We start from the raw sequence: 72,089 nt of genomic DNA, 5'->3' as shown, positions 1-72,089 counted from the left end.
ATGGTACGGAGGTAAAGATCTATATATGGGAAGTCCTGTTTTGGTCACCGAAAAAGTTTCGGGTGCTATCGGTAATGTACCGGGACCACCGGGAGGGTCCCGGGGGTCCACCAGGTGGGGCCACCGGCCCCAGAGGGCTGCGTGGGCCAAGTGTGGGAGGGGACCAGCCCCAGGTGGGCTGGTGCGCCCCCCCACAAGAGGCCCAGGGCGCAGGAAGGGGGGAAAGGGGAAACCCTAGGCACAGATGGGCCTAAGGCCCATCTAGTGGGGCGCCCCCCTTCTCTCCCCCCCTTGGCCGCCCCCAAGCCCCATCTAGGGCTGGCCGCACCCCTTGGGGGGGGGGGGAACCCTAGATGGGGGCACAGCCCTCCCCCTCCCCTATATATATTGGGGTTTTGGGGCTGCCATACACACGAGAACGTCTCTCTTTCGGCGCAGCCCTACCGCTCTCCCTCCTCCTCCTCTCCCGCGGTGCTTGGCGAAGCCCTGCGGGATTGCCACGCTCCTCCACCACCACCACGCCGTCGTGCTGCTGCTGGACAGAGTCTTCCTCAACCTCTCCCTCTCTCCTTGCTGGATCAAGGCATGGGAGACGTCATCGGGCTGCACGTGTGTTGAACGCGGAGGCACCGTTCTTCGGTGCTTAGATCGGAATCAACCGCGATCTGAATCGCTACGAGTACGACTCCCTCATCCGCATTCTTGCAACGCTTCCGCATCGCGATATACAAGGGTATGTAGATGCACTCCCCTTCCCCTCGTTGCTAGAGTACTCCATAGATTGATCTTGGTGATGCGTAGAAAATTTTGAATTTCTGCTACGTTCCCCAACAGGCATCACTTGCTATCGCAACCAACAAGGTGCCCTTGTATTGTCCGGTCAAGAACGTGCCATCAATGGCGATGACCGGCCTATAGTGTTTGAAAGCCCTCACTCATTGCTCGAACGCCCAAAATGCACGGCCAAATACTCGGACTTTCCTTCCTTCATGAACCATTGTTTGGTGCCCATGAGGCTCGACCACATGAACCATGCCCGGGTTTGTCGCGGCCATGACTAACAACAACCTAGGAATTCGGTTGTATGCTTCCTCCCAAGTACCATACAACATCTTAAATGCGGCTTGCTTCGCCTTCCATGCCTTGCCGTACTTCACCTTGTAATGAAAGATGTCTTTCACAAGGTCAATGACATGTTGGACGCTCATTGTTGGAAGTGTGGGTATTGAGTTGGAGAGCCTGTAAGCGATGAACTCGGACGTGAGTTGTTTGTGGTCTTGGGACACAATCTTGCCATCCACCCTTTTGCCTTGGCACATGTGAGTTGGCACACAACTCACTACATGCCAAGTTGGACCTCCTTTCCATGGTCTTGCACGCACAATCCACGGACATATTTCATCTTCACTTGCACATGCAACCGTGTAGCGCACATTGACGTCCGAGTTCACCACCTTGTGTGGACGATAATGCGTAACCGAGTAGTTGTCGAGCCACATCTTCAATTCCAACAAGGTTTCGAACTTAGACCCTTTAGCAATCCGGTTCTTGTCGTCTCCCAAATCACGGTGAGAGCTTGGCCTAACCCCAAGAGATACACATTGGCCACCATCTACCACGGCTTCATCCGCGAGACTAACATCCTTGAACAATGTAGTCCAATGATCCCGACCGAATACCTTCTCGAAAGCTTCGGCATCCTTCACCGTGAACCCCTCCGCATCAACTTGTTCATCGGGACCATCGTCATCCGAGTCCGATGCATATGCACGGGAAAAAGGGATGGAATGGTCCATTGTCTCTTGCAAATGATATTTGTCGAGATCACCCACATTGTTGTCATGGAGATCAACTTCATTGTCATCGTCCGCATACTCATCATTGTCCTCTTGCAAAGCTTCATCTTGGTTGTTTGTAAACGGGCTCAATGTTGGCCTCACTTCTTGGGTCAAAAGAGGTTCAACAATTTCATCTCGCTTCAAGGGTGGGGGATACTAGCAACCAAAGGGAGGGGTTCCGGTTCAAGTCCAAATGCAAACTTGAATCAACCTTCTTCGTTGCAAATAACTCAAGAGCCTTGTCTAGTGATTCGGCCACCGTCTCCTTGTATGCAACCCAACGTTGCTCCGAGTTGACACGCATTGTCTTCCAATGGATGTGCATTCCAAAACCAACATTATGTCTTCCCTCCAACTCAACGATATCACTAGGGTCCATCCAATTCAAATATTTCCTCACTTGTGGCAAGAGCTCCGCATAACTAGGACTACTATCAAACACCATGTCAAGCTCATCCGGGTCCGGTTCAATATTGCCTTTCAAAAAGGCATCTTTATCCCCATGATGAACAAACACACATGTTCTTCCCATCCCTATAAGCACTCAAAGAACACAAGGTAACATTGCTTCCATGAGTACTAATCCAAGGATTAACACGGAATACAAACCCTAATATATATATCAAACAACAACCCTAACACTAACCATAACCCTAAACATAACCCTAACCATAACCATAACCCTAGCCCTAAACCTAACCCTAGCACCAACATAAGAACACCCATAAGAATAACCCTAACATACTAACAAAGCCTAATCATAGGAAATTGGCAAACAAACATCTCACATCTCCATGCAAATCTCTAGATCCAAACAAAACTAGGGTTTTCCCAAACTAGCAACAAATGAGCAATTTGATAACATTACTTGGATCAAAACAAGGGGATCAGAGAAGATTACCTTGAGGGAGGGTTTGACTTCGAAATCCATGGACAAATTCTTCAAATTTGCAAGATTTGAGAGAGGATTTGAGAGGGGAAGAGAGTGGTGAGGGGGCAAAGCTCGGGGAGAGAGTGGGAGAGTGTGTGGTGTGGGGGGAGGGAGGCAGCCAAGTGGCTGGATAAGTCACAGTGCAGCGCCTACGCGCTAGGCGCTGCACTTTAAATGTGTGGCGCCTAGCTCTTAGACGCTGCACATTACATGTGTGACGACTAGCTCGGAGGCGCTGCACTGCTGGGTGCGGGCCCAGGGGTTGCCACGGTGGACTGGCGTGAAACGCCCCCGAGCTAGGCGCTGCACCATAGGGTGTGGCGCCGGCGTGGCGGGCGCTACACGAAAGGGTCAGGGGTGTGAAATAGTTTTACGGGCAATTCATTCTGTGAATTAATTTCGTCCCGAGGTCAAAATTGTCAAATTTGCCCGTATTCACCCGAGTGACCGCGACGGCTAAATCGCGATCCTCCTCCGCTTCGTCTTTGACAATCAATCCACAAGGTCCGCTTCGGCGATTGCCAGTGCCATGCCAGCGCCGAGGCATTCCTGGACATCCTCGCGGGCGAGCGGTCGCCGTCGCATGGTGGTGGAGATGTCCTGCACAAGCAACTTGGAGCCGGCATTTCAGCGAGCACCTAAGGGCGTCCTGAATAACCTTGCACGAGCGACCTAGCCGATGCGGGGGCGGCACGGTCCTACCGAGACAGAATTTAGAACTTGCTATCCTCTTGCCTAATAGGCAAAGATTGACCTTCGAGTGATGGCACGTCGTCGTCTTCATTTAGCTCTGGCTGAGACCCGTGCCGCCGTTGTTTCCTCTACTGAGGTCAGTCTCTCTACTCGCACATTGCACGTACTGGGGCATCGCATTTTTTTTGCGGCAATGGGGCATCGCATTGATGTGATAAAAAATGGCTTTTACTCCAGGCACTAGTTATAATTTGAATCAATGATCAAAGAATATACTGAGTAGTTACAAGATTGACGGACGTGACCCATCGAAAAGTGGCGTCCTTTCTTCCCGCGGGCTTCTCGTCGCTTTCCTTCAAGGCCTCGGATGGAGCTTCGGGCGGCTTGGTGACTGCCTGGCGTGATGGCGTGGTCACCCACAGTAGGGACGTCGAGCTTGCCTTGATGCTTACCTCGTTTTTCATGTTTGCTGCCGATGCTTCTCCATTCGCGGTGACCAACGTCTATGCCCGTGCACCCCCGAGCGGCGCCCCGAGTTCCTGGATGAACTTCGCGCCATTGCTAGGTTGTGTGCTCTGTCGTGGATTCTAGTTGGCGACTTTAACGTCACTCGTTGCCGTGATGAAAAGAATACCCCCAACTTCGACTCAGGTGCTGCTGCGGAGTTCAATCTGGCCATTGAAGACTTGTCGCTGCAGGACCTTCTGTTGACGGACCATCGCCTTACTTGTCTAATTGCAGGGCGGACCCAACTTTGGTCCATCTAGATCGAGCATTGATCAACCTCGAGTGAAGCTCCTTGTTGTTTAACGCAACTCTTCACTCTGCTGCCCGCACCACGTCTGATCATGTCCCGCTGATCGTGGAGGCCGTCTCTCGCGCACCGGCTGGCTCGTTATTCAGATACGAGCGTTGTTGGGCCTTCTCCGAGGAATACCGCACTCTCATTCGCGGCATCTGGGCTAGGACGCAAAATCAGAGAGGACATGCAGCTCAGCGGCTCTCCCGCTCGCTTAAGTGGGCTAGATGCGCATCCAAGAAGTGGGCCAGGGGCTGGAAGCGTCCCGGCGAAGTGGTCGCTAACTGTCGAGCTATTGTTGATATCGGATATCCTTGACTTAACGGAGGAGGTTCGAGCGCTCTCGTCTCCCGAGCTCCTCCTGCGATCATTTGTCAAGGAACGTCTTTCTGACGAGTACAAGAAACTTGACGTCTACTGGCGGCAACAGTATGCTTACCCACTCTGCAAACTTGGAGATGGCAACACTTCTTTCTTCCATGCTGGCGCCTCTGCCCGACTATGGAAAAATCAAATTTAGGTATTTCATATTGATGGGGTCGCCCACTCCAACCATAGCGACAAAGCACGACTGCTGTTGGATTTCTACACATCTCTCTTGGGCACTGCAGCCCCCTCCTCCTGGAGCTTTGACCCTCGTATTTACCTGGATCGGGTACCCCACCTAGATGAGCTTGAAAAACCTTTCACCATGGAGGAGCTAAAAAAGGCGGTCTGGGCTATGCGTGCGAACAGTAGCCCCGGTCCAGATGGGTTCGGTCCTGTTTCCTTCAAAACCTTCTGGGACACGGTCTCGCATGATTTATTGGACTTCTTAAATCATTTCTATTCTAGTGTTGCAGACCTTGATGGGGTTAACCGTGCTTTTATCACCCTGCTGCCCAAGTGCGACGTGGTGCTCTCTGCGGACGGGTTCCGACCCATTTCCCTCCAGAACTGTGTCATGAAGATTATCTCCCGGATATTGACCACACGACTGCAGGAGTTTATTGAGCTACCCGTGTCCTTCGAGCAGTCTGGATTTATTGCTGGGAGGTGCATTGCTGACAATTTCTTGTATGCTGCTGATTTGGTACAGAGTTGCCGTCTCCGCAAAACACCCACAATCGCCTTGAAGTTGGATTTCAAAAAAAAAAGACTTTGATTCAATTCAGTTGGGACCGCTCTGGATATAATTATGCAAGCACGTGGCTTTGGCGAACCCTGGCGCACCTGGATCCGCAATATCCTTGCCACCGGCAAAACTGTAGTCTTGCTGAATGGGGTGCCTGGCAATGGATTCAGTGTAAAAAAGGTTTGCGCCAAGGGGACTCTTTGTCGCCTTACCTTTTCTTGATTGTTGTAGAGCTTCTTCGCCAGTTGATTGCCAAGGATACCTCCTCCTCCAGGTTGGTACACCCGCTTGTCGATGACCTGCCATGTCCTGTTATTCAGTATGCATACGACACCCTCCTCTTGATCCGGGCTGAACATGGACAACTCTCGCGACTGAAATCTATTCTGGATGCATTCTCCGCCGCCACGGGGCTGTCTATCAACTTCCACAAGAGCACTTTCGTTCCGGTGGGCATTGACCCCGCCCATGCTGCCTCCTTGGCTGCTGAGCTTGGCTGCCCACTATCGACGTTCCCCCAGACGTACCTCGGCTTACCTCTCTCTGATGTGAAGCTCCCCGCTAGCACCCTGGACTTCTTGCCGATCAAGATTGAGCGACGTATCCCCGGGTGGCGCACACATGCCCTCGATCTAGGGGGCGTTTGACTTTGACACTTAGTTCTGCGGTGCTCTCTGCCATCCCTACTCATGCCATGTCCGTACTCCCCCTCTCCAAGGGCACTGTGGCCAGGATGGACCTGTTGGGAAACGTAGCAATAATTCAAAATTTTCCTACGTGTCACCAAGATCAATCTAGGAGATGTTAGCAACGAGAGGGGAGGAGTGCATCTACATACCCTTGTAGATCGCGAGCGGAAGCGTTCAAGAGAACGGGGTTGATGGAGTCGTATTCGTCGTGATCCAAATCACCGATGATCCTAGCGCCGAACGGACGGCACCTCCGCGTTCAACACACGTACGGAGCAGCGACGTCCCCTCCTTCTTGATCCAGCAAGGGGGGAGGAGAGGTTGATGGAGATCCAGCAGCACGACGGCGTGGTGATGGAAGTAGCGGGATTCCAACAGGGCTTCGCCAAGCGCTGCGGGAGGAGGGAGATGTGTCACGGGAGGGAGAGGGAGGCGCCAGGGCTTGGGGTGCTGCTCCCATGCGCCTCCCCACTATATATAGGGGTGGAGGGGGCTGGTTTCTTGCCCTCCAAATCCATTGGGGCGTTGGCAAAGGTGGGGGAAAGAAATCCCATCATTTCCCTTCCCCACCGATTGTTATCCCCCTTTTTTAGGGATCTTGATCTTATCCCTTCGGGATATGATCTTATTCCTTCTAAGGTGGGATCTTGGTGCGCCTTGACCAGGGGTGTGGGGCCTTGCCCCCACTACCCACGTTCATGTGGGTCCCCCCATGCAGGTGGGACCCACTTCGGAACCTTCTAGAACCTTCTCGGTACAATACCGAAAAATCCCGAACATTTTCCGGTGGCCAAAATAGGACTTCCCATATATAAATCTTTACCTCCGGACCATTCCGGAACTCCTCGTGACGTCCGGGATCTCATCCGGGACTCCGAACAACTTTCGGTTAACCGCATACTAATATCTCTACAACTCTAGCGTCACCGAACCTTAAGTGTGTAGACCCTACGGGTTCGGAAGACATGCAGACATGACCGAGACGACTCTCTGGTCAATAACCAACAGCGGGATCTGGATACCCATGTTGGCTCCCACATGTTCCACGATGATCTCATCGGATGAACCACGATGTCGAGGATTCAATCAATCCCGTATACAATTCCCTTTGTCAATCGGTACGTTACTTGCCCGAGATTCGATCGTCGGTATCCCAATACCTTGTTCAATCTCGTTACCGGCAAGTCACTTTACTCGTACCGTAATGCATGATCCCGTGGCTAACTCCTTAGTCACATTGAGCTCATTATGATGATGCATTACCGAGTGGGCCCAGAGATACCTCTCCGTCATACGGAGTGACAAATCCCAGTCTCGATTCGTGCCAACCCAACAGACACTTTCGGAGATACCTGTAGTGCACCTTTATAGCCACCCAGTTACGTTGTGACGTTTGGTACACCCAAAGCATTCCTACGGTACCCGGGAGTTGCACAATCTCATGGTCTAAGGAAATGATACTTGACATTAGAAAAGCTCTAGCAAACGAACTACACGATCTTGTGCTATGCTTAGGATTGGGTCTTGTCCATCACATCATTCTCCTAATGATGTGATCCCGTTATCAATGACATCCAATGTCCATGGTCAGGAAACCATAACCATCTATTGATCAACGAGCTAGTCAACTAGAGGCTTACTAGGGACATGTTGTGGTCTATGTATTCACACATGTATTACGGTTTCCAGTTAATACAATTATAGCATGAACAATAGACAATTATCATGAACAAGGAAATATAATAATAACCATTTTATTATTGCCTCTAGGGCATATTTCCAACAGTCTCCCACTTGCAGTAGAGTCAATAATCTAGTTCACATCACCATGTGATTAACACTCAAAGTTCACATCACCATGTAACTAATACCCATGAGTTTACTAGACTCAATAATCTAGTTCACATCACCATGTGATTAACACTCAATGAGTTCTAGAGTTTGATCATGTTATGCTTACGAGAGAGGTTTTAGTCAACGTGTCTGCAACATTCAGATCCGTGGGTGCTTTATAAATCTCTATGTCATCTTGTAGATGTAGCTACCACGCACCACTTGGAACTATTCCAAATAACTGCTCTACTATACGAATCCGGTTTACTACTCAGAGTCATTCGGATTAGTGTCAAAGTTTGCATCGACGTAACCCTTTACGACGAACTCCTTTTTCCACCTCCATAATCGAGAAAATTCCTTAGTCCACTAGATACTAAGGATAAGTTCGACCGCTGTCATGCGATCCCTTCCTGGATCACTATTGTACCCCTTGACTAACTCATGGCAACGCACACTTCAGGTGCGGTACACATCATAGCATATTGTAGAGCCTACGTCTAAAGCATAGGGGACGACCTTCATCCTTTCTCTCTCTTCTGCCGTGGTCAGGTCTTGAGTCTTACTCAATACTCACACCTTGTAACACAGCCAAGAACTCCTTTGCTGATCTATTTTGAACTCCTTCAAAATCTTGTAACGGTATGTATTCATTTGAAAGTACTATTAAGCGTTTTTTTGATCTATCCTTATAGATCTTGATGCTCAATGTTCAAGTAGCTTAATCCAGGTTTTCCATTAAAAAAAACTTTTCAAATAACCCTAGATGCTTTCCAGAAATTCTACATCATTTCTGATCAATAATATGTTAACGACATATACTCATCAAAAATTCTATAGTGCTTCCACTCACTTCTTTGGAAATACAAGTTTCTCATGAACTTTGTATAAACCCAAAATCTTTGATCATCTCATCAAAGCGTTCATTCCAACTCCGAGATGCTTACTCCAATCCTTAGAAGGATTGCTGGAGCTTTGCATACTTGTTAGCATCTTTCAGGATTGACAAAACCTTCTGGTTGTATCACATACAACCTTTCCTCAAGAAAAATCGTCGAGGAAACAATGTTTTGACATCCTATCTGCAAAATTTCATAAATAATGTAGTAGCTGCTAATATAATTTTAACAGACTCTTAGCATCGCTACGAGTGAGAAAGTCTCATCGCAGTCAACTCCTTGAACTTGCCGGAAAACATCTTAACGACAAGTCGAGCTTTCTTAATGGTGACACTTACCATCATTGTCTGTCTTCCCTTTAAAATCCATCTGCACCCAACAGCCTTACGACCATCAAGTAGTTCTTCCAAAGTCTATACTTTGTTTTTATACATGGATCCTCTCTCGGATTTTATGGCCTCGAGCCATTCGTCGGAATCTGGGCCCACCATCGCTTCTCCATAGCTCGTAGGTTCATTGTTGTCTAGCAACATGACTTCCAAGACAGGATTACGTACCACTCTGAAGTAGTACGCATCCTTGTCGTCCTATGAGGTTTGGTAGTGACTTGATCTGAAGTTTCATGATCACTATCATAAGCTTCCACTTCAATTGGTGTAGGTGCCACAGGAACAACTTCCTGTGCCCTGCTACACATTAGTTGAAGTGACGGTTCAATGACCTCATCAAGTCTCCACCATCCTCCCACTCAATTCTTTCGAGAGAAACTTTTCCTTGAGAAAGGACCCGTTTCTAGAAACAATCACTTTTGCTTCCAGATCTGAAATAGGAGGTATACCCAACTGTTTTGGGTATTCTATGAAGATGCATTTATCCGCTTTGGGTTCGAGCTTATCAGCCTGAAACTTTTTCACATAAGTGTCGCAGCCCCAAACTTTTAAGAAACGACAGCTTAGGTTTCTCTAAACCATAGTTCATACGGTGTCGTCTCAACGGAATTGCGTGGTGCCCTATTTAAAGTGAATGCGGTTGTCTCTAATGCCTAACCCATAAACGATAGTGGTAATTCGATAAGAGACATCATGGTATGCACCATATCCAATAGGGTGCAGTTATGATGTTCGGACACACCATCACACTATGGTGTTCTAGGCGGTATTAGTTGTGAAACAATTTCCACAATTTCTTAATTGTGTGCCAAACTCGTAACTCAGATATTCATCTCTATGATCATATCACAGACATTTTATCCTCTTGTCACGACGATCTTCAACTTCACTCTGAAATTACTTGAACCTTTCAATAATTCAGACTTGTGTTTCATCAAGTAAATATACTCAGCATCTACTCAAATCATCTGTGAAGCAAGAACATAACGATATCCACTGCATGCCTCAGCACTCATTGGACTGCACACATCAAAATGTATTACTTCCAACAAGTTCCTTTCTTGTTCCATCTTACTGAAAACGAGGCCTTTCAGTCATCTTGCCCATGTGGTATGATTTGCATGTCTCAAGTGATTCAAAATCAAGTGAGTCCAAACGATCCATCTGTATGGACTTTCTTCATGCATATATACTAATAGACATGGTTCGCATGTCTTAATCTTTTCAAAAACGAGTGAGTCCAAAGATCCATCAACATGGAGCTTCTTCATGCGTTTTATACCAATATGACTCAAGTGGCAGTGCCACAAGTATGTGGTACTATCATTATTATCTTATATCTTTTGGCATGAACATGTGTATCACTACGATCGAGATTCAATAAACCATTCATTTTAGGTGCAAGACCATTGAAGGTATTATTCAAATAGACAGAGTAACCATTATTCTCCTTTAATGAATAACCGTATTGCGATAAACATAATCCAATCATGTCTATGCTCAACGCAAACACCAAATAACAATTATTCAGGTTTAACCCCAATCTCGATGGTAGAGGGAGCATGCGATGCTTGATCACATCAACCTTGGAAACACTTCCAACACATATCGTCATCTCACCTTTAGCTAGTCTTCGTTTATTCCGCAGCTTTTATTTCGAGTTACTAACACTTAGCAACCGAACCGGTATCTAATACCCTGGTGCTACTAGGAGTAGTAGTAAAGTACACATTAATATAATGTATATCCAATATACTTCTGTCGACCTTGCCAGCCTTCTCATCTATGAAGTATCTAGGGTTGTTCTGCTTCAGTGACCGTTCCCCTCATTTCAGAAGCACTTAGTCTCGGGTTTGGGTTCAACCTTGGGATTCTTCACTAGAGCAGCAACTGATTTGCCATTTCATGAAGTATCCCTTATTGCCCTTGCCCTTCTAGAAACTAGTGGTTTTACTAACCATCAACAATTGATGTTCCTACTTGATTTCTACTTTCGCGGTGTCAAACATCGCGAGTTGCTCAAGGATCATCATGTCTATCCCTGATATGTTATAGTTCATCACGAAGCTCTAATAGCTTGGTGGCAGTGACTATGGAGAACCATCACTATCTCATCTGAAGATTAACTCCCACTCGATTCAAGTGATTGTAGTACTCAGACAATCTGAGCACATGCTCAACGATTGAGATTTTCTCCCTTAGTTTGCAGGCTTAAGAAACTTGTCAGAGGTCTCATACCTCTTAACGTGGGCACTAGTCTGAAATCCCAATTTCAGTCTTTGGAACATCTCATATGTTCTGCGACGTTTCAAAACCGTCTTTGGTGCCACAATTTTAAACCGTTAGCATCACACACTGAACTATCACGTAGTCATCAAAACGTGTATGTCAGATGTTTCGCAACATCTACAGACGATGCTCGAGGTTCAGCACACCGAGCGGTACATTAAGGACATAAGCCTTCTGTGCAGCAATGAGGACAATCCTCAGTTTACGGACCTAGTCCGCATAATTGCTACTATCAACTTTCAACTAAAATTTCTCTAGGAACATATCTTAGTAGAACTAAAGCGTAAGCTACGACATTATTTGCAAAGACCTTTTGACTATGTTCATGATAATTAAGTTCATCTGATTATTTAATTAACTCCCACTTAGATAGACATCCCTCTAGTCATCTAAGTGATACATGATCCGAATCGACTAGGCCGTGTCCGATCATCACGTGAGACGGACTAGTCATCATCGGTGAACATCTCCATGTTGATCGTATCTACTATACGACTCATGTTCGACCTTTCGGTCTCTTGTGTTCCGAGGCCATGTCTGTACATGCTAGGCTCGTCAAGTCAACCTAAGTGTTTTGCTTGTGTTCCGAGGCCATGTCTGTACATGCTAGGCTCGTCAACACCCGTTGTATGCGAACGTTAGAATCTATCACACCCGATCATCACGTGGTGCTTCGAAACAACGAACCTTCGCAACGGTGCACAGTTAGGGGGAACACATCTCTTGAAATTTTAGTGAGAGATCATCTTACTTATGCTACCGTCGTTCTAAGCAAATAAGATGTAAACATGACAAACATCACATGCAAATCATAAAGTGACATGATATGAACAATATCATCTTGCGCCTTTTGATCTCCATCTTCGAGGCGCGGCATGATCACCTTCATCACCGGCATGACACCATGATCTCCATCATCGTGTCTTCATGAAGTTGTCTCGCCAACTATTACTTCTACTACTATGGCTAACGGTTAGCAATAAAGTAAAGTAATTACATGGCGTTTTTCATTGACACGCAGGTCATACAATAAATTAAGACAACTCCTATGGCTCCTCCCGGTTGTCATACTCATCGACATGCAAGTCGTGATTCCTATTACAAGAACATGATCAATCTCATACATCGCATATATAATTCATCACATCCTTTTGGCCATATCACATCACATAGCATACCCTGCAAAAACAAGTTAGACGTCCTCTAATTGCTGTTGCATGTTTTACGTGGCTGTTATGGGTTTCTAGCAAGAACGTTTCTTACCTACGCAAAAGCCACAACGGTGATATGCCAATTGCTATTTACCCTTCCTAAGGACCCTCTTCATCGAATCCGATCCGACTAAAGTGGGAGAGACAGACACCCGCTAGCCACCTTATGCATCAAGTGCATGTCAATCGGTGGAACCTGTCTCACGTAAGAGTACGTGCAAGGATGGTCCGGGCCGCTTCATCCCACAATGCCGCCGCATCAAGATAAGACTAGTAACGGTAAGAAAATTGAACAAATCATCGCTCACAACTAATTTGTGTTCTACTCGTGCATAGAATCTACGCATAGACCTGGCTCATGATGCCACTTTTGGGAAACGTAGCAATAATTCAAAATTTTCCTACGTGTCACCAAGATCAATCTAGGAGATGCTAGCAACGAGAGGGGAGGAGTGCATCTACATACCCTTGTAGATCGCGAGCGGAAGCGTTCAAGAGAATGGGGTTGATGGAGTCGTACTCGTCGTGATCCAAATCACCGATGATCCTAGCGCCGAACGGACGGCACCTCCGCGTTCAACACACGTACGGAGCAGCGACGTCCCCTCCTTCTTGATCCAGCAAGGGGGGAGGAGAGGTTGATGGAGATCCAGCAGCACGACGGCGTGGTGGTGGAAGTAGCGGGATTCCAACAGGGCTTCGCCAAGCGCTGCGGGAGGAGGGAGATGTGTCACGGGAGGGAGAGGGAGGCGCCAGGGCTTGGGGTGCTGCTCCCATGCGCCTCCCCACTATATATAGGGGTGGAGGGGGCTGGTTTTTTGCCCTCCAAGTACATTGGGGCGTTGGCAAAGGTGGGGGAAAGAAATCCCATCATTTCCCTTCCCCACCGATTGTTATCCCCCTTTTTTAGGGATCTTGATCTTATCCCTTCGGGATATGATCTTATTCCTTCTAAGGTGGGATCTTGGTGCGCCTTGACCAGGGGTGTGGGGCCTTGCCCCCACTACCCACGTTCATGTGGTCCCCCCATGCAGGTGGGACCCACTTCGGAACCTTCTAGAACCTTCCCGGTACAATACCGAAAAATCCCGAACATTTTCCGGTGGCCAAAATAGGACTTCCCATATATAAATCTTTACCTCCGGACCATTCCGGAACTCCTCATGACGTCCGGGATCTCATCCGGGACTCCGAACAACTTTCGGTTAACCGCATACTAATATCTCTACAACTCTAGCGTCACCGAACCTTAAGTGTGTAGACCCTACGGGTTCGGGAGACATGCAGACATGACCGAGACGACTCTCCGGTCAATAACCAACAGCGGGATCTGGATACCCATGTTGGCTCCCACATGTTCCACGATGATCTCATCGAATGAACCACGATGTCGAGGATTCATTCAATCCCGTATACAATTCCCTTTGTCAATCAGTACGTTACTTGCCCGAGATTCGATCGTCGGTATCCCAATACCTTGTTCAATCTCGTTACCGGCAAGTCACTTTACTCGTACCGTAATGCATGATCCCGTGGCTAACTCCTTAGTCACATTGAGCTCATTATGATGATGCATTACCGAGTGGGCCCAGAGATACCTCTCCGTCATACGGAGTGACAAATCCCAGTCTCGATTCGTGCCAACCCAACAGACACTTTCGGAGATACCTGTAGTGCACCTTTATAGCCACCCAGTTACGTTGTGACGTTTTGGTACACCCAAAGCATTCCTACGGTATTCGGGAGTTGCACAATCTCATGGTCTAAGGAAATGATACTTGACATTAGAAAAGCTCTAGCAAACGAATTACACGATCTTGTGCTATGCTTAGGATTGGGTCTTGTCCATCACATCATTCTCCTAATGATGTGATCCCGTTATCAATGACATCCAATGTCCATGGTCAGGAAACCATAACCATCTATTGATCAACGAGCTAGTCAACTAGAGGCTTACTAGGGACATGTTGTGGTCTATGTATTCACACATGTATTACGGTTTCCAGTTAATACAATTATAGCATGAACAATAGACAATTATCATGAACAAGGAAATATAATAATAACCATTTTATTATTGCCTCTAGGGCATATTTCCAACAGGACCGTCCCCGTAGGGCCATGTTCTGGAAAGGGGCAAGTGAATGCTCTGGAGGAGACTGTCAGGTGGCCTGGCATGATGCTTGTCGTCTCCGCTCAGAGGGAGGGGGGGCTTGGCTTGGTGGACATTGGGGTCCAGTATACATGCCTCCTTCTGAAAATGGTTCATAAAATCTTCAGTGGCGTGCGTAACCCGTGGACTGTCTGGGTGACATTGGTACTTAGGTGGTCATCCGGCTCCCTCGACCCCACTTGGAAAGTTTTCGCCTCACTTGTCCTGCTCTATCGTTCGCTCACATCGATGAGGGTTTGCAATGGTGAGCGCACCTCCATCTGGCATGACAATTGGACCTCGTTGGGTGATTTGGCGGCTGCTCTCCCTGTAGCGTATTCGCATTGTCTCCAGCCCGACGCAACCCTGGGGGACTTTAATCTGCTTGGTGTCGATGCGATACCTGCTCATGATTGTCTGTCCAGAACTGCGGATTTGGAACTTTGCTTGCTCCAGTCAGCGCTTGATCGAGTTCAGTTCTCTGAGGTGAACGACGAGCGGTTCCTGGCATGGGGTGAGTGTCTTCAGTTCAAGACGCGTGCGGTGTACCGCATGATCAAGCTCTCTGGGCGGGCTCCCCCTGCATGGCCTAAACTAGGACAGTTTCATCCCCGTTAAGGTCAAGGTGTTCACCTGGATTCTGCGCCATGGCAACACTCGTAAGAGGGAGTTTCTTCATCGGATCAGCTTCCTCGAGCATGACGACTGCCATTTTTGCCCTGGGCGGTCGGAGACGACCGTGCACCTCTTCCTCGAGTGCCCTCGTATACGTCCAGTGTGGGCGCGCATCCTCGGTCGTCGTAGTATACTCGTCGATAGCAGCATCGAAAGTTTGTTTGGCGGGTATTCTCTACATGTCACGCCTCCCTGAACCCTCCTCTCCTCAACACGGCGATGTGTTGTGTCCTTTGGGTCATTTGGAAGACCAGGAACTGGATGGTGTTCGATAGCATCCGTACCTCTGATCTTGACTTGCGGTGTTTGATCCAGGAGCATCTTATGTTATGGGTGGTCTGGGCTCCCTCCCGTGTCGATTGTAACCCGTTGCTCCGGTGGTGCATTAGCTGTCTGTAGCTAACCCTAGACCCCTACTTTCTCCCGCTCATTGAGCTCTGCAAAGCTATGTACTGACCGACCCATGTCTTTTTATTAATATAAAAAAAATGTTCAGGTGGGCGATCGCCCCCGGTTGATTGTTCAAAAAAAAAGATGACAGACAAGTCTTCTTTTTCAAGATGATAGACAATTCTTACATGATATGCGGTGAGTTTTCTGTCTGCAAATATAAAACAGTGACAAGTAAACAACCAATTAATAATAGTGGAAGAAGCAACATCCTCGCCAAAAGGAAAGAAGGAAAAATACCTATCCTGTAGTTTCAGGAATGCAACAGATCCTCTGCATCTGCTTCTTCATCAGGGTGTGAATTGGTCCAATGCTAGAATAGACTAGACAAGGCAGAAGATATTAGCAGTAGCGAGGGGCAGTGAGTAGCAGCAGCGCTGGCTTAGTAGTAGCGCGTGTTCCACAGCCACGCTGCAGGTAGTTAGCAGTAGTGCCGGTGGGACCCGTGCTACTGCTATGTATGAGCACCAGTAGCGCGGGATAAAACCCCGTTATTGCAAAAAGTTAGCTGCCTTTAACCCGCGCTACAACTAGGATTTTCCCTAATAGTGTTTTTGATAACTACTCCCTCCGATCCAAACTAAGCGTCGTGGATCTGAGGGAGTAGATAGTGACCTATTATAGATATACATGATGCCTAATTGTATGAGTAATTTTCTGTTTTTTCATGATTTATGCAAAACCGCTAAATGGGGCTTAGCCCGCTATAGCTTTTCATAGCTCCTGGAGAAGCCGACGCTAAATGTCATTGCCCAATATTTAAAACATTGCTAGGGCATAGCATTGATGTGATAACATACTTGGTACAAAATGGATTTTACTCCAAGCACTAGTTATTATTCTGAAGCAATGATCAAAGTATGTAAGTACTACTCCCTTCGTTCCAAATTACTCGTCGTGGTTTTAGTTTAAATTTTAACTAAAACCACGATGAATAATTTGGAACGGAGGGAGTGGTTGCAAGATGACGGACAAGTCTTCTTTTTCTATATGACAGACAAGTCTTACATGATTTGCGTGAGTGGCCGGTAATACTTTTTAAGCTATTCCAAGTCAAAAATGCTACCCTAGAGCTTCGCTGCCGTGGCAGGACTTCTCAGACTTCAGTCAAGTCTTCTTTTCTGCTTTCGAGCTGAAGTTGGCTTTTCTGTCCACAAAATATGAAACAGTGACAAGCAAACAACCAATTAATAATAGTGAAAGAAGCAATATCCTAGCCAGAAGGGAAGAAGGAAAAACACCTATCCTGTTGTTTTAGGAATGCAGCTGGTCCTGTGCATCTGCTTCTTCATCAGGGAGTGAATTGGTGCAATGCTAGAATATACTACCTCCGTCCCAAAATTCTTGTCTTAAATTTGTCTAGATACGGATGTATCTAACACTAAAACGTGACTAGATACTTACACAAATCTAAGACAAGAATTTTCGGACGGAGGGAGTACTAGACAAGGCAGAAGAGAGAAAAACAAACAAAGGATCCAAATCTGTCACATGCAGTTTGCCTGTATAGATGGTTAGGTTGGGAGGGCTGCCTCTGGGAGGCTAAGAGCATCTCCAGCCGTTGGAGCCCCAGAAACACCACCGAACCACAAAAGTTGGTGTCTTGGGGTGCCAAATGCTTTATCCGGCTGAAATAGGGGTGCATGGGGAGGACATCTTCCCGGCCACACCTCACCCGAAGCAAAAGTTTGTGAGGGAGATGATTAAGTGGGCCAAGAAAAAGGACACGTGGGGCGACACGATTCGCCGAAACTTCTGCCGGCGCCCCCAAAAGGCCCCCAACGTGCTGGGTTTCGCCTGGGTTTGCCTACGCTATTTCGACGTCCGGGGGGGGGGGGGGCGCTGGGGGCGTGACTGGGCCGTTTTTCGGCAAAAAACGTCGTCCGAGCCTAAAAAGATGTCCTGGGGGGACAGGTGGAGATGCTCTGATGGAGGTGGCTGTTGTGATCTGAGAGCCGGACATGACCAAACTTCTTTGCTGAATGGGCAATGCAGAACCGAATGATTTACAATTTGAGCACCTGATCACAAAGCTTGCAAGCAAGAACTGGCACTTCCCTTCCACCTTGGCTTCTCCACTTGATATGAATTCTGCTTCTGTGAATTCTAGCAAGAAATTGGAAATCATCGGTCTTTGCCGTATACTGTCCACCGGTGGTAAGCTTCCGGGAAATTGAGCATGGTTGCTGACCAAGAACGACACCCTGAGTCAAGTTTCACAGTCCAAGGAATTGCTTGAGTTAATAATTTCTACATATGGCATGTGTGATCTGGGGGCATTATCATGGGGATGGATTTTTTTATCTCAGATGGCATCATGTATTTGATAGTGCCGTTAACTGCTTGAATTTTTTTTGAGCAAAAGAGGGTTTTCCCTCCGATTTCCATTAAAGAAATCATCATAAATCCAGGTATGCGGCGATAACATACCTGGTAAAACGTGGATTTTACTCCAACCTCTAGTTATAATTCTGAAGCAGTGAGCAAGATGGCAGGCAAGTCTTTTTTTAGGGGAGATTTAGACAGACAAGTCTTACAGGATTTACATGTTAGCTATTCCAAGTCAAAGATACTACCCTAGCTAGAGCTTTCGCTGGCGTGCCATGACTTGTCTGCCTTGAGACAAGTCTTTCTTTTTTGCTTTCCAGCTAAAGTCATTATCAGAGCAGAAGTTGGCTTTTGTGTCCACAAATATATAGCAGTGGTAAGCAAATACTACCGTTTTGATAATAATGAAAGAAGCAGTATGCCCTCCAATTCGACCTAGAAATTGCTTAAGTTGAGCTGGAATGAATGAATTAGGCAGAGCAATTTATCAAGGGAAAAACAACACAGTCAATCCTCTCTTAATTTTCAACACGAATGACTAGTTTGCAATCTGTTAATTGACCCATCATTCAGCACCATAGTGGCGTTGGGTGTGTGTACCTTTCAATCAGCTTACCTAGTGCCAAAGAAGGATCCTTTCTATTGAGGTGGAGTCTTGTTGCTCACCAACCAAGAAACCTAGTATATCATATCCAAGCACCACCACCAGTTACTCAGAAAGTTAAACTCCGACGCTCCTTCCAGCTCTTGGTGGCCGGGTATTCTTTCTGTTAGAATAAATCCGAGGCCACCGTCGATCATCCGAGGACCAAGCAATCACACGAGGCACGACATCGAGATTTGTTAACGAGGTTCACCGATATGGCTACATCTCCGGGGCCTGACTATGGGCGCTCCTCCCCATGACACCGTTACAATACCGCACCCGGTCGCCCTGGACACCGGCACATGCCGCCGGCTTCCCCTGCGTTCCGGTGCTATTATGTTGGCATAGGTTACATCGTGTGTCTACCCTCGCTATATATGAGAGGTCTAGAATACAAGTGTCCTATTAGGACACGGGTCCATATCCTATCTAAACACAATACAACTACAAGTCCAACTGTAACCTACCTTGTACACAATATTCGACACAACTCTAACAAACTCCACCTTGGCGAATATTCCCCACCACCTTGAATTCTTCAATGCGTCAAACTTGCATGTACATTGGACTTGAGCTTATCCCGTGAGCACCGCTGCTACTCCAAAGACTCCATATGACACCACCTGCAACTTGTAGCCCCTCCTTTCCTTGACCACAGTCAATACTCGAGCAAAGTTAAGTTCCACATTACTCTAGTTTGCGGTCCCAACTTCCAGAGTATCAGTCCAACGCCATCACACACTGATCACTGACCTGCGTGAAAGTGAACAACTCACATATTGGGTGTCACACATAAGAGTTACCTGAACTCAACATCACCGCTCCTTTCTTGACCGTCTGTCTGAAACTTGAAGGAATTTCACCATTGCTTGTAACCATCCCGAGTCAAATTTGCAGTTGTCTCGCCACATGTATGACCACCAGAGCCCTGGCCCGTCTCCATGTCCCGTGCGTACTGCACGCCTCGCCACTATTACCGTGTCGAGCCTCCGCTGTCCCGGTCGAGTCTCAAGGGTCGCGAACCCACACCACTCAACCCCCACTGCAGAGTACCACCGATCATCACCGACTGATGACGAATTTCATGCTTCCATCAGACCACTGGGCTCCAGTCCAAACTGCATGTCACTCGCTTTTCCTTCTTGCTGAATAGGCTTCGATTCCCTGGATCCTTATATCGTAGCCCCTCAATCCAGCTCCACCTTCAACATGACTCCATGATGGTTGTACTTGCCACCCCGCGCCTCGTCGACTCCAAGCTCTCGTGTGCACCGTCTTGAATTAACCCCGCGCCATAGTCTTGTTGAAGCCACACAAACCCTCAGGCCTATGCCACGTGTTTCCACGCCCAGAAGTCGGCCACCATCAGCATCACGCACCTATGTCGTCATCGCCGATCCCACCACCGTCTTCTGTACCAACCGACTTGCGTCGATCCCGTCAGACTGTCCAGTCCGACCCAGCCGAAGTTCTTCGACTGTAACCATGCTCCACCCTGCACCATGACTGCTTGTACATCAGTGCATATCTTGGACGCCATGTGTATGCATGATCCCATATACGCTTGTCCGTGCGCGTCCGCAACCTATCCACGTGTTCCAAGCTATCTCAGCAGATTGACCCAGAAAAAACTTTGATGCAAACTGCACAATTTTTCTTTTTTCCTGTCACTATTTGCTGTTGCTTCTCTGTGTACCTTAGCAGAACAGGACCGAACTTGGTCCATCCACAAACTGCTCTCGTGCACACACACGTGGTCCTGGTAGCCCTTTTCTTTTTGTCTCAAACAAATCATCGGTCTTGATTATGGCCTGCACGCAACGCGCTGCACCGCTTGGAGTTTCAGTCAAACGTGGACTCCTCGTGCCGGTTCCACATGGGCCTCAGGACTCAGCCTTGCCTCCGCCACGCACGGGCCTCCGCTTGGCCTCCTGCCGCATGAGTATCCGCCTGGTCTAGCACTGGCCACCACGTCGCCCCACACCCGCGACACACGAACACACCAAGCCGCACGCGCTTGCACCGGCTGGGCCGCTGCCCTAGCGCTTTGCTTGCGCGCCCTTGCGGCTACGTGTTACGCTGCCGCCGGACGCTTCCGATCTCGCCGAGATTCCGTGTCCACGTGCCACGCGCCGCCAGCCTGCTCGCATACGATCGATTGCTGCTTGAAGATCAAAACACGACCAACTCTGCATCTGCAAATTTCTGTCGATACTTTCTTCCTCCTCTGATCAACTCGACCGCCTCTCGTGACTTTTTCAACCTTGCTCATGATACCATTTGTTAGAATAAATCCGAGGCCACCGTCGATCATCCAAGGATCAAGTAATCACACGAGGCACGACACTGAGATTTGTTAACGAGGTTCACCGATATGGCTACATCCCGGGGCCTGACTATGGGCGCTCCTCCCCATGACACCGTTACAATACCGCACCCGGTCGCCCGGTACACCGGCACATGCCGCCGGCTTCCCCTGCGTTCCGGTGCTATTATGTTGGCAGGTTACATCGTGTGTCTACCCTCGCTATATATGAGAGGTCTAGGATACAAGTGTCCTATTAGGACACGGCTCCATATCCTATCTAAACACAATACAACTACAAGTCCAACTGTAACCTACCTTGTACACAATATTCGACACAACTCTAACACTTCCAAGCTCCCATCCATGGCTCCTCTCGTCTTCCTCCTCCTATTCGGCCAAATCTTACTCTACACAGCCATCGACACCATCAACTCCACCACACCGTTTTCCGGGTCACAGAAGATTGTGTCCCAGGGCAGCAAGTTCACCTTGGGCTTCTACTCCCCACTGAAAGAATAGGTTGAAGCGTATGCCTCTGGCAGGGACGCGCTGCGTGTTATATAGGCATCGACAGATTACAGGGTTTGGTGGTTCGGTAGAGCTGGATTGATCCTCAAGAAAAGCTATACAAGATGAGGATAAATCCTAACTACCTATCTGTCGGTGTCAAAACCGGAGGATCTCGGGAGGGGGTCCCGAACTGTGCGTCTAAGGCGGATGGTAACAAGAGGCGGGGGACACAATATTTACCCAGGTTCGGGCCCTCTCGATGGAGGTAATACCCTACTTCCTGCTTGATTGATCTTGATGATATGACTATTACAAGAGTTGATCTACCACGAGATCGTAGAGGCTGAACCCTAGATGCTAGCCTATGATTATGATTGTTCTTGTCCTACGGACTAAAACCCTCCGGTTTATATAGACACCGGAGGGAGCTAGGGTTACACAGAGTTGGTTATAAGGGAGGAGATCTACATATCCGAATTGCCAAGTTTGCCTTCCACGCCAAGGAGAGTACCACCCGGACACGGGACGAAGTCTTCAATCTTGTATCTTCATAGTCCAACAGTCCGGCCAAAGGATATAGTCCGGCTGTCCGAGGACCCCCTAATCTAGGACTCCCTCAGTAGCCCCTGAACCAAGCCTCAATGACGATGAGTCCGACGCGCAGATTGTCTTCGGCATTGCAAGGCGGGTTCTTCCTCCGAATACTCCATAGAAGATTTTGAACACAAGGATTGTGTCCGGCTCTGCAAAATAAATTTCACATACCACCGTAGAGAGTATAATATTCCACAAATCTAATCTGCTAACATCACGCCACGGCCCGGTCGTTATTCGAACCGTTTTTTCCCAACCAGCTACTGCACATATTGCGAGGCGGTTTTCTTGGCACGTCTTGTCGAAGCAAAGATCGTGTCTCTTTATCACGGGATTCTCATCAATACGGGTGTGGGTAACCCAACCGTGCCATCAATTACGGCGTTTGGGGAATAAGCGGGTTTACCAGGCAAGCGGGGAGGCGCACAGTTTCCACCGCCTTTATAAAGGGACAAGGATTCATCTTTTTCACCCATGCCTTCCTCTTCCCCTGCCCACTCATACGCACTCGAGCTCCAGCGCCCAAGTACTCATCCTCTCCGCAAAGCCATTCCAAGCATGTCCGGAGCAGGGGGCAAGTGGATGGTCTCCTCCGTCATGGAGGAGGACAATACGAAGCTCCGGGGAGCCGGATACCTAGCCGCAGATATCGCGCACCGGCTCCCAGACGCAGGGCAGATCGTCCCTACTCCAGAACCCCATGAGAGGGTGGTATTTCTTACCCACTTCGTCCGCGGACTGGGATTTCCCCTCCACCCGTTTGTCCGCGGGCTCATGTTTTACTATGGGCTAGACTTCCATGATCTGGCCCCTAACTTCATCCTCAACATCTCGGCGTTTATCGTCGTGTGCGAGGCCTTCCTTCGCATCAAGCCCCACTTCCGCCTATGGCTGAAGACCTTCAACGTGAAGCCAAAGGTGGTAGTCGGTCAGCAGGCGGAGTGCGGAGGCGCCATGGTGGGCAAAATGCCCAACGTCACCTGGCTCGAAGGCTCCTATGTGGAGACCGTGAAGGGGGTGGCAATCGGGGTGGTTCTACATCACCGAGCCGCGCGACACCAACTGGGTGGCGGCCCCCGAATTTCGATCCGGCATCCCCATGCGGCTCACCTCCTGGAAAGAGAAGGGCCTGTCCTGGGGTTCGTCGGTGGAGCTGACCGGACTACAGAAATGTATCAAAAATATGATAAGTAAGAAAATCAAGCTCGTCAACGTGGTCCAGGTCATGCTCTTCCGCCGAATCCTCCCGTGCCAAAGACGGGCATTCAATATGTGGGAGTTTGACCCGGCCGAGCACCAGATGTTGCGAGAGCTTTTTGACACGACGCACAAAGACGTCTGGAAGGTGCTGTTCAAGGGCGCCGAGGTACCACCTCCTCTCACCGAGGATCGTGGACTCAGCGCAAAGCGCCCTGCAAATCCGGTAGGTCTTTTATATCTCACAAAATGTTTCTTTGCCCAGCATAATAGTGTGAGGGGTCTGAGCCTCCATGCCATTTTAACATGACTGGGTAGCGACAGCGGAGCAGATCGACTGTCCAGCCCCCCTGCCCGAAGATCCAGCAGATGCGCTCCTAACAGAGATGCTGGTTCCAGCGCCTTATGAGGCGCCGGAGAAGAAGGCCAAGAAGAAGGCCACGGGGACCAGGAAAGGTCTCCGGCGCAAGGTCATATCGGACTCATCGTCTGAAAACACCGAGGCGCACTCCTCCCACGAAAACTAGGAGGAGGAAGAGGAAAGTTCTCCCCCCCAGTCGGGGGAGACAAGAAAAGGAAGGCCGCCCCATCTGGGGAGGCCGAAGGGTCCAAGAAGGGAAGGACCCTCCTTCCGGACTGCTCCACAACAGCCGCTTTCAGCGACGAGGAGTGGTTGCCCAGGGACAAGCCCCTGGCGAAGTCGTAAGTATTCGGATACCATAATAGTCCTATTATGTTCTGTTTTACTGCTTCTCATCATGCCGAACATGATCATGCAGTCCCTCCAAAGCCCATATCGACGTATCCTCTTCGGATGGGTCTTTGGGCCCGTCGGCGATGAACAACGATTCACTCCCGACCGCCACCTCTCCCCGTCCTACGGACGACGCCGAGATGTTGTCTCAAAGGGTATTGATCCAAGGGGAGATAGCCCTGGAGGCGCCCCAAGTCGACATCCCGGACTCTAGGCGCATGGGGGGCAAGACTCCCATGGGTTCTAATGACGGGGGCAACAAGTATGGCCCCCAGCCGAACACTGCGCCGGAACCTCCAGTGGTTCCGGACTCTGTCAGGCGACCCCTCGCTAAGAGGGGCAAGCCATCCGTGCCGATGGCCTCTGTCCATCCAGAGGCATCCGGCAACTTGCTGGAAGCGCTTCGCGGTGCTTCCATTGACGAAGAGCACCACACTATCATGAGTGCGGTGGTAAAGAAGGTTCAGTCCACCAAAAGCGGACTGACTGAAGCCTGTGCCAGCCTCCTAACAGGCTTTGAGGTAAGTAATCAAATTATGAGAAAATGTTACAGCATAGACAGTAGCCCCTGATGCTCTGCTTGGTGTTCGCAAAGAAAGGCCGAACAGAGGATCAAATAATAATCACATGAGTCTAATCAAAATATGTCTATGTGAATAAGCAGGCTTCGCTACTGGCCGTTGCCGCTCGCACGGCGGAGGTCACCGCACTGAAGCGGGACCTTGAGCGGTCCAAGGAAGAGCTCAGGAGCTCGGCCTTACCAAGAGGCAGCTCGAAGAGAACAAAGGTAAGTAATACCCCGTCTATTTATTGATAAAGAAAAAGAAAGGTGGTTTGTTAGATCACAGGATCGTCATAAATTTTACTAGGGGCCACGACCGAAGTGGCGGCCCTGAAGAAGGCCCTGTCCTAAGCCGAAGGCAAGGCGGCCACGGAGTGCGCCGAGCGTGAGAAGCAAGAGGCCCGAGTCGGCGAGGTGCAGCAAGAGCTCCAGGACTATGTCAAGAAGTACGAGTCCTTGGAGCGTTACTCTAAGACGCAAGGGTCTGAGCTTGCAAAGGCCCGCGAGAACGCACAAAATGCCAAGGCCGAAGCCCAGAAGGCCCTCCAGGAAATTGAGGCGGTTAAGAAGATAGCGGCGGGTAAGGCATTCATTATGCAAAGCAAGCATGTGAAGGAAACTTTCCTTTTACTTACCCGAATTCAGAGCTCTCCAGAAGCATTCGCAGATCTACCCCGCAGTGTGTCGGATGCCGCGGAGTTCTACCGGGCCGAGGAAGGGAGCTCGACGGAGAAGTTGTTCTGGTCTCAGTATACTGGGACCGAACATCCGATGCCCTTGAGCGACCAGTTGAAGCAACTGGTCGAGCTTCACAAGGCGGCCGAACTGGCCATGAGGGGCCTCATTGTCCGGATGTGGCCTGGCGAGCCCTGCCTGGCAGCTATTTCAGCCTGGTAAGGCGACTTGTGAACGCCTGCCCATGGCATGAAGTCATGAAGCGGTCCGTCTGCATTGAGGGTGCGCGCAGGGCTTTTGCCCGGGCGAAAGTGCACTGGGCTAAGATGGACGCCGAAAAGCTGGTGAAGGAGGGGCCGCCGGAGGGCAAGGGGCATCGCCATCCCGAAAAGTATTATGACAGTGTCCTGAAGGGTGCTCGCCTTGTGGCAGAGGAATGTGATAAGGATGTAATATTTGAATGAATGTACTCATGTGATCCTCTAATATGAAACGAGTTCATGTGCGGTATGTAACGCTTTGTTAATTTAAAATATTACCTTCTGTGCGGCCGTTTATAAAATCTGAGAGTTGGCCAGTCGTCGGCTTCTGCCCCCATGTAACTAGTACTGAGGTGTTCGGGATAAACCTGATCACTCTTTATCCCAGTTTTGGGTTCTTCGAAGGAGGTGTTCAGCACAGCGAACCAGGCAATTGGACTATAAAGCTTTATCACTCTTACTTAGCCATAGAAGTCTACATTTTAAATTTTGGCGAAGCCCCTAGTATTCGGAAGGCCGAACTTGGGGCGCTATGTACGCCTAAATCGGACAAGGCCGACTCCTCGCCCGAAGCGGAAAAAATCTTTAAGGATTTGAGACCTCTCGAACAGCGACCAGCTCTCGCCGCATCATGACAGTCAGTTTTCGGCTTTCTCTACTGAGGTGCTCGTCCGGAAGAACCGGGACACAATCGCAGTAGTTCTCCCAGTGCTACCTTAGCCGATATAGCGGAACGTAAGGTACCAAAACATGGGAGCCGGGCAAACCCAACTATTGACCCAAGACATGATTCGGAGTTGATGCATATAATGCTATAAGTTCGGGGTGCCGCACTGTCGAAAGTATTCGGACTTTGCATGCCGTGTTATGGGGTACACTGAAGCCCCTGGCGCACTAGTCATACCAGAATGTACGAGTGCCATTTGTCGTAAATAAGCAGACAAGGAAAAAAAGAAAAGCAATAATAGGCTAACGCTATACATTGTTATTTAAATAATACGTCAAAGCGTACGTATACAATTACTGCAATAAGTAAAAAATAGGACTATCCAAGGGCAAGCTGCGTATGGGTATGTAAAAATAGGTACATCGATCGTTATCAGAGACCACCTGGGAATTCCCTTGTATGTCAGAGCTTCTTGCTTCCTTGGTATTTCCTTCCCGTAATGGGTCCAACAATCAGACTGCCGGAAAGGGCTTCCAGAGAGTAAGGTCCTGAAAGAGAGAAAATGATAAGGGTATATGGCCCCTGGGGCGGTTGAGCCGCATTGTGGGACGTGCCATAGTCGTGCCTCCGCCTATGCCCATGGTATCTTAAGTGCGTAGTTATGTACGCGCGGCACAAATTTCGCCGCTTGACTGGGACTAGGACGGAGGCCGAATTGCTAGGCGAGCTCTAAACGTGCCTGGCGATCCTCCTGCAGGGTACTCCGGACTCGCTTGAAGGTATCCGGGGTCTTTTTCGCCGAATTGGCGGTTTGACTCATAAGGCTGCTTTGCGCTTCTGCTGCGAGGGCCGCAGTGTGCTCCTCCGTGCGGAGCGAGCGTTCTGTGTTTCCATTGACTGTTATAACCCCACGAGGTCCTGGCATTTTGAGCTTGAGGTATGCATAATGCGGTACCGCATTGAATCTGGCAAATGCGGTTTGTTCGAGCAGTGCGTGATAGCCACTGCGGAACGGGACGATATCGAAGATTAACTCGCTTCGGAAGTTGTCCGGAGATCCGAAGACCACTTCCAGTGTGATTGAGCTCATGCAACAGGCCTCTACACCTGGGATGACACCTTTAAAGGTGGTTTTAGTGGGTTTGATCCTCGAGGGGTCTATACCCATTTTGCGCACTGTATCCTGATAAAGCAGGTTCAGGCTGCTGCCACCGTCCATAAGGAATCGGGTGAGGTGAAATCCGTCAATGATGGGGTCAAGGACCAATGCGGCAGAACCGCCATGACGGATACTAGTGGGGTGGTCCCTGCGATCGAAAGTGATCGAACAAGAAGACCATGGGTTGAACTTTGGGACGATTGGCTCCATCGCATAGACGTCCCTCAGTGCATGTTTCCGCTCCCGCTTGGGAATATGGGTTGCGTATATCATGTTTACCGTTTTTACTTGGGGAGGAAATTTCTTCTGTCCTCCTGTGTTCAGCGGCCGGGGCTCCTCCTCGTCGTCGCTATGCAGCCCCTTTTCCTTGTTTTCGGCATTCAACTTGCCGGCCTATTTGAACACCCAGCATTCTCTGTTAGTGTGGTTGGCTGGTTTATCGGGGGTGCCGTGAATTTGACACGAGCGATCGAGTATGCGGTCCAAGCTGGACGGGCCCGGATTGCTTTTTTTGAACGACTTTTTCCGCTGACCGGATTTAGAGCCACTGAATCCGGCATTAACTGCCGTGTCTTCGGCGTTGTCGCCGTTGTTGCGGCGCTTGTGTCTGTTGCGACGTGGCCTGCCGTTGCTATCTTTGGCATCTGAATTGCCAGGGTTTCTTGATGTGTTGTTGCTGCGAGCCAGCCAGCTATCCTCGCCCGCCCAAAAGCGGGTCATGAGTGTCGTGAGGGCTGCCATGGACTTCTGCTTTTCTTGGCCGAGGTGTCGGGCGAGCCACTCGTCGCGGATGTTATGCTTAAATGCCGCTAACGCCTCGGCATCCGGACAGTCGACAATTTGGTTCTTTTTAGTTAGGAACCGAGTCCAGAATTTCCTGGCTGATTCCCCTGGCTGTTGGGTTATGTGGCTCAAGTCATCGGCATCCGGTGGTCGCACATAAGTCCCCTGGAGCTTGTCAAGGAATGCGTCCTCCAAATTCTCCCAACTGCCAATGGAGTTTTCCGATAGGCTATTGAGCCAATGCCGAGAAGGTCCTTTGAGTTTTAATGGGAGGTACTTGATGGCGTGTAGATCGTCACCGTGGATGTGGAGGAGGAAATCTTCAATCCATACCGCGGGGTCTGTTGTACCATCATATGACTCAATGTTCATGGGTTTAAAACCCTCTGGGAATTCGTGATCCATTACTTCATCAGTGAAGCATTGGGGGTGTGCGGCGCCTCTGTGCCGGGCTATATCACGACGCAGTTCATACGAGTCTTGTCTGCTGTATTCGGCCCGGCCGGATTAGCTTTTAGTATATCCGGCGTGACGGTCATCGTCACGCGTTGGGGCGCGCCCCCGTGATTCATAGATCGGTCTTGCATGTCCTGCTTTGTTTTCCAATACGTCTCGCAGGTCCTGCGTGTTGCCCCGGGCCTTGGTATTTTTGTTTGACTGGCGGCGGGGTGCGGGCTGGACTTCGGCCTGATATGCCGCTTTGTCTCGGCCACGAGGTGGCCGGTCAACCACATCATACGCTGGGAGCGTAGGTTTTAATGCTTCCTCCTCGAGTTGGGGTAGCAACCTGCGCTTTGATAACTTTTGGTTGGGCGTTCGAGTTCGTATTCCTCGGCCGCTAGGACCTCAGTCTACCTATCCGCTAGCAGATCTTGGTCAGCTTTAAGCTGCGGTTGCTTTTTCTTCAGGCTTTTTGCTGTGGCTATAAGCCGGCGCTGAAAGCGCTCCTATTCGACGGGATCCTCAGGCACGATAAATTCTTCGTCGCCGAGGCTCACCTCGTCTTCGGAGAGAGGCATGTAATTTCCATCCTCTGATTCTCCATCTGCTGCCTGTTCCTTAGGGCTAGCTTGCCCATCCTCCCGCTCGAAGCCTGGCTGGAGGGGATTGTCTTCGTCTTCGGCACTATCAGCAACGTTATTGTTTCTTGTGCCGGCATCACAGTTTTTGCTATGGCGGGGCTTAGAGCGGCACCGTTGACGCCGGTGCTTAGATTGCTTCTCGAGGGGATTATCCTTTGTTGCCTTATTGCCATCGCTTTCTTTGGGGGTGTCCACCATGTATATATCATATGATGAGGTGGCGGTCCAGCGCCCTGTGGGCGGTGGTTCCTGTTCTTCTCCTACATCGTCGTCCATACCGTCGATGTCATCGGAGCCGAAATCAAGCATGTCGGTTAAGTCGTCGACAGTGGCTATTAAGTGGGTGGTGGGTGGGGAACGAATTTCTTCGTCGTCTGCTTCCCACTCAAGCCGGACACAGTTCGGCCAAGGGCCTCCTGACAAGGAGAGAGACCTTAATGAATTTAGCACATCGCCCAGGGGCGAGTGCTGAAAGATATCCGCGGAGGAAAACTCCATGATCGGCGCCCAATCCGATTCGATAGGCACTGACACAGGCGGTTCGGAGCCCGTGGCCGAGGACGAATCCAAGAGTCCAGCAACACAAGTCTCGTAGGAGGTGAAGTCAGTATTCGGCTCTATCGCCACTGAGTGTGCGGCCTCCGTGGCGGGGTCCATCCACCGTCCTCGGACGGCGTAGTCTGCTCCGGATTGAGGGCCGGAGTAGCCATAGGTGTGATTTCCCGAACACCGTCCAACGACAGAGCTAAGTCGTGCCCGTCGTGACTGTGCGGCGCACCTGACATGGGCTCGAATCCGTCAAAGATCAAGTCTCCCGGATGTCGGCAGTATAGTTTAAGCTTCCAAACCTGACCTGACGGCCAGGGGCGTAGCTCTCGATCTGCTCCAGATGGCCAAGCGAGTTGGCCCGCAGTGCGAAGCCGCCGAATACAAAGATCTGTCCGGGGAGAAAAACTTCACCATGCATCGCATCGTTGTTGATGATCGAAGGAGCCATCAAGCCTTATGGTGACGGCACAGTGGAACTCTCAATGAAAGCACCAATGTCGGTGTCAAAACCGGCGGATATCGGGTAGGGGGTCCCGAACTGTGCGTCTAAGGCGGATGGTAACAGGAGGCGGGGGACACAATGTTTACCCAGGTTCGGGCCCCCTCGATGGAGGTAATACCCTACTTCCTGCTTGATTGATCTTGATGATATGAGTATTACAAGAGTTGATCTACCACGAGATCGTAGAGGCTGAACCCTAGTTGATCTACGGACTAAAACCCTCCGGTTTATATAGACACCGGAGGGGGCTAGGGTTATAGAGAGTCGGTTACAAGGGAGGAGATCTACAGATCCGAATTGCCAAGCTTGCCTTCCACGCCAAGGAGAGTCCCACCCGGACACGGGATGAAGTCTTCAATCTTGTATCTTCATAGTCCAACAGTCCGGCCAAAGGATATAGTCCGGCTGTTCGAGGACCCCCTAATCCAGGACTCCCTCACTAACCACCTGATTACAATCAACTCACGCAACACCAGATCCTACCAGATGTATATACGGCTTATAACTATACCGTATATACGTGTACAATACTTTCTAACACGCCCCCTCAATCATAACTTCACCAAGTTGAGATTGCTCTTAAAGTCTTCCAATTTTCGCCATGATAAGGCCTTGGTAAAGCCATCCGCAATTTGATCACCTGTGGGAATAAAGCGAATATCCAGTAGCTTGCTAGCTACTCTTTCTCGAACAAAATGATAATCAACTTCTATATGTTTAGTCCTTGCATGGAATACTGGATTTGCTGACAAATATGTGGCACCAATGTTGTCACACCAAATACGAGCAACTGGTGAATGAGCTACTCCAAGTTCATGCAGAAGAGTTTGAACCCAAATAATCTCAGCTGTAGCATTAGCCAAAGATTTATACTCAGCCTCAGTACTTGATCTAGAAACAGTAGCCTGTTTACGTGCACTCCAAGAGATTAGATTGGGACCATAAAACACACAGAAACCCCCTGTTGATCTTCTATCATCAGGACATCCTGCCCAGTCAGCATCCGAGAAAGCACTAACAAAATTGTAAGTTGACTTGGTGAATTTATGGCCTGTACTCATAGTACCTCTAAGATATCTTAAAATCCTTTTAACTGTTGTCATGTGTTGAGAGGTAGGAGAATGCAAAAACGGACATACTTTGTTTACAGGGAAACAAATGTTAGGTCTTGTTAAGGTTAAATATTGTAAAGCTCCTACCATGCTTCTATACCTTGTTGACTCTTCGGCCCCCAAAGGTTCTCCTTCTTCTCTTGACAACTTTTCGGATGTAGAGAGAGGCATGATTGAAACCTTGCAGCTCATCATACCTGCACGTTTCAATATATCCATGACATATTTTTCTTGGGTCAGAAGAATGCCATCTTTCACCTTCTTAACTTCAATTCCCAATAAATAATGTAAGCCACCCAGATCTTTTAAGGCAAAATCTTTCCTTAAATCTTCCAGCAATGCTACTGTTGCATCCTGTGATGAGCTAGCAACAATAATATCATCAACATAGACCAACATAAAAATGATAATCTTTCCTCTTCTATAAAAGAACAAGGAAGTATCCCCCTTTGATGGTTTGAAACGAAGTGCTTGAAGTTTGTCACATAACCTAGAGTACCATGCTCGAGGTGCCTGTTTCAGACCATACAAAGCTTTGTCAAGTTTGCAGATATAATTTTCTTTACCCTTTATCTCATATCCAGGTGGTTGTCTCATATAGACTTCTTCCTCTAGAACGCCATGAAGAAACACATTCTGAACATCCAATTGCCTAAGGCTCCAGTCACTTGAAACTGCAACAGAGAGAACAAGTCTGATAGTAGCTGCCTTAACAACAGGACTAAAAGTATCTTCATAATCTATACCGTATCTTTGTTTAAAACCCTTTGCTACTAATCTTGCCTTGTATCTGTCAATTTGACCATCTGCCTTTCTCTTAATCCTATAGACCCACCTACAATCAATAATATTTTTATTTCTTGTCGGTGGAACTAGTTGCCAAGTTTTATTTCTAATAAGAGCATCATACTCATCATTCATAGCCATTTTCCATTTTTTGTCACTTAAAGCTTCCTGCAAATTTCTTGGCTCACTAGTGATTGTCAATCCTCCAAAACGAGGTTTTAACTTGTCATACCTGACCGTACCGTCTGTACGTACTTGAGGTTTCACAATACCATGTTGTGATCTGGTTACCCGGGTTGACACACCAGATGCTGTAGCGGAGGGTGCCACAGACGATCTCATAGAGGAGGGAGCAGCGACACGGGATCCCGTGACAGATCCGCTGTCAGCGCCAGAGGATCGCGCGTCCCGTCGTTCAGAAGCCGCGCCAGACGCGCCACACGCCGCTTATGCATGGGGTTCGTCCAGAGACGATCGCCGCGCGGGTTCACGTGGGCCATCTTGCGCAACGCGTCCTCCAACTGCTGGCCCGCCAGGGGAGACAGGAGCGGCGTCCTCCCTGGGTGGCGAGCCCGAGGCAGATTCGCCGCCTGGGCCGCATGCGCCTGCTGCTGAGCCCGAGGCGGATTCGCCGCCTGGGCCACCTGCGCCTGCTACTGCCGCGCTGTCTGCGCCTGTCGCTGCCTCGGGATCGGTTGCCACAGCACCTGGATCCTCCTCGTGCTCAGCGCTATTTTTGTCTTGTTCTGACTACATAAAATGACGAAAAATAGCTGGATTTTCTCCAGAATTAGTATGAAAATTAGTCTGTTGATCAACTACAAGTTCGCCCTCGTGATCAATAGATTCAGAGAGAGAGATGTTTCAGGAAGCAACAATACTTCGGAACGAAGAGGGGTGCCTGCATTTGGGTTTAAGGATGCAAATGGAAATATTGTCTCATCAAATATGACATCACGGGATATATAAACACGTCCGGCAGCAACATCTAGGCACTTAAAACCTTTGTGAAGATTGTTGTATCCAAGGAATACACACTATTTAGAACGGAAAGCTAACTTTTTGGAATTGTATGGACGGAGATTTGGCCAACAAGCACATCCAAAAACACGAAGTGAATGATAATTTGGTTTCTCTTGAAACAAACGAGCTAATAGAGTTTCAAAATTAATTACTTTGCTGGGGGTGCAGTTTATCAGATATGTGGCTGAAAGAAAAGCTTCATCCCAGAATTTCAAGGGCATAGAAGCATGAGCTAAGAGGGAGAGGCCTACATCAACAATGTGTCGATGTTTCCTTTTAGCTGATCCGTTCTGCTGATGAGCATGCGGACAGGAGACATGATGAGTGATTCCTAATTGGCGAAAGAAGGAATTAAGGCGCTCATACTCGCCACCCCAATCTGTTTGCATAGTAATGATTTTCTTATTGAATAACCTTTCAACAAGAGTTTGAAACTCATAAAAAACTTTGAACACTTCAGATCGATGTTTAAGGAGGTATATCCATGTGAATTTACTGTAATCATCAATAAATGAGACATAATAGTTTTTCTTATTGATAGAATCACGGGCAGGCCCCCATACATCGGAAAACACTTGCTCTAAAGGAGCTTTGGAAACACTTAATGAACTAGGATAAGATAGTTGGTGACTTTTGCCCATTTGGCATGCATCACAAACACCTTCTTTATTCAACTCACTACTTGAGAAAGGAATGTTGTTTTGGCTAAGGACATGACGCACTATGGTGGATGAAGGGTGTCCTAGCCGGCTGTGCCACCTCTCGGTGGGCAGTTTATTGACGCCAAAAGCTTGCTTGTTTGAACTCAAAGGAGCCGATGACAGGGGGTAGAGACCACGTCTACATCTGCCCCGGAGAAGGGTTTTCCTCGTTCCCTGTTCCTTAACAAAAAATAAACTTGGGTGAACTTCGATATAAGTATGATTATCAGTGGACAAACGATGAACGGAAATTAGATTTTTGGTGGCATCAGGTACATGCAAGATGTCTTTTAGATGAAGATCACGAGTTGGAGTACGAACAGTAGATTGACCAATATGACTAATTTCCATACCTTCTCCGTTTGCAGTGTGGACTTGTTCATTGCCTTTGTACTTGTTGCGGACCGTCAGCTTGTCGAGTGTAACACCCCGCATGTAACTTGCAATAATTGTAACTCCGACTCTTGCCATTTTCGGCTATGTGTTATGATATTCCCTCCGTGGTCGGGTTTTGTTTTTCGTTTTTGCATTTTGTTCATGTCATGCATTTCATATCATGTCATCATGTGCATTGCATTTGCATACGTGTTCGTCTCTTGCATCCGAGCATTTTCCCCGTTGTCCGTTTTGCAATCCGGCGCTCCTATCTCCTCCGGCGCACCCCTCTTGTTTTCTTTCGTGAGCGGGTGTCAAACTTTCTCGGAATGGACCGAGGCATGTCAAGTGGCCCTAGCTGAAGGAAATATGCCCTAGAGGCAATAATAAAGTTATTATTCATTTCCTTATATCATGATAAATGTTTATTATTCATGCTAGAATTGTATTAACCGGAAACATAATACATGTGTGAATACATAGACAAACAGAGTGTCACTAGTATGCCTCTACTTGACTAGCTCGTTAATCAAAGATGGTTATGTTTCCTAGCCATAGACATAAGTTGTCATTTGATTAACGAGATCACCTCATTAGGAGAATGACGTGATTGACTTGACCCATTCCGTTAGCTTAGCACCCGATCATTTAGTATGTTGCTATTGCTTTCTTCATGACTTATACATGTTCCTCTGACTATGAGATTATGCAACTCCCGTTTACCGGAGGAACACTTTGTGTGCTACCAAACGTCACAACGTAAATGGGTGATTATAAAGGTGCTCTACAGGTGTCTCCAAAGGTACTTGTTGGGTTGGCGTATTTCGAGATTAGGATTTGTCACTCCGATTGTCGGAGAGGTATCTCTGGGCCCACTCGGTAATGCACATCACTATAAGCCTTGCAAGCATTGTGACTAATAAGTTAGTTGCGGGATGATGTGTTACGGAACGAGTAAAGAGACTTTCCGGTAACGAGATTGAACTAGGTATCGAGATACCGACGATCGAATCTCGGGCAAGTAACATACTGATGACAAAGGGAACAACGTATGTTGTTATGCGGTCTGACCGATAAAGATCTTCGTAGAATATGTGGGAGCCAATATGGGCATCCAGGTCCCGCTATTGGTTATTGACCGGAGACGTGTCTCGGTCATGTCTACATAGTTCTCGAACCCGTAGGGTCCGCACGCTTAAAGTTACGATGACAGTTTTATTATGAGTTTATGTATGTTGATGTACCGAAGGAGTTCAGAGTCCCGGATGAGATCGGGGACATGACGAGGAGTCTCGAAATGGTCGAGACGTAAAGATCGATATATTGGACGACTATATTCGGACTTCGGAAAGGTTCCGAGTGATTCGGGTATTTTTCGGAGTACCGGAGAGTTACGGGAATACGTATTGGGCCTTATTGGGCCATACGGGAAAGAAGAAAAAGGGCCTCAAGGGTGGCCGCACCCCTCCCCTTGGTCTGGTCCGAATTGGACTAGGGAAGGGGGGCGCCCCCTTCCTTCCTTCTCTTTTTCCCTTCCTCTTTTCCTATTCCATATGGGAGGTGGAATCCTACTAGGACTAGGGAGTCCTAGTAGGACTCCACACTTGGTGCGCCCCCTCCTAGGGCCGGCCTCCTCCTCCCTTGCTCCTTTATATACGGGGGCAGGGGGGCACCCCAGACAACAACAATTGATCCTTGAGATCTCTTAGCCGTGTGCGGTGCCCCCCTCCACCATATTACACCTCGATAATACCGTTGCGGAGCTTAGGCGAAGCCCTGCGTCGGTGGAACATCATCATCGTCACCACGCCGTCGTGCTGACGAAACTCTCCCTCAACACTCGGCTGGATCGGAGTTCGAGGGACGTCATCGAGCTGAACGTGTGTAGAACTCGGAGGTGCCGTACGTTCGGTACTTGATCGGTCGGATCGTGAAGACGTACGACTACATCAACCGCGTTGTGATAACGCTTCCGCTGTCGGTCTACGAGGGTACGTGGACAACACTCTCCCCTCTCGTTGCTATGCATCACCATGATCTTGCGTGTGCGTAGGAAATTTTTGAAATTACTACGTTCCCCAACAGTGGCATCCGAGCCTGGTTTTATGCGTTGATGCTATGCACGAGTAGAACACAAGTGAGTTGTGGGCGATATAAGTCATACTGCTTACCAGCATGTCATACTTTGGTTCAGCGGTATTGTGAGATGAAGCGGCCCGGACCGACATTACGCGTACGCTTACGCGAGACTGGTTTCACCGTTCGGAGCACTCGTTGCTTAAAGGTGACTGGCGGGTGTCTGTCTCTCTCACTTTAGTTGAACCGAGTGTGGCTACGCCCGGTCCTTGCGAAGGTTAAAACAGCACCAACTTGACAAACTATCGTTGTGGTTTTGATGCGTAGGTAAGAACGGTTCTTGCTAAGCCCGTAGCAGCCACGTAAAACTTGCAACAACAAAGTAGAGGACGTCTAACTTGTTTTTGCAGGGCATGTTGTGATGTGATATGGTCAAGACATGATGTGATATAATGTGTTGTATGAGATGATCATGTTTTGTAACCGAGTTATCGGCAACTGGCAGGAGCCATATGGTTGTCGCTTTATTGTATGAATGCAATCGCCATGTAATAGTTTTACTTTATCACTAAGCGGTAGCGATAGTCGTAAAAGCAATAAGTTGGCGAGACGACAACGATGCTACGATGGAGATCAAGGTGTCGCGCCGGTGACGATGGTGATCATGACGGTGCTTCGGAGATGGAGATCACAAGCACGGTGCTTCGGAGATGGAGATCACAAGCACAAGATGATGATGGCCATATCATATCACTTATATTGATTGCATGTGATGTTAATCCTTTATGCATCTTATCTTGCTTTGATTGACGGTAGCATTATAAGATGATCTCTCACTAAAATTTCAAGATAAAAGTGTTCTCCCTGAGTATGCACCGTTGCAAAAGTTCTTCGTGCTGAGACACCACGTGTTAATCGGGTGTGATAGGCTCTACGTTCAAATACAATGGGTGCAAAACAGTTGCACACGCGGAATACTCAGGTTAAACTTGACGAGCCTAGCATATACAGATATGGCCTCGGAACACAGAGACCGAAAGGTCGAGCGTGAATCATATAGTAGATATGATCAACATAGTGATGTTCACCATTGAAACTACTCCATCTCACGTGTTAATCGGACATGGTTTAGTTGCTTTGGATCACGTAATCACTTAGATGATTAGAGAGATGTCTATCTAAGTGGGAGTTCTTAAGTAATATGATTAATTGAACTTAAATTTATCATGAACTTAGTCCTGATAGTATTTTGCAAATTATGTTGTAGATCAATAGCTCGCGTTGTTGCTTCCCTGTGTTTATTTTTTGTTCCTAGAGAAAAATTATGTTGAAAGATGTTAGTAGCAAAGATGCGGATTGGATCCGTGATCTGAGGATTATCCTCATTGCTGCACAGAAAAATTATGTCCTTGATGCACCGCTAGGTGACAGACCTATTGCAGGAGCAGATGCAGACGTTATGAACGTTTGGCTAGCTCAATATGATGACTACTTGATAGTTTAGTGCACCATGCTTAACGGCTTAGAATCGGGACTTCAAAGACGTTTTAAACGTCATGGACCATATGAGATGTTCCAGGAGTTGAAGTTAATATTTCAAGCAAATACCCGAGTTGAGAGATATGAAGTCTCCAACAAGTTCTATAGCTAAAGATGGAGGAGAATCGCTCAACTAGTGAGCATATGCTCAGATTGTCTGGGTACTACAATCGCTTGAATCAAGTGGGAGTTAATCTTCCAGATAAAATACTGATTGACAGAATTCTCTAGTCACCATCACCAAGTTAGTAGAACTTCGTGATGAACTATAGTATGCAAGGGATGACGAAAGTAATTCCCGAGCTCTTCATGATGCTGAAATCGACGAAGGTAGAAATCAAGAAAAACATCAAGTGTTGATGGTTGACGAGACCACTAGTTTCAAGAAAAGGGCAAAGGGAAGAAGGGGAACTTCAAGAAGAACGGCAAGCAAGTTGCTGCTCAATTGAAGAAGCCTAAGTCTGGTCCTAAGCCTGAGACTAAGTGCTTCTACTGCAAAGGGACTGGTCACTGGAAGCGGAACTACCCCAACTATTTGGTGGATAAGAAGGATGGTAAAAGTGAACAAAGGTATATTTGATATACAGATTATTGATGTGTACTTTACTAGTGTTTATAGCAACCCCTCGGTAATTGATACTGGTTCAGTTGCTAAAGAGTAGTAACTCGAAAACGGGAGTTGCAGAATAAACAGAGACTAGTAAAAGGCGAGGTGACGATGTGTGTTGGAAATAGTTCCAAGATTGATATGATCATCATCGCACACTCCCTGTACTTTCGGGATTAGTGTTGAAACTAAATAAGTATTATTTGGTGTTTGCGTTGAGCATGAATATGATCTGATCATGTTTATTGCAATACGGTTATTCATTTAAGTTAAAGAACAATTGTTGTTCTGTTTACATGAATAAAACCTTTATGGTCATACACACCAACGAAAATGGTTTGTTGGATCTCGATCGTAGTGATACACATATTCATAATATTGAAGTCAAAAGATGCAAAGTTAATAATGATAGTGCAACTTATTTGTGGTACTGCCGTTTAGGTCATATTGGTGTAAGCGCATGAAGAAACTCCATACTGATGGGATTTTGGAATCACTTGATTATGAATCACTTGATGCTTGCGAACCGTGCCTCATGGGCAAGATGACTAAAACGCCGTTCTCCGGAACTATGGAGAGAGCAACAGATTTGTTGGAAATCATACATACAGATGTATGTGGTCCGATGAATATTGAGGCTCGTAGCAGGTATCATTATTTTCTGACCTTCACAGATGATTTGAGCAGATATGGGTATATCTACTTGATGAAACACAAAGTCTGAAACATTTGAAAAGTTCAAAGAATTTCAGAGTGAAGTGGAGAATCATCGTAACAAGAAAATAAAAGTTTCTACGATATGATCGCAGAGGTAAAATATTTGAGTTACGAGTTTGGCCTTCAGTTAAAACAATGTGAAATAGTTTCACTACTCACGCCACCTGGAACACCACAGTGTAATGGTGTGTCCGAACGTCATAACCGTACTTTATTGGATATAGTGCAATCTATGATGTCTCTTACCAATTTACCACTATCGTTTTGGGTTATGCATTAGAGACAGCTACATTCACGTTAAATAGGGCACCATCAAAATCCGTTGAGACGACGCCTTATGAACTGTGGTTTGGCAAGAAACCAAAGTTGTCGTTTCTTAAAGTTTGGGGTTGCGATGCTTATGTGAAAAAGTTTCATCCTGATAAGCTCAAACCCAAATCGGAGAAATGTGTCTTCATAGGATACCCAAAGGAGACAGTTGGGTACACCTTCTATCACAGATCCGAAGGCAAGACATTCGTTGCTTAGTATGGATCCTTTCTAGAGAAGGAGTTTCTCTCGAAAGAAGTGAGTGGGAGGAAAGTAGAACTTGATGAGGTAACTGTACCTGCTCCCTTATTGGAAAGTAGTTCATCACAAGAAACGGTTCCTGTGACGTCTATACCAATGAGTGAGGAAGTTAATGATGATGATCATGAAACTTCAGATCAAGTTGTTACTAAACCTTGTAGGTCAACCAGAGTAAGATCCGCGCCAGAGTGGTACGGTAATCCTGTTCTGGAGGTTATGTTACTAGACCATGACGAACCTACGAACTATGAAGAAGCGATGGTGAGCCCAGATTCCGCAAAATGGCTTGAGGCCATGAAATCTGAGATGAGATCCATGTATGAGAACAAAGTGTGGACTTTGGTTGACTTGCCCGATGATCGGCAAGCAATTGAGAATAAATGGATTGTCAAGAGGAAGACGGACGCTGATAGTAGTATCACTATCTACAAAGCTAGAATTGTCGCAAAAAGGTTTTCGACAAGTTCAAGATGTTGACTACGATGAGAGTTTCTCACTCGTATCTATGCTTAAGTCTGTCCGAATCATGTTAGCAATTGCCGCATTTTATGAAATCTGGCAAAGGGATAAACAAAACTGCATTCCTTGATGGATTTATTAAAGAAGAGTTGTATATGATACAACCAGAAGGTTTTGTCAATCCTAAAGGTGCTAACAAAATATGCAAGCTCCAGCGATCCATCAATGGACTGGTGCAAGCATCTCGGAGTTGGAATATACGCTTTGATAAGTTGATCAAAGCATATAGTTGTATACAGACTTGCGGTGAAGCCTGTATTTACAAGAAAGTGAGTGGGAGCACTACAGCATTTCTGATAAGTATATGTGAATGACATATTGTTGATCGGAAATAATGTAGAATTATTCTGCAAAGCATAAAGGAGTGTTTGAAAGGAGTTTTTCAAAGATAGACCTCGGTGAAGCTGCTTACATATTGAGCATCAAGATCTATAGAGATAGATGAAGACGCTTGATAAGTTTTTTCAATGAGTACATACCTTAACAAGATTTTGAAGTAGTTCAAAATAGAACAGTCAAAGAAAGAGTTCTTGCCTGTGTTACAAGGTGTGAAATTGAGTAAGACTCAAAGCCCGACCACGGCAGAAGATAGAAAGAGAATGAAAGTCATTCCCTATGCCTTGGCCATAGGTTCTATAAAGTATGCCATGCTGTGTACCAGATCTATTGTATACCCTACACTGATTTTGGCAAGGGAGTACAATAGTGATCTAGGAGTAGATCACTGGACAGCGGTCAAAATTATCCTTACTGGAATAAGGATATGTTTCTCGATTATGGAAGTGACAAAAGGCTCGTCGTAAAAGGTTACGTCGATGCAAGTTTTGACACTAATCTAGATGACTCTAAGTCTCGGTCTAGATACATATTGAAAGTGGGAGCAATTAGCTAGAGTAGCTCCATGCAGAGCATTGTAGACATAGAAATTTGCAAAATACTTACGGATCTGAATGTGACAGACCCGTTGACTAAAATTATCTCACAAGCAAAACATGATCACACCTTAGTACTCTTTGGGTGTTAATCACATAGCGATGTGAACTAGATTACTGACTCTAGTAAACCCTTTGGGTGATGGTCACATGACGATGTGAACCATGGGTGTTAATCACATGGTGATGTGAACTATTCATGTTAAATCACATGGCGATGTGAACTAGATTATTGACTCTAGTGCAAGTGGGAGACTGAAGGAAATATGCCCTAGAGGCAATAATAAAGTTATTATTTATTTCCTTATATCATGATAAATGTTTATCATTCATGCTAGAATTGTATTAACCGGAAACATAATACATGTGTGAATACATAGACAAACAGTGTCACTAGTATGCCTCTACTTGACTAGCTCGTTAATCAAAGATGGTTATGTTTCCTAGCCATAGACATAAGTTGTCATTTGATTAACGAGATCACCTCATTAGGAGAATGACGTGATTGACTTGACCCATTCCGTTAGCTTAGCACCCGATCGTTTAGTATGTTGCTATTGCTTTCTTCATGACTTATACATGTTCCTCTGACTATGAGATTATGCAACTCCCGTTTACCGGAGGAACACTTTGTGTGCTACAAACGTCACAACGTAAATGGGTGATTATAAAGGTGCTCTACAGGTGTCTCCAAAGGTACTTGTTGGGTTGGCGTATTTCGAGATTAGGATTTGTCACTCCGATTGTCGGAGAGGTATCTCTGGGCCCACTCGGTAATGCACATCACTATAAGCCTTGCAAGCATTGTGACTAATAAGTTAGTTGCGGGATGATGTTTACGGAACGAGTAAAGAGACTTGCCGGTAACGAGATTGAACTAGGTATCGAGATACCGACGATCGAATCTCGGGCAAGTAACATACTGATGACAAAGGGAACAACGTATGTTGTTATGCGGTCTGACCGATAAAGATCTTCGTAGAATATGTGGGAGCCAATATGGGCATCCAGGTCCCGCTATTGGTTATTGACCGGAGACGTGTCTCGGTCATGTCTACATAGTTCTCGAACCCGTAGGGTCCGCACGCTTAAAGTTACGATGACAGTTTTATTATGAGTTTATGTATGTTGATGTACCGAAGGAGTTCGGAGTCCCGGATGAGATCGGGGACATGACGAGGAGTCTCGAAATGGTCGAGACGTAAAGATCGATATATTGGACGACTATATTCGGACTTCGAAAGGTTCCGAGTGATTCGGGTATTTTTCGGAGTACCGGAGAGTTATGGGAATACGTATTGGGCCTTATTGGGCCATACGGGAAAGAAGAAAAAGGGCCTCAAGGGTGGCCGCACCCCTCCCCTTGGTCTGGTCCGAATTGGACTAGGGAAGGGGGGCGCCCCCTTCCTTCCTTCTCTTTTTCCCTTCCTCTTTTCCTATTCCATATGGGAGGTGGAATCCTACTAGGACTAGGGAGTCCTAGTAGGACTCCACACTTGGTGCGCCCCCTCCTAGGGCCGGCCTCCTCCTCCCTTGCTCCTTTATATACGGGGGCAGGGGGGCACCCCAGACACACAACAATTGATCCTTGAGATCTCTTAGCCGTGTGCGGTGCCCCCCTCCACCATATTACACCTCGATAATACCGTTGCGGAGCTTAGGCGAAGCCCTGCGTCGGTGGAACATCATCATCGTCACCACGCCGTCGTGCTGACGAAACTCTCCCTCAACACTTGGCTGGATCGGAGTTCGAGGGACGTCATCGAGCTGAACGTGTGTAGAACTCGGAGGTGCCGTACGTTCGGTACTTGATCGGTCGGATCGTGAAGACGTACGACTACATCAACCGCGTTGTGATAACGCTTCCGCTGTCGGTCTACGAGGGTACGTGGACAACACTCTCCCCTCTCGTTGCTATGCATCACCATGATCTTGCATGTGCGTAGGAAAATTTTGAAATTACTACGTTCCCCAACACTAGTATACCACCCGGAGACCACCGGTCAAGTTTCGTTCCATTTGAAGGTCGTTTGGTACTCCAACGGTTAACCGGGCATCCGCAAAGTCCATTTGTGTGTGCAGCAAAACCCCCCTCAGAAACCAGCCCAAAACCCACCAAATTCTCTTCCATGCTCTAGGTCGTTCGATCACGATCGTGTGGGCGAAAACCGCACCTCATTTGGACTCTCCTAGCTCCCTCTACCTATAAAACTCCTTCCCCTCCCGTAAACGAATCGCAGATGAACCCTAACCCGCTCCTCGCGCCGCGCCGGACGCGTCCGCCGCCGGCCGGACAAAACCGCCGCCGCCCACAGCCAATAGGGACGCGCCACGTCATCTCTCGGGCGCCCCACATCGCCGCCCGCGCCGCAGGCCCGCCGGGCCCAAGGCAGGCCCTCCCGGGCCCGAGCCTCCTCGCCCCGCGCCGCCGCCCGCCCTCTGCGGCGGTCGCCGCCGCCGGCCGCCCGCCGTGCTCCGCCGCCACGCGCCGCCAACGCCGGCCGTCGCCATCGCCGGTGGTCGCCGCGCCGCCCGGCACCTCCTCCTCCGCCGCCGGTCCAGCCATCTCCGCCGGCGCGCCTCCACCGCCCCTCGCCGGCGCCGGCCTCTCCCTCCTCTCTCCGGCGAAGGGCGTCCGCGTCGCCGGCGAGCTCCACTGCCCCGAGCCCGAGCTCTCTTCCCGATCCAGATCTGTACTGTAGCGAGGTTGACTTTCCCGATCCAGTTTTTTTCCCAGTCTTTTTCTGTCACGATATTTGCCCATGTTCAACAGTGCATAACTTCATGCATGTAATACCGTTTCACGTGTGTAATATGTCAAATTGTTCGCCTCGTGATGCTCTACATTTTGTTCAATTGCACCATGTTCATTAGAGGTCATCTTGATGCCCAAATCTCTGTTGCAAGAGGGCTAGTTGCTGTTATCTGCTGGTTCTTATTAGAACTTGGAGATTTGTCATTTTTGTATCATTTAATCTGTGCATCTTATGGGCATGAGCTCTACATGTGTTTTATTGTATGCCATGCCATCTTTCCAAGGGTGTATTCCATGTATTTTTGTGATTTCTGTGGTGACTAGAACAAGCATGCAAACTAGGCCCCGTAATGTTTCTGATTTCTGGGACAGTGATTTCTCTAAGTCTTTGTGTGCTGTTATTTTGTTTACATGTAAACTTGATGCTACAGAGAGACCCATGCATAGTTTGGTGATGTTCACTAAGGTTGTTTTATATCTATAGTTGTACTTGATCCATTCCTGCCCTTGTTTGTAATTATGGAGTGCCATAGCATGACTCAATCTTGCTCTACTTTTGCTATAAAATATTTCTGGCAGATTCTTAACATGATATTCATTTTTGCCAAGCTTATTGTAGTTGATCCATACATGCTATGCAATTTTTCTTGCCATGGTTAGCTTCATAAACATGCCATCTTTCTGTAGGTATGCTATTTTTGTCATGCATTGCTTCGTGGTGAGTGCATCAAGCTCACAAACATGCCTTCATATTATTGTTTCTGCCATGCTCTGTTTTCTGCTAAGTCTGGAACCTGATAACGAAACTTGCTATGTTTACATGCTTGCCATCATATCTTCTGAACATTTTTGGCTTATGGTCAGTAAGGGACTTTTGTCATATGCATTTAGTAGAACACTGCCATGCCTTGTTTTGCTATGTTAAGTTCCTGTAGCATGTTGATTTCGTGCTCTGAACATTGCTACCTGATGCTGTTTTCTGCCATGTCCAGTAATTTCACCAAGTCTGTGAACCTGTTATCTTTTGCACTTTTGCCATGCTTGTTTGAGCTTGATATGTTGTGAACTAGCCATATCTCAGTTTTCATCTTTTGTCAAGCATCTCCTGTAGATTACTGTCATATGCTTTGTTGCTATGTTGGAGTGCTGTAGCATTGTTGCTTGTTGCATTTTAACTGCTATCATGCTGTTAATCGCAGATTCGTGTCATTCTTGTTTTGCTTGCCATTTGCAAACCGTCCATCCGTTTCCGGTGATCTTTATATCGATTTCGACCGAAATCATCTCATCTTTCCAGTGGCATGCTTGGTTTGCCAAGTTACTGCCTTGTTCATCATTTTCCTTCCGGAGCACGCATATACATCGCATATCATTTCTCGCATATCATACATGTTTTGCATCATGTTGCTTGTGCATTTCTCGTGGTTGATTGTGGTTCCGTTTGTTTGTGTTCTTGTCTTGGGTAGAGCCGGGAGACGAGTTCGTGAACGAGGAACCTGTTGAGTACGCTTACGAGGATCAAGCTTTCGACAACTCTGAGAACCTTGCAGGCAAGATGACCACCCCTCGAAATCACTTCTATCTTTGCTATGCTAGTTGTTCGCTCTATTGCCATGCTGCGCTACCTATCACTTGCTATATCATGTCTCCCATTTTGCCATGTCAGCCCCTAACCATCCTTTCCTAGCAAACCGTTGTTTGGCTAAGTTACCGCTTTTGCTCAGCCCTTCTTATAGGGTTGCTAGTTGCAGGTGAAGTTGAAGTTTGTTCCATGTTGGAACATGGATATGTTGGGATATCACAATATCTCTTATTTAATTAATGCATCTATATATTTGGTAAAGGGTGGAAGGCTCGGCCTTATGCCTGTTGTTTTGTTCCACTCTTGCCGCCCTAGTTTCTGTCATACCGGGATTATGTTCCTTGAGTTTGCGTTCCTTATGCGGTCGGGTGATTTATGGGACCCCCTTGACAGTTCGCCTTGAATAAAACTCCTCCAGCAAGGCCCAACCTTGGTTTTACCATTTGCCACCTAAGCCTTTTTCCCCCGGGTTTTCTAGAGCCCGAGGGTCATCTTTATTTTAAACCCCCGGGCCAGTGTTCCTCTGAGTGCTGGTCCAAACTAGAGCCCTTTGCAGCGCCACCTTGGGGAAACTCGAGGATTGGTTTTAGTTGTACGGACTGCTCATCCAGTGTGCCCTGAGAACGAGATATGTGCAGCTCCTATCGGGATTTGTCGGCACATTCGGGCGGCTTTGCTGGTCTTGTTTTACCATTGTAGAAATGTCTTGTAGACCGGGATTCCGAGACTGATCGGGTCTTTCCGGGAGAAGGTTTATCCTTCGTTGACCGTGAGAGCTTATGATGGGCTAAGTTGGGACACCCCTGCAGGGTATTATCTTTTGAAAGCCGTGCCCGCGGTTATGAGGCAGATGGGAATTTGTTAATGTCCGGTTGTAGAGACCTTGTCACTTGACCCAATTAAAATACATCAACTGCGTGTGTAGCCGTGATGGTCTCTTCTCGGCAGAGTCCGGGAAGTGAACACGGTCTGGGTTATGTTTGACGTAAGTAGGAGTTCAGGATCACTTCTTGGTCATTGCTAGTTGACGACCGTTCCGTTGCTTCTCTTCTCGCTCTCTTTTGCGTATGTTAGCCACCATATATGCTTATTGCCGCTGCAGCTCCACCTCATTACACCATCCTTTTCCTATAAGCTTAAATAGTCTTGATCTCGCGGGTGTGAGATTGCTGAGTCCCCGTGACTCACAGATTCTACCAAAACAGTTGCAGGTGCCGACGATGCCAGTGCAGATGATGGGGTCGATCTCAAGTGGGAGTTCGACGAGGAACGTGGTCGTTACTATGTGTCTTTTCCTGATGATCAGTAGTGGAGCCCAGTTGGGACGATCGGGGATCTAGCATTTGGGGTTATCTTATTTTCATCTGGATTTTGACCGTAGTCGGTCTATATGTATGTATTTTGGATGATGTATGAATTATATTTATGTATTGTGTGAAGTGGCGATTGTAAGCCAACTCTTTATCCCATTCTTGTTCATTACATGGGATTGTGTGAAGATGACCCTTCTTGCGACAAAACCACTATGCGGTTATGCCTCTAAGTCGTGCCTCGACACGTGGGAGATATAGCCGCATCGTGGGCGTTACATCGAGCTCGCTGGTGATGTGATCGGTAGCCCCTGTATCAAGGTACCAATTTGTGTCCACTCCATAGGAAGAAGTGGTGGCCGACCCTGCGCTCTTGTCATTCTTGGTGAAGGGGATGTCGAAGCGGCGATAGCATTCGAGGGCGGTGTGGTTTTGCCTCTTGCAGATCTGGCAGGTGACTTTAGGAAGATCATCAGCTCCTCCGTTGCCGTTGCCGCTGCCGCGGCCACCGCCTCCATTGCCACGACCTCTGTTGCCGCGTCCACCACCTTCGTTGCCGCGACCACCATTGCCGCGACCACCTCCACCTCGGCCGAAACCACGGCCACGGGAGACGGCGTTGGCCGAGGACTGGGAGGAGTGATTGCCACCTTCGAACATAGCAAGGCGTTTCTCAAAACCAATCAACTGAGAGTAGAGTTCTGCTACCTTGATCGGTTCGGTCCTCGCAGCACAGATGGAAGAGACAAACGAGATGTAGTCGTAGTCTAGTCCAACAAGGATGTAGGAGACTATGTCATCATCGTCGAGCGGCTTTCCTGCAGAAGCCATCTCGTCGCCCAGCGCCTTCATGCGCCCGATGTAGTCGGCGATGGTCGTGGTGCCCTTTTTGGTGTTGGAGAGGGCGATCCGCGTGTTGACGATGTTGGCCTGCGTCTGGGAGAGAAACATCTCCCTGATGGCGGTCCATGCCGCCGCGGCCTTGCTGCAGTGGGCAACCTGGATCATCGTCGAGTTGAAGATGAAGCTCAGCACCTGAGAGTCTTGTGCCAGTGCGATGAGATGCGCCGGGTTGGGCACATCGGTTGGCTTGCCATCCTTGTCAGCAAGCTTGCTCGATGAAGCTCAGCACCTGAGAGTCTTGCGCCAGTGCGATGAGATGCGCCGGGTTGGGCACATCGGTTGGCTTGCCATCCTTGTCAGCAAGCTTGCTCGATGAAGCTCAGCACCTGAGAGTCTTGCGCCAGTGCGATGAGATGCGCCGGGTTGGGCACATCGGTTGGCTTGCCATCCTTGCCAGCAAGCTTGGGTTCTGGGAACGGATGATCGGGGTTGAGGTGGTCGATCAGCTGCGCTCCTCGGACGGTGGCTAGGGCTTGTGCGCGCCACACCAGGTAATTGCCCCGGTGAAGCTTGTCAGCGATGGGAATGAGAGGGAAAGCGGTGGCGGCGGCGGCGCTGGAGCTAGCCATGTTTAGGGTTGGATGTTGGAGAGAAAGTAGGCTCTGAATACCATGAAAGAATAGGTTGAAGCGTATGCCTCTGGCAGGGACGCGCTGCGTGTTATATAGGCATCGACAGATTATAGGGTTTGGTGGTTCGGTAGAGCTGGATTGATCCTCAAGAAAAGTTATACAAGATGAGGATAAATCCTAACTACCTAACCACCTGATTACAATCAACTCACGCAACACCAGATCCTACCAGATGTATATACGGCTTATATAACTATACGTGTACAATACTTTCTAACACCCACCACATGGTAACACCACCACTTTCCGCTACTACATAGCCATATGGTATAGCACTGTACCGCTGGTGACCACCGTGTGGACGGCAACCACCGACGTGGTGGTGTCTGACCCGACCACCGCCTCCTTGGAAATCGCCCGCGACGGCAACCTTGTCCTCCGTGATATAGCCACGAACCGGCAGCTATGGTCGACAAATTTAAGTATAGCCTCCAACTCCACCATGGCCATCATCAGGGACAGCGGTAGCCTCGAACTAACCGATGCATCCAATTCATCCATGGTTTATTGGCAAAGCATAGAGCATCCCACAAACACCCTTCTTCCAGGGTCCAAGCTCGGGCTGAACAAAACCACGGGTCTGAGCCAGAAGCTTGTTCCTTGGAAGAACAGCGTAGACCCATCTCCTGGGTTGTTCTCTCTGGAGCTTGACCCCAATGGCAGCACACAGTACTTCATTCGGTGGAATGAATCTGTAAACTACTGGACCAGTGGCCCCTGGGACTGGGAAGGCAATAGATTCAGCCTTATGCCAGAGATGACAGGCGATTACATTTACGACTTCCAATTCGTCAACGACGCCACACAAAGCTACTTCTACTACTCGATAAAGAATGATTCATTATTAGTCTCGCGGTTCATCATTGACGTGACCGGACAGATCAAGCAGCTGTCATGGTTGGATTCCAGACAGCAGTGGGTCTTGTTCTGGGCCCAGCCACGGACTCAGTGTGAGGTGTATGCTCTCTGTGGGGCATACGGCTGCTGCAGCCTTGATGCCCTGCCGTACTGCAACTGTGTCAAGGGGTTCAGCCAGAAGGTTCAGACTGACTGGGATCTCCAGGATTACAGTGGTGGGTGCAAGAGGAACACACCATTGCAGTGCCAGACCAACTCGACTTCTGCACGGGCTCCGTCTGACAAGTTCCATATCATGGAAGATGTGCGCCTACCTGATAACGCTCAGGGTGCAGTGTCTACAAGCTCTCAGGAATGTGAGGTGGTTTGTCTGAATAGTTGCTCTTGCACAGCTTACACTTACAATTACACTGGGTGCTTTGTTTGGCATGGGGACCTGATTAATCTCCAAGAACAGTACAGCGGGATTGGAGGAGGCACACTCCTCCTCAGGCTTGCAGCATCCGAGCTGCCAGATAAGCAGAGGAAGAAAACAAAGGTCATTGGTTCAATTGTTGGTGGGGTTGCTGCAGTTTTGATAACCCTTGCAATTGTGTTGTTCTTTCTATCTCGGACGTGCCGCCGAGACAGGACTTTTCGGATATCCAAGACTGACTTCAGATACAGTGATCTGCTGGATGATATTCAAAGCATTGATTCACTTCTTCTTGATCTGTCAACACTAAGAGTAGCTACAAATGACTTTGGTGAAGGAACTATGCTTGGTAAAGGAGGTTTTGGGATGGTTCATAAGGTACAAACCATGCCATACGTAGAATTTATCAACTTTATATATTTACCAATGATGAATGTATTTTCTTTGCATAGGGAGTCCTACCTGACGGTAAACAAATAGCAATAAAAAGGCTATGTAAGAGTTCCAGACAAGGAATAGGGGAACTGAAAAGTGAACTAGTCCTGGTTGCTAAGCTTCGCCACAGGAATCTTGTGAGCCTCATTGGTGTTTGTTTGGAAGAACAAGAGAAAATACTTGTGTATGAATTTATGCCCAACAGAAGCCTTGATACCATTCTTTTTGGTACAACCTTTTTCACTCCGAGCTTTAATAGTAGTAGTGCAAGTGCCATCAAACTTTCACTGCAATCTGCAATGCTGATACTTATTTCTGAATGACAGATTCTGAGAAACGCAAAGACCTAGACTGGGGAAGGAGATTCAAGATTATCAGTGGAGTTGCTAGGGGATTACAATATCTCCACGAAGATTCTCAATTGAAGTTAGTTCACCGGGACCTGAAAGCAAGCAACGTTTTGTTGGACTTTGATTATAACCCTAAGATTTCTGACTTTGGCTTAGCAAAGATATTTGGAGGGGATCAATCAGAAGATGTCACTAGACGTATTGCGGGGACATAGTAAGCACAGTCAGCATTTGATTGTTAGGCATCGAAGTAGAACCTATAGTAACAGTTATGTTCTTTTTGCAGTGGATACATGTCGCCTGAATATGCCATGCATGGTCAATACTCAGCAAAGTCGGACGCGTTCAGCTTCGGTGTTTTGGTTTTGGAGATCGTCACAGGAAGAAGAAACAATGGCTCCTGCAACTCCGAGAAATATGTTTATCTCGTCAATCTTGTAAGTACTTAAGAACCAATGCTAGTTAACTCTCTGCGCGCTGCTGAATCCTATCATTATAACCGAACAATTTACCAATCTGGTGCAGGTATGGGAGCACTGGACCAAGGGAAATGTCATCGAGTTGATCGATCCATCCCTTAGCGGCCATCCCTCTCACGTTGACCAGGTGCTGAAGTGCATCCAAATCGGACTGCTGTGTGTGCAGAACAGACCTGAAGATAGGCCGACAATGTCGTCGGTGAATGTCATGCTTAGCAACCAGAGTGCTCGTCTCCCTTCTGTTTCCATGCCAGCCTTCTGTGACAGATTGAGTGGATGCAGTGATAATTCAGAATTGGCGTCTTCAAATGGAATGACCGTCACAAAACTAGAGCCAAGATGAGCCTTGAAGCAGTTGCTGAACCAGTTTGTACTAGTGTTACTTTACTACGTATCTTTTAGAGATGAGTTTGATGTACCTGGTGCTTATGTTTCATGGCTATGATGAAAAGTCTTATGTGCCTCCAAGGTTATCTTCAGTATCAGTTTTGCTGTGAAGTGAGATTATGGTATTGCTGCTGGAGAAAATGTCAGTGGTATTATTAGCTGCGATATTTGGCTCATACAAATACATGTATCAATAGTTAATTTAGCAGCCTTTCCATTTTGGCTATCTTCTAAGATTAGCTTTCGTTCTTGTAAAATTTCACTTGCAATATAGACAAGGTTTTCATATGGATCTTGGTGGTTTTCTATGGTGCAGAGCAAACCCAGTTTTGTGCGGGTGGCGAAACAGATTTAACGTTGTCGTTGGTAGCTTGGATTTAAGACAATACTAAGACGCTTGACGAAGTGCTCATGAGCAAAGATTGAGAATAAAGACCCCTAAAACTTAGATAGGACCCTTTGTAATCATACCTCACTGGTGGCAAGGGTTGAGCCTTACGACAGACAAACAGGTGGCCTTGGCGTTTAACAGCTTGGTCAAATGGGAGCTAGGTAATGGGAGACCAGTGTTGTTCTGGAAGGACAGATGGATCAATGGAAGTTCTGTCGCTGAGATAGCACCGATGGTATGGGCCATGATCAAGACCTAGGTGGTGAATAGGAGAACGGTTATGGATGCTCTGCACTTTCATGCTTGGACTTCAGACATTGTTGGGGAAATGAACACGGACGGCCTGGTGCAATTCATCCGGCTCTGGGAACTGATCATTGGAATGAGCCTCAATTCTACCAACGGTGCAAGATCGATTGGAGACGTGGTGGTCAGAATCAAGGAAGCACATCTCTAAACTGCACCGCAAAGGCTACGACACGCTTGTCATCCTGATATGCTGGAACCTTTGGAAGCAAAGAAATGGTTCGCGCACCAACAATGCCAATGAATGGGGAGCCGCGGACATGATCGCTCATGAGTTGAGATTATGGATAGTGGCTAGGGGTAGAGGAGTCCAACATCTAGCCGAGTAGTAGATTTAGTGTGTGGAGTGGAGTTTGGGTATGCTTCCTGCTGTGGGATTAGCCACCCATTGTACTTCTTGTAATTAACCCTCTGCCTTCTATAAAGCTAAGGTACGCAATTTGCGTACTCTCGAAAAAAATACCTCACTGATGGTCAACACTGAAGCAGCATCTCATAGGAGAAACCAACCTTTGTTCAAATTTGACTAGGATGGTTACTAAGCATGGTGTCTTTAACATGGGTCAAATTGCTAGCACGATGATCAATGTATTCTCGAACTCAAGCTGGGTGTACATAGAGAATGATGCCCACGGGCTAGAATAGAAAGCCAAAAACTGCAAGGCAGATCAATTTTCCTTTCACCAACGTGTCATCCCACGCCTTTGTTCAGTTTAAGTTTTAGAATCATCACTTTGAACCAAATTCAGCATTACAGCCCCTTTGGTAGCAAAGTATTTTCAAAGTACCCTGATGATACTACAGCTTTTCTAAATACCATAGTTTAATTCGCTGTAAGGTGTTTGGCTACCCATAAAAACTGCAGTATTAATACTGTGGTATTCCCAAAACCAGAGTATTTTCTCTGTCTAATAAAAAGAACCCATCACCGCCCCGTCGTCTCTGAAGATCTTCTACTCCGGCGGCCATGGACAAACCAAGAGACAGCAAATTAAAGAACAATAGTGGATACACTGTTCCTCATCCTCCCGCCTCTCTGCGCAGGTCGCCCGTTGCCCCCCTCCCGCCCCTGTGTTGTCATCCAGGAAGCTGGGCGCACGTCTTCTAATCTAGTTCACCTAACATGATTTAGCATAAGTTCGCTTCCGCGTGCAGTGGTAGCTAGCCACGAGCTACGTACCTTGCCGTAGACCATGCGGTGGATGCCACGCCGCGGAGCGACCCTCACACAACGACGAATGCCGACCCTTGGCACCCCGAGGCCATGGAACGTTCTCATGGTGAAGAGGCTGCAGAGAAGCACCTGGGCGCGGCGGGACGACGATACACGAGGAGTCAGTGGCACAGAATGCTTGGAGCTAGCTGTGGACACGACGAACACCATCTTGGCTGCTCGTTTACAGTTCACTTAAGCTCCTTGTTCTTGTTCCCCTCGACCGTGATGTGGATGAAGGTCAGGCCGTTCCAGTCCACGCGCACTTGTGCAGCTTCTGACCAGCAACGCCATATGCAGAGCGTGACGTGTTACCTCCACCACGACCCAGACGGTGATGAGTCGGCTACTTCGTGTTGCTGAGCGTCCTCCACGAGAAGCTACAAGCCATGCCTATGGCCGTGCAGTGCCATTCAGTTTGTGCATGCGGATGGTAAATATGCATGGCCGATCAGTTGCACGCAACGTCGAGCTAGCTAAAACTCATTTTACATCGCTACATCGGCACTAGCCAAACGGGTCGCTGTATTATCAATACTCTAAAATAGTTTGATATGTCAAAACTGTGGTATCTTGCACCAATGGGTTAAAATACTGCAGTTTTCAATACCCTGGTTTTTGCAGTACTTTGCCATCAAACACAGCCGCATGTTTTTTTCCGTTTCAGTGTTTTCGTATCATGTGATCCAAAATAGACCCTACTACCGCTGTAACCTTTTACAAGACGTTTTTAGAGTCTATGACAGTGTCAAAAAAACGTCTTACATTAAGTTACAGAGAGAGTATAGTATATAATGATGAACTGAGCACATAGCTAGTGATCTTCTTTGATGGCGTTGTCAAGCCGAGTGCCGCTGCTCAAACCTCTGCTTCCTCCTCCTCCAGGCGCTACCAATCCACCAGCATCTGCCGTGATCTCCAGGAGCCACCGGCCAAACCACACAGCTCATCTGGGACATGGCCTTCCCCTTGATCCACACTTGGGCGCCACTCGCCATGAAGCATACATGTCCATGCCCATGCCCATGTCATCATAACAGTGTGATCCACACTTGGGCGCCACTCGCCATGAAGCATACGTGTCCATGCCCATGTCATCATAACAGTGTGATTGAAGACCAACCATGGTCCTGCCGGGGTTCCGCTCACCATGAAGGCCATGATCATGGAGTAAGTAGCCTTCGCTATGTTGTGTGCATCAGAATCAAGTATGCACACACCAGACGGCCCATTCACAGAGCATTGCCTTCCATCACATCATCCTGGTGATCACCGGCAACTGCAGACAGCTGCAGCAGCACATCGTCAACAGGAGCAGAGTCAGGACGAGACGTGAGTGACCCGACGACGAAAGAATGGACCTCCTTCTCGAGCTCGATCCAGCTCTTGCCGGTATCCTTCCTCAGACCCATCTCCCTCATCTTCTTCATAACCTTGGCCCGATCATCCCATCGGCCTTCCGCTGAGTAGATGTTTGATAGCAAGACGTAAGAAGCAGGGGACTCAGGGTCCACAAGGAGCAACTTCTCAGCCGCGTATTTCCCGATCTCCAAGTTCTGATGGAAGCTACAAGCTCCCATTAAGGCCTGCCAAAGGATAGCACTGTCCTTGAAAGGTCCGTCCTCGATGAATGACTTTGCGTCGTCTAACTGACCAGCTCGGCCAAGCATGTCGACCACACATGCATAATGTTCTACCCTTGGGAGCACTCCGTACTGCGATGACATGGAATTCAAGATCTCCAGCCCCTTCTTTGCTGATCCAACATGGCTACAGCCATGTAGTAGTGATAAGAAGGTGACATCTGTGGGATTGGCACCGCTGGCTTTCATGGATTCAAACAGTTGAAAGACTTCAGAACCTTGACCATGCCGCGCAAAGGCTGCAATGATCGAGTTCCATGAGATTGAGTTCTTGCTGGGCGTCTCATCGAACACTTGGACAGACTCTTGCAGCTCACCGCACTTTGAATACATATTGATCAGACCATTGCAGACATATATGTTCCTTCCAAAGCACTTCTTGATGACCAGTGCATGGATTTGCTTCCCAAGAGCAATTGGCGCGGAGGCACCGAATGCCCCCAGAACTGCAGAAACCATGTTTGTATCAATGCAGATTTCTTCACCCGCCATCTCAGCGAACAATTCGAACGCCTTCTCTTCCAGTCCATTTTGAGCAAATCCGACCAGAATGACTGTCAAGAAAACTTCGTCAGGCTGCCGACATGCGCGAAACACACTCAGAGCATCCTCCATTAAGCCGCATTTAGAGTAAACATCCATGAGCCCACTCTCTACATGGAGGTCGGTCGCAAGTCCAGCCTTCACAATAAGGGCATGAATCTGCTTGCCTTCCTTGGCTGCCAGAGATCCAGCGCAGGCTAACAGGGAGCTCGAGTATGTCGCATTGTTGGCGTCCACAGTGCGCCTCATCTGTCGAAACAACAGGATGCTGTCCTCGTAGAGCTCTGCTCGAGCCATCCCAGAGATCATCGCCGTCCATGTGATGACGTTCCTCCCTGTCATTCCCTGGAACGCCCTCTTGGCCGAGTCCGGAGATCCACACTCGAAGTAGGCGGTCACTAGCGCGTTCCCGATGGACACCTCGCCCTCAAACCCACGCGAGACGACCAGCCCGTGCACCATGGCACACGCGGGGAGGGACACTGCACGCGCGCTCACAGACAGGACTGTGGTGAAGGTGGCGTGGTCGCACGAGAGGCCCGAGCGCAGCATCCGCCTGAACTGTAGGAGCGCGTCGTCGGCGCCGGATGACGAGGCGGCGGCGGAGGAGATGAGCGAGTTCCAGGAGATAGAGTCCCGGACGCGCATTTCGTCGAACACCCTGGTGGCGTCGTCGTGGCGGCCGCACCTGGCGTACATGGAGACGAGCGCGTTCCAGGCGACGAGGACGTGGCGGAGGGAGGGGTGGAGCGGGCATAGGAGGAAGTGGGCGGGGTTCTTGACGACGGTGGCGTGGAGGGCGGCGCCCAGGCGGTGGTCGGCGGCGCGGCCGCAGCGGGCGAGGAGGCCGCTGAGGTAAGCGTAGTTGAGGAGTGCGGGGACAGCCATTTTCTTGAGGGTCATGTACATGCTCAGCTTTTATAATAACAATAATATTTTTTTTTTGCGGGGAAGATTATTAATTTCCGAATAACAATAATATTGTTACTACTGTACCATATACGATACTGTAAAACATATTTAGCTCAAGTACTAGCTTGAAAAAACAATCTATATTGTGGGACTGAGGGAGTATTATTTTTCATCGATATTCTGTATGGTGAAATAAATAGGATTTTACATTTTTTGGGTAAAACATAGGATTTTACTATTTACTATTTTCTCTCGATTCCAAATTAAGTTTAAAATTTGTGTGTTGGAAAACTCAAGTTTGACCATTAATTTAATATACTAAATGTGTGTTGTCTTTCATAAGAATTATATCATGGTATTTGTATTTGGACAAAGTTTTGAATGATATGATTTTTATGACATATAACAAATATATTTTTCATCAAATTAATAGTCAAAATTAAATCATGTATTCTCGCAAAAAAAAGTTAAAATCATGCAGACCACATGAGCAGACGAATACTCACATTTACCAATGAGCTTTCTAACTTAACGATCATCCCTTTTTGCGAAAATGGCCAAAGCCGCTTTCTCATAGATCCTTTCGACACAGCGGTGCATGTCGCGGGTCGCCAAGTTGATATTTCGGGCGGCCACCACCTTTGGATCCTCCTTCTCCGGCTCCAGCAATGCTACGAGCGGATCCATGTGGCGGCGGACGACGAAAAGGGCGGGAACAGGGTGGAGAGTGACAACGATCAGCTAGAGAGGGTGGCAATGCACGGGCTTGGTGCGGAAACAATGCGGATATGACCAAATGTGCGGGCTCCAAGTGGGGATTTTGGGTGGACCGGGATTGTTGGAGTCCTACGTGGAGGAGCTCCGGACTCCCGCAAATCTTCCCCAACTTTGCATTCGGTTTGTGGGATTTTGAACACACGGACACATCAGCGGACGTATGCGGCGCCGCATTGGATGGCGAAAAAAAATCCGAATGTTTTGCGGCACAGATTGGAGATGCCCTAAGTATGGCTTAAAAAGCAAACATACAGTGAATGAGAGCAAAATAACCACATGTTCATTAATTTACAGCAGTGGTTCAAATACTGCCTTCAGTTTAGGTGTGGCTTAAAATACAAATGTCACATAAAGGAGGGTAAATGAATCATATTTTCCTGAATTTATGTCGGTAGTTCAAATAGACCATTGGATTTCAGTATTTTGGTACATCTTGTACAACAAAAATGTTGTATTTTTTGTCAAACGTTTTGGTTTGCGACATAGTTTGCATCGGCCAATCGGCTACAATGTGGGTCGTATCGCTCTTTTAAGACCACACCGATATGAGCACAGTATTCGATTTTTGAACCTTGATCATAGCAAAGAAAATAATCCAACAAAATTTCTGATTTATTGCACTTCTGAGAATTTAAAGAATCGTTTGTCACCTAGTCGTACATAGGGCGGCCAAGGGCCACAATCCCCCGAAAAATGTTGATGAATGGAACATTCTGTGATTTTAACATACAACATGCTCTAAATTACACCTAAGCTAACCTTCCAGCATTGAGATACAACAAAATACAACATGGCTCGACTTTTGCCGCTATCAAGTGTATTTGCCACCGGGTGGATGGAAAAACCCACCGGCGTTATTACCATTTTTCGACTGAAACCCCCCATGCTTGGTTACTCTGGGGCGTTCTTGGTTTCTAGGATGGAGCAATAGCAGCTTCTCACGCCCACAGCAGACAATCAACACCCAGTTCAAAGTTTGTCACGGGACTGTCGCCGAAATCCTCGCCTTGGTTTTGGACCTCATGGTTTGTGTCGACGTAGGGCTCAGATAAATCCAATGACCTTACAGAGGGGATGGCATGCTCCTTTTGGATATCTGACGATGCGGCCGCAGCTTCTTCCCGATCCAAAACAACGAGGAAGTCGTCTTCGAATTCGAATGTCAAGAACTTGTCTTGACAGGCTACACATTTCAATTAACGGTAAGATTGGCATGAATAAATGGCTTTAGAAGGTCATGCAACAGGAGGCAGCCAGTACTTACTGTCCACTAGATGAGCAAGGTGGTGGATGTTCTTTATCATAGTTCCATTTAGTTTTATGACCTGATAAAATTATTGGTTAAAAGGAACATTAGCTAAATGCAAATGCATAAGAAGATGGCTAGAAGTGGAAGAGACAAGAGGTTTACTTGTTGATTGCCCATGTGCTCATACCCGATGTTGACATCGTTCGCCAGTACCTGGAAAACATTGATAACTTAAGAACCTGATAACACTTTGCAGCACTAGGACTAGCCAATTTATCCAACCACGAAATACAACATACCTGAGATACAATTACGATTTGCTCCCCTTCGAAGGTTGATAGAGAGTATCGTGCCTTTGCCAACAGTTTTAACTGTACACAAAGATAAGATATCAACAACAGTAAGAGATTGCAGATCTTCCGAAAAGGTAAGCTGCACGCATGATGGTCATGTGGAATGATCTTACCCCTAAAGTATCTTCACACTCTTCCCTGCAAATGTACATAGATTTACGTGTTAGTAACTACAACCTTTCTGACACCAAGCATGGATTGAAAGAGGAAATAGTTGTTTACTTACTCTATAAATGGTTCTGTTAAAGGCGTGAAGACAAGGCCGGCAACTATCAGATAAGAAGGTTGACCCCCATCAACATTGAATGGCACCTAATTTGAGGATGAAGGAAATTGTGAAATCGGTGAAATTTTTACATTTCTATTTTTAGCTCATGAAAAGATCAAGGGTTATAGTGTCTTACTAAATGTTTTCTTGGATGCAAAATGGTTTGCACTTTCATGACATTGCCTTCCCGAATGATACCTAGTTGGGCAACATCACCTGCATACCTGATTAATAAAATAACAATTGTTTAGTGCAGTTCATGCTATCATTTTGGAACATTTTATTTTCTTCAGATGTTAAAGGATGTCACTAGTGTCAAATTTATATGATCCACATACAGATTAATGGAACAAAATTGCAATGCCTCAGATGGAAAGGGCTTGTAACTTTGGTATTCAGATCAAGAGGGAGCTTCGTAGGCATTACACACAAGGGTTTTAGGCAAATGAAGAGCAGTGCACATATAATTAAAGACTGCTTAGTTCTCCATGATTTTGCACTACTGAATCACTAATGAAGGTTCAGAAGGTAACATGAAATAGATACATGTCAATGGGTGATTGCATGATTTTCATTTTACCCATCCATACAAATGATAGAGAATGTGACATCTATATGCATCTGTACACATGTTGAAACAATGCCCACTGGTTATGGCTGTCAAAATATAGATTTGTGGTATTGTGCCATTATGAAATTTCAGACCACTAGAAACTGGTGACAAAAAATGTTCTGCCCTAGAATAGAACATAAATAAATTAATAAGGTTAGGAAAATCACTTCAAGATGATTAAGAAAATGATAATACTTGTGAGGAATAAGATAAAGCACTTACTTTTGACTTGTGAGGTAGCGGAAAGCAATCCGCTCAGTGGACCGAAATGGTACTGTTCCTTCACATCCTACCGAGACACCATCGAAACTTGTTATCACATCTCCCTGGAGAAAAACAAACACCTGATCAGCTTAAAAAGGAAGCAAATGTAGCAAATACCGTTCTGGTAACTATTAATTCAGAAAGATTCATTTGCGGGAAGAAAACCTAAAGGTAGCAAATCTGTGAACTCCATCTAAGAGATGCAGATGCACTTTACCTTTCGCAGAACACTGCTTGCTGGAGCTGTAGGCTCAACCCGGCGGACAAGAACACCCTTCAACCAATTAAAATGGCATGTTATAGGAGAATAATGAAAAACATAGAGCACTATTCAGTGGTAAGGACAAAACTGAGAGTAGTTTTCAGAACATACGTTTGTTGGATATAAATCGGTATCTCTTTATTTAACTGTAGCATTTTATTATGTAGGGAAAATGGGTTATTGTGGTGTAATCTCTACCAGACATAGATAACAGAATCCTACACAACTCACTGACTACTCTCTGCTAATACAGATGTACATCTGCATTTAGACAGTAGGCACGATACAAAGTGCTGCCGTCAATGACATGGATCTCACCAGAAACTACTGGCTAAACCATATGGAAATACATGTGCCTTTGTGTGTATGAGAGTTTGTTCGAAAATCTCTAATAAATCTCCATATCCACAAGCTGAAGCTGAACACATATCGATAGCATACCTCACTTGAAGGCACCTTCAAGCTTTCACGCAGTGCTGGGTTTTCCAATTTCTGAAGTAGGACGCCCAGGCAAGGAAATCCTGCATAATGTCTGAACACATTGAGGACATCAACTTGAACATACAACAGCAACTTCACCCTCCGAAAACAAGCATCTCATCAGTCATCACACAGTTTTACTAATGAATGCATGTTCGGTGAGTACACATTACGAAAAACTTGTAAATATATTTAGGGGGTTAAAAAGGCTTCAGAAAAATGCCAAAATTAATACAACGCTAAAGTTTAACAGTGGAGCCCGACCAAGCAACCAAATGAACAGACTGTAATAAGTTATATGCCAATGTATAATTAAGTACTTAAGGCACAGTTTTTTTGTTTTGATTTCCAAAGATATATGTACGTTACCTGTGTATTTTCCATTTTTCCGATAGTCATTCAAGAAATGGGATACGACTGTAGTTGGAATAACATATCCAATATTTTCAGCTTCATCTGACCTGAACACCTAAACAAAAGACAGCATGAAGAAAGGGAATAGAAAGACAAGAAGATAAACATTCAACAGTGCAGACACGTATCTGGGTAAGTACATTCATACCAAATGTACTTAACCATTTGATGTTCATCAAAATTACACATTAACAGGGCTTTGAGTGTATCTTTCAGGTTTGCTAATAAAAACTTTAGGAAAGATAGTCTTTTATTTGAGTAGTAAAACAAAGTGGTCATCGCTTACAAAATGTTAAATGATGCAATTCTAATCCATGATTAAGTAAATCCGATCTGAGTTGATAAAGCAAAGCCATATAACCTGGAATTTTCTGAACCCAAAACCAAAACACTTCCCCTCATGTCTAGATGGAGGCCGCAACTATTTTTATTAATAGCACGGTGGCTACCTCTTGAACTTGAGACCTTATGCCTCTGATACCATCTGACGAAACATGAAACTTGTATTTCCATGAGGCCATAGACCGTATGTACTCACACTGACACATACTGGTGTGGTAAATATGCAGATAAACCCTTATACAACAGGGATATTGCATGGCTAATAAAACCACGACAAGTATTTTAGAACTGAGGGAGTACATCACTTATATCCACAGTTCCACACATCAGCTACGTAAGCAAGTAATCAGTGAAAGTACCTGAAATGCTACTCCAATGCATTCCCCTTGCTCATTAAAAGCCGGTCCACCACTGTTTCCTGCCAGAAAGCAAACAATACCAAATAAGTTAAGTTATGACAAGTATTTGTGGAAGAAGAAGAAGAAGAAAAAGGAGGAGGAGGAGAAAGAGATGCTTTATATATCCACTTCAATATATATATACCGAGGAAAGCCCTTCCTAAAGCAAATCACAAGTTCAAGGTAAAAGCAAACCTGCGTTTATTGCTGCATCAATTTGAACCCCAAGAAGATCTGATGTTCCGTGCGCATATGGTGTGACCTGGGCTATTCCAAAGGTAAAATAGTATAAGTGCAACTATGTAAGTAAAGCAATATTAAATGCGAATATCAATATACACCTCTGAAATAATACTGAATTTACTGTAACTTCGGTGAGTGGCATGGAACAGAATGACCTCTATTTTGCACCCCCTTCGTTTGTTTCATAAGGCGTATACGTATTTTGGTCAAACAAGGTCATGAGACCAAGAGAATAGTACAGTTGACCTTTTGAAAGGAAGCTACTGTAATTATAAGCCTAATATTCGGAGACAGACGGAGTAACTGATAACTACTTACCTACCAAACTAGTTAAAACTATTTAGCTAATGTTAGAAGATGAGGGTTGTTTTCTGACAGCAACAAAAGCTTGTGAGCAAGTATTCCAGAAAGACATGTTGATAACTATCATAGAAAGCAGTCTAATTTTTTTCCACATCCTAGAAACATGCGCTGGAGAAAAAGAGAGTATTAGCTATCGAATAGCTATAGTGCTATACAAACATACAAGGAGTCGAGGACTTTTTGGATAGCTGAGAAATAGGACAATTATTGTATGCATGAAACACCATCACATTTCTCCTTGTTAGGGGAAGAGTCCGTTCAAAAAGTGCAATGTAAAGAAAACTTAATTTGCCAAGAGATAGCACCTCAATGCGTGATACAACGCCTTTTGTCACAGATATAGTGTCTCCACCAAGAGGATACCCGACAACAGTTACTGAATCCTGAGATAAAGCATCAGAAAGATGTCAGATGGCAAAAGAAATGGAAAAATGATATATCACTCAATATCAACCAAGTATTGTACATATCTTTACAAATGTAGCTACAAATAGTAATAATGAAGGCCTGGTTCATTTGACGCTACTGTAACGTTTTCAGTAAGTACATGGTACATTCGAACATTACATAGTTAATTACCTGAAGACATGGCAAACGACCAAGTTGAAGTGGTTCTGTACCTCGCCAGAACTCTTCATTCTCTACAGAGAGCATCGCAAGATCACATTCTGTGCCTCTAGCTAAGACCTGTAAACTACTTAATCAGACAACCAAACCAGATTTTGGAAGAAGTTAATTAAAGTTGCAACTAATAACCAAAAATCGTATTTCAAAAGATATTATTAACATTAACTAGTAGCAAACCTTTCCAAATGTTAGACAATCAAATCATCGTCCGATGAACTTATTATTTTCTCTTTAGATTTGTAAGCAATCATATGTGCCTACTGTGGAGACTCAGACCTTACCAATCTAGAGGAATGTGGTCAATCAGAAAACTTGGCAAGCCAGGTTTGATATGCGCAACAGAACATAACAGTAACAGCAGGATTCAGGAGTAAGAGGTTTACTCATTGGTGAGGGAGTGTCTTATATAAGAACGCTCTAAGCATGTGTCGATGTTCAGGTAATCCAGATTATGTGAGCACACTTTTGGATAAAATGTCGATAAAGCAGCATAGTCGCAGGGAGAGTACCTTGGCGACGTACTTTTTGTCATCTCCTCTTCGCTTTACTTTAATCTGCATATAAAAGAAGACTTAGTTTAATATTGTAAATGACATAACTAAACCATTAGCCGCCAAAAGCAAATGGTACAACATATTGAATTATTGTCAGAACTTTTGAATTAGTCTACTCTAACCCGTACTACGGTACTATTTATTCAAAACTCCAAAACTAAATAATCCCAAAACTTTCAGAGAAAGCAATTTAGAGTCAAAATACATGTTAATGGTTGAACTGAAACTTCACAGTTTTAGAGCCACGACAAGATTTTAGCCAAGTTGGTGCAGTTCTTGCATTATTGGAGCGCCTCGGAGCTGAAATTAGCTTCATTCTGTTTACATCCCATGCTATGATGTGATCATGTGGATAGTACACCCAGCTAAATAAGAATACAAGATTTTTTAGCCAGGTTTCGGGACAACTTACAGGTCATTCAAACTAAAATCAGTGAAATAATTGATTGTTCTGCCTAAGAAGAATGTTAGGAAGCAATGCTTATTCAAAAGAAGGTATATACAAAAATGTGGATCCAAGACTCTGCTATAAAATAAAAAGAAGAAATTCATAGGTATGTCTAATTAAGTAAGCACCTGGGTGTCATGTTCAACGCAATGTGCATTTGTCAATAGTTTGTTATCACCAATCATAAAGGCACTGCAAAAGAAATGTGTATTAAGATAAGCAGAAATTCTAAATTCAAGACACGAGGATCACCACTGAAATTATAATTGAAATGAGTGACTGCATCCAGATATGCAGATAAAGGTTAAGGTATAAAAGTGAGACTTGCTTGTTCAAGACTTCAAAAAATATGCACCCTTTCAGAATGAAACAACAACCAGATATGTTTACAATTTACTTGTGAAGTTGTCCAGTCAGTTTGTGAAACATAACACCAAAAAGGAACACTACATCACCCATCTAACATCATTAAATTAATACTATCCCTAACTGCAGCATATTGAATCCAAATGCTTAAAGCCCGTACCCTTTCCCATCCACTCACTAAACACACAGGACGAGGGATGTCAATAGTCAGTGCCAAATATAAAAAGGTAAATGAAAAGAACTACAATAAACAATCAGAAACACTAAAAATCTGACGTCAGATTTTTAGGCATGGCAAATCTAACGTTTTCATGGCAGTTTATGTTGATGCGGTGATGGCAAATTTAGTTTGCAAGCACGGCAATTTTCTAACAAAATAAATGAATTGAGGCGGATTTGCCGTGCTCGCCAACTAAATTTGACATCCTCGGAGAACATACTTTGCCATGAAAATCGTTCAATTTGCCATGGTAAAAAAACTGACGTCAAATTTGTAGCGCAGTCCTAAACAATGTAATCAACTAATCATATATAAGTATGAGGCCAATACTTGCCTCCCAGTGCTTGAATGTTGCCTTTGCTTCTGCCAAGGAAGCCCATAATCAGGTCTAATATGAGTACAGTAGACCTAACAAGAGATCAAATAGTTAAGCCTGACAGACATGGTTAATAAAAATAAAGCACAGACTACAACACAAAATCAAGGTAACATGACCTTTTTGACTTTGATCAGGCTAGAGCACTATGCTTGACAGACATACTTAATTACTTATACACACAGTACATTTATAATACCATAAGCAGCATCTATCACACATATCAAGTTCTCGCACTAAACTAGCATTGTCTAGCATCATTGACAGCCAGGACATATTCTTGAGACCCACCTTAACAACAGCATTAAGGAATTTGTCCTCTTCAAGATCCTCGAAATCAGCAACCTAGCACAGCACATAGTTAGCAGAAAATCCATGCAACTTATGATGTCATCGATCACAACATTGAGTGCAACAAAAGAGTTTGCAGCAAAAAACAGAACATTTGTGGATATAAGAATTGGGGATATTCGTGTGATTGGTCACCATAGCTAATACGTCCACAGAAATAGATCACAGGGCAGTAAGAACACACATTAAGGATCTCAGAGACGCCGAAGGAGAATTGAGAGATTCTAGACAAAAGTGTAGGCATTAGTAATTGCTGCAAAGGTGAACTTACATGGCAAACAAAAGGAAATGTGGCTCTATCAAATGGTGAATGCGGCAATTAAGACTGCAATGTTCAACTTGCATATCCCGAAAACAGATACATACGACAATGGAGAGTACTGAATTGCAGCACGAAGCACACACCCAATCCAAACAGCAAAACACTACCCTACCCTGCTTACAGAACCAGGAAGCAATTCGATACTACTCCCTCTGTCCCATAATATAAGATCGTTTTGCAAGCTAAACAGCTTGCAAAACGATCTTATATTATGGGACAGAGGGAGTAGCTCCCAACCAAAAAAAAAGGCCTACTTGGAGCCAATTGGAATGTCCATCCTAAATTGAAATCTAGTAGTTCTACTTTAAACTCTTAGCACTGTACAATGTGCACAACCAAAGACATGGCATTTCATTGCGCTTCGCACCTGCGACTCCTTGAAGTCGATGGAAAGCCCCTTATCCTTGCGCGTTGACGAGGCCAGAGAGCCCCCTCCGCCGCCGCCGCCGCCGCCAATGCCGCCGCCCCGCCGCTTCTTCGACGCCCCCTCCACCTGCGAACCACTCCAAACGAGTTCCCAGCACGTCAGACAAGCGGCCCCTCGACCCGTTTCTCGGGGACACGGGCGGTGAACGAACGGAAGAAGCGCACCTCGTCGAAGCGGCGCGTGACGCGGCGTGAGGCGGGCGGGTGGCGCGGCGCGCAGGCGACGGCGGGGCGGAAGCGGCAGGAGCATGACGGTGAGGAGGAGGAGGCGGAGGTGGAGGGGAAGGGGAGGGACGGGGAGGCGAAGAGGGCGGCGAGGGCCGCCATTGCTTCTGCTGCTGCTGCGCGTGCTTCGAGGGCGCGGTTTGATTGATTTGGGTTTCCCTCTCGCCGCGACGAGGGAGCTCAGCTCCTTATCCTCTCTTCAGCAGAGCTGAGAGAGAGTGGAGCAAGCAGGGGGGAGCACGTGCGCCCCGCGTGAGATAAGGGATTTCGTAAGGAGGCCCAGAAGTACCGCGTACCACCACGTTGGTCGGCCCATTTAGCCCTTCCTCTACTTCATTTCTATATCTTTTTTCTTTTCTCTCTCTCTCTCATTCTTTGTTTTTCCTTTTTTATGTTTTGTTTTCTTCAAAATAAAATCCTCATTTGTTCACTTTTAATTTTCTGATAGATACAAACAACTTTTCCCCTTTACAAGTTTTTTTAAATTTTTTCAGGTCATACATAAATGATTTTTTCAGAGATAAATGCACAATTTCCCTTCACCATTTTTTTCCATTCGTATGTTTCCCTTTTGATTTTTATTTTGTTCTGATGTACATGAGTATCTATTCTGAGATACAGAAACACTTATTCTGGAACAAATGAACAGTTTTTCAACGCTACAAACATCCTTTGAGATATATGAACATTTATTTTCACACATAAGAACATCTTTAGGTAAACACATGCACATTTTTTTTTCAAATACATGGATGTTTACTTTAATATACACAAATATTTATATTTTGTAGAAATGCATATTTTTGAAAATAATTTATAAAATTAGAAGAAAGCAGACATAATTTTAAGATTTATAAAAACTAAAAAATTTAAAACATTATTTGTCAATGGGTTGCACCAAATCAACATGGCAATAGGTACCCGCTACCCGCGAACCCGACAGGTAAAAACCCTATTAGGGTAAGGGTTTGGAAAAATTAATTACCCATGGTTTTATAAATGGGAACAAATATACCCATCGGGTAAGCCAGATACAAGTATGGGAAGGCAATACCCATACCCGCGTAACTGCGCACCCATATGCTTATTCATTATGACAGTTAGGTCCTATATGTGTCATCCACTAAAAATGTGAAAACCCTAGTGTCGCTTTACCCAACCGCAGCCTCGGCCACAAAATCCCTCCCCATACCCCTTCCGCGCCGTCACTCACACCACAGAAACCCCCTTGCCCCCATCTCTCTCTCACACAACAAACCCTAGGGGGAGGAGCCATCGGCCGCCACAGTCGGTTGCCTGCAGTTGTCGGTATCAAAACCGGCAGATCTCGGGTAGGGGGTCCCGAACTGTGCGTCTAAGGTCGATGGTAACAGAAGACGGGGGACACAATGTTTACCCAGGTTCGGGCCCTCTCTATGGAGGTAATACCCTACTTCCTGCTTGATTGATCTTGATGAATATGAGTATTACAAGAGTTGATCTACCACGAGATCGTAATGGCTAAAACCCTAGAAGTCTAGCCTATATGACTGTATATGTTTCCAGACTGAGCCCTCCGGTTTATATAGACACCGGAGGGGGCTAGGGTTGTACAAAGTCGGTTACAGAGAAAAGGAATCTTCATATCTGGTTGCCAAGCTTGCCTTCCACGTCAAGGACAGTCCCATCTGGACACGGGAGAGAGTCTTCGGCCTTGTATCTTCACAGCCCATTAGTCCGGCCCATGTCCAACAGGCTGGACGCCCATGGACCCCTTAGTCCAGGACTCCCTCAGTAGCCCCTGAACCAGGCTTCAATGACGAGGTGTCCGGCGCGCAAATTGTCTTTGGCATTGCAAGGCGGGTTCCCTTTCCCGTATACTCCAAGATAGTCTTCGGACGAAACGAACGTGTCCGGATCTGCAACACAGGTACCACACACTACAGGAATCAGCTACTTTGCCATCTGCCACGGCAGACGGCAAAGGCAAGGATGGTGGACGGCAAAGGCCTTTGCCGTCTGCCGCAAATGGCAAAAGGCTCCAGCAAAGTAGGCATCGGTAAAGAGCTTCTTTGCCGTCTGCTTTCTGAAGCGGACGGCAAAGGGGCCTTTGCCATCAGCGGCTGACGGCAAAGAAAGCCGACGGCAATAAATGTGCTGTTAGTCCGTTAGGCGGCTAACGGCAGCCTTTGTCGTCCGCCGCTGACGGCAAAGAGCATCCGGCCTTTGCCGTCCGCCGAATAACGTCAGCTGGACGTCACTGCGGGACAAGCCTTTGTCGTCTGCCACTGTAGGCAAAGCCTTTGCCGTCCGCCACTGTAGGCAAACTGACCAAATGGGTCAGCTCCCAGGGAGCACAGGTGGCCGCCGCGTGGCTTCTTTGTCGTCCGCGGTAGACGGCAAAGGCGCCTTTGCCATCAGCGGCTGACGGCAAAGGTGCCTCTTTTTTTCTGTTTTTTTTAATCCAGCAATTTTCACAGCAAATATATGACATATATATATATATTTCACAGGGCTATTTAACAGCAAACATATGACATATCCAGCACATAAGTTTCATCGTGCATACATATATAGTTCCATCCATTCATACATAGCAAGTTGCACATACACATTGTTCCATCCATACATATTACAATGCAAAGTTTCATCAAGATAGCAAGTTCCATCATAGCAAGCTAGAAGAATACTAGAGGAGAATGAAAGAAAAAACAAGCACTCCATCATAGCAAGCTAGCTTCCGTGAAGTGAATGAAATCTGCAAAATGGCAAATAAGAAAGTTAGAAAAAGGTGACTAGAAGAAGAAGTATATGCCATTTATGAGCTAACTTAGGTGAAATGGATTATTTATGAGCTAACTTAGTTGAAATGGATCGTTTATGAGCTAACCTAGGTGAAATAGATAGTTTATGAGCTAACTTAGGTATAATGCATCATTTTAGAGCTAACCTAGGTAAGATGGGTCATTTTGGAGCTAACCTAGGTGAAATGGATCGTTTTTAGCTAAGTTAGGTGAAATGGATCGTTTATGAGCTAACCTAGGTGAAATAGCTAACTTACGTAAAATGCATCATTTTAGAGCTAACCTAGGTGTGATGGGTCATTTTGGAGCTAAACTAGATAAAATGGATCGTTTGTGAGCTAACCTAGGTGAAATAGATCGTTTATGAGCTAATCTAGGTAAAATGGGTCATTTTAGAGCTAACTTGGGTAAAATGCATCATTTTGGAGCTAACCTAGGTAAGATGGGTCATTTTGGAGCTAACCTAGGTAAAATGGGTCATTTTAGAGCTAACACAGGTAAAATGGATCATTTTGGAGCTAGTCTAGGTAAAATGGGTCATTTTAGAGCTAACTTGGGTAAAATGGATCATTTATGAGCTAACTAAGGTATAAGGGCTTATTGCATCTGTGCCCCCAATTCCTTAGTTGTGCTTAGTTTTCCCCACGCTTCAAACTTTTGCTCACTTTTCCCCACTCCCTTAGCTGAAACTCTCACAAATGTTCATAACAGACGTTTGCCGTCTTGGCCGTTAACTGACTTGTGGGGCCATGTTGGACTCTGTTGACTGTGGTTGTGGCTTCGTTGGTTGGGCCGTGTTTGTGTTCATAGGACGGGCCCGTTAGTTTGTTGGGAATAAATTAAAAAAGCCTGCTATCGATGGATGCAGCCTTCTATGCATGCCCGGCTTTGGCATCGATTTAGCCTGCTATGCATGCGAACACCGGCACGCACGCATTTAGTGACCTAGACCTAAACGCATGCATGCACGCATCGATCCTTGCCGCATGGTTGCCGGTGGATTCAGTCGCTCCGCGGCGTCGTTTCACGCGTCGCAGGCATACGTGCCGGTGGCAGAAGGGGCAGGCTGCACGCACGCTCGCGTCTATGTCGAGGCATCGGTTCACGCCGCACGAGTGCCGCTCGATTCAGTTGTGGGAGGCAGGCAGCCGCCAACGCAGAGCACGCAGAAGGGGGAGGCAGGCAGCCGCCAACGCAGAGCACGCAGAAGGGGGAGGCAGGCAGCCGCCAACGTAGAGCACGCAGAAGGGGGAGGCAGGCAGCCGCCAACGCAGAGCACGCAAAGCACGTTCGCATGGATTCACGTTCACACATTGATGATCGCATCGGTTCACGCACGCACTGAGTCACGATCTACGCCGTTTGCGTGTGTACCCACTTCGTCTCTCCTGGCTATTTAAACTGCCCTTCATTGCCTCTTCTTCTACAGATCCATCTGCGCCTCCCACTTCTCTTCTTCCCCCAAAAGCCAAAGCCGTTCCACTCAGCGAAGCATTTCAAGATGCAGTACAACGGGCCGACGTTCCAAGCGCCGCCCACCGTGCCGGAACGGCGGTACCCTGCCAACGTCGTCGTCGAGGCATCGCTCCGCGTGTGGGCGATCTCACGCTGGAGGGGTAGCACTGAGCTTGCACGGGGGTTCCTCCATGCGGGCTTCCACCACCTCCCGCCGGGCTCGCCGCCCATGTTCAACCTCGTGGAGCAGCGTCCCCACGCCAATGCTCCAGTGGTAGGGATCGTCGTCCACTTCACCAACAGGTTCGATGCCTACTACCTGCTCGGCAAGGTGTATTGGTGTGGGTGCGAGTTCATCACATTCACCACCCATAACATCTTCACGGACTTCGAGAGCGTCTTCCTCGCTCGCAACCGCATGCACAGCCTCCCGTACTACATCGGCGACAACGGCCTTGAGGAGGAGGAGTACTGAAGCCGACGGCGAAGAAGACGGTGAAGCCGGCGGTGTGCGTGTTGCCCTAGCTACCCTATCCCTATCTACTATGTAGTGTGAGTGTGAGTTTGGTGTGCGTGTTGCCCGACCTAGCTATGTAAGAACTTATGTTGCCCTAGCAACCCTACTATCTAAGTTAATTTATGTGTGTTATATTAATGCTTTGTTATGTTTGTTGCCCTAGCAACCCTATCTAAGTTAATTTATGTGTGTTATATTAATGCTTTGTTATGTTTGTATTTTGTTTGTCCCAAGTTTAGACACGGCTAATTGGCGTGGGGAAAATTAACCAAACTAACTAAAAATGATGTGTTCATAGATGCCTTCTAAAAATAAGAACATATTGTACATTTGTACACGGCTTTGGTTTGAGAGCTCTGTATTTTTTAGGTATTCCAAGAATACTTTGGTTTTCAGAAATATTGAAGTATCAAATACTTTGAGATGTTTGGCTTTAGTCAAAAGTGTAGTTTTATATACTTTAATATGTAGAAAACTACACTATGTTTGAAGTATATAAAAAAGAGGGTTGGACCTCTTTTTCCAATCATGAAGTATTGGTTCGCTAGGCATAATAATACTGCAGTTTGCAAATACTTTGATTCTAAAAAATGAAGGGACCCATAAAGGAAAGCAAAAAAAATCCTCAATGAGATAGAAGAGATTGGGCAATCAAATTAATGAAAAAAGCAATCAGAAACAAAAAAGGACAAAGCAATCGTTCCTAAACAAAAAAAAGAAACATCGCTTGTTTCTGGGCCTCATTTATCCTTTGTGGGCCTATTGTAGCTTGATTCTCTTTGGG

General features: G+C 46.8%; 2 protein-coding genes and 3 pseudogenes across 2 annotated transcripts; 2 read left to right on the top strand and 3 right to left on the bottom strand.

The window, feature by feature from the left end:
* Nucleotides 1–3,411, top strand: part of LOC123157973 (protein MAIN-LIKE 1-like) — a 16,827-nt pseudogene extending 13,416 nt beyond the window's left edge.
* A 44,402-nt stretch (nt 3,412–47,813) lies between these two features.
* On the bottom strand, nt 47,814–47,955 carry LOC123183797 (uncharacterized; annotated as a pseudogene).
* Nucleotides 47,956–48,974: 1,019 nt separating this feature from the next.
* LOC123165774 (cysteine-rich receptor-like protein kinase 6) lies at nt 48,975–51,796 on the top strand (annotated as a pseudogene).
* Nucleotides 51,797–54,101: 2,305 nt separating this feature from the next.
* Nucleotides 54,102–56,573, bottom strand: LOC123180451 (pentatricopeptide repeat-containing protein At3g05340). The gene has a single exon (XM_044592500.1). It carries the CDS (start codon nt 56,394–56,396, stop codon nt 54,744–54,746), a length of 1,653 nt encoding a protein of 550 aa, XP_044448435.1. The 5' UTR covers nt 56,397–56,573; the 3' UTR covers nt 54,102–54,743.
* A 1,404-nt stretch (nt 56,574–57,977) lies between these two features.
* On the bottom strand, nt 57,978–66,776 carry LOC123180449 (protease Do-like 2, chloroplastic). The gene is made up of 21 exons (XM_044592499.1): nt 66,491–66,776; nt 66,267–66,392; nt 65,518–65,571; nt 65,185–65,258; nt 64,393–64,456; nt 63,772–63,816; nt 63,215–63,322; nt 62,941–63,018; nt 62,225–62,291; nt 61,991–62,049; nt 61,245–61,344; nt 60,837–60,916; nt 60,351–60,407; nt 60,092–60,195; nt 59,393–59,480; nt 59,215–59,300; nt 59,102–59,126; nt 58,935–59,006; nt 58,798–58,848; nt 58,651–58,711; nt 57,978–58,569 (listed from the first exon to the last, which is right to left on the bottom strand). Exons 1-21 carry the CDS (start codon nt 66,650–66,652, stop codon nt 58,325–58,327), a joined length of 1,806 nt encoding a protein of 601 aa, XP_044448434.1. The 5' UTR covers nt 66,653–66,776; the 3' UTR covers nt 57,978–58,324.
* Between the last annotated feature and the right edge of the window lie 5,313 nt (nt 66,777–72,089).

This window comes from Triticum aestivum, chromosome 1D, assembly GCF_018294505.1.
Source record: "Triticum aestivum cultivar Chinese Spring chromosome 1D, IWGSC CS RefSeq v2.1, whole genome shotgun sequence".
Lineage (NCBI taxonomy): Eukaryota > Viridiplantae > Streptophyta > Magnoliopsida > Poales > Poaceae > Triticum > Triticum aestivum.
The sequence above is the reverse complement of the archived record's forward strand: the minus strand, read 5'-3'. Positions and strand labels throughout refer to the sequence as shown.

Bases quoted from the DNA above. Each gene is read 5' to 3' on its own strand.
- LOC123180451 (XM_044592500.1), bottom strand. From the start codon at position 56,396: ATGTACGCCAGGTGCGGCCGCCACGACGACGCCACCAGGGTGTTCGAC.
- LOC123180449 (XM_044592499.1), bottom strand. From the start codon at position 66,652: ATGGCGGCCCTCGCCGCCCTCTTCGCCTCCCCGTCCCTCCCCTTCCCC. The intron at 60,408-60,836 runs GTATGCTATCGA...AATTGGTTGAAG, and splicing joins TGAAGGTGCCTTCAAGTGAG to GGTGTTCTTGTCCGCCGGGT. The intron at 59,007-59,101 runs GTAAGATCATTC...CTTTGTGTACAG, and splicing joins AGTGTGAAGATACTTTAGGG to TTAAAACTGTTGGCAAAGGC.